Source organism: Pinus tabuliformis, chromosome J (genome assembly GCF_031772625.1).
Source record: "Pinus tabuliformis cultivar Carrire ecotype Pingquan chromosome J, CPIR1, whole genome shotgun sequence".
Lineage (NCBI taxonomy): Eukaryota > Viridiplantae > Streptophyta > Pinopsida > Pinales > Pinaceae > Pinus > Pinus tabuliformis.
In genome coordinates this window covers 195081288-195153376 of record NC_142295.1, presented here as the reverse complement: position 1 = coordinate 195153376, position 72089 = coordinate 195081288, and positions in this window count along the sequence as shown.

Here is a 72089-nt window from a genome sequence, read left to right as displayed (position 1 = left end):
TTTTGTTATTGGGAAAATTAGTGTCTATTCAGAACTGCTAGTCCCACTAAGATGGGTAGCTATCTTAGAAACAAACATACTAAAGTCACTTATGTTTTCCTTTACGAGAGATAGACGAGAAAGAAGCAGAGAGTACCAACCTCAGTCTTTCGCTTGGCTCCTTGCTTGTTTCCTTTCCCCTTTGACAGAATCTCGCCGCTCCTTCCTTACTTGTCCCGCTTTAGAGAGCACCTGTAAAGTCAAAGCAGCATAATACCATCAAAGCATAGAGATCTATCACTGTAAACAACATAGGATCAGATATATATTGACCATACAAATGCATATATCAACACAATATTCAGAGATATACAAGAATATGGAGGAAAACTCAAATAGCTTTATTGATATAAGTAGTAGAAGAGAGAATTACAACCACTTGGTCTGACCCAGCGCCATCCTCCCAGCATGAAAGCCCTCTTCACCTCATACAAAGAAAGATCACCCAACAATGTCTTCAAAGAGAAACCAACAGCACTTCCTTGCAAATTACAAAATTCCAGCCTCTGGATCTCTTGGATGAGGGATCCATATATAGATGTTTACAGGAGAGTGAGTCAGCTTCTGGGATTTTGATTAGTGTCATTTCACTGATAGTTCTTGGTTCCACTTGGAGATTTCAGATCTCTTACTCATCCCTGGGTGAATTCAGAGAGGCAAGTGTCAAATGAGCAACTTCTAAAAGATTCTCAGGGTCTCCACCTAGCAAATTGCTTGTGCCATTTGTCTGCTCTCGCTCATCGCACCCCACAGAAGGGATTTCTAGTATGCATCGCACTTTTTGCATGTGGCAGGTGAGATGCATCGCAACCTTAGCATGGGGCAGTCTGTATGGTCCTGCTTTGACAAGTTCTGAGTAGTTTTTCATGGAGAACTTCTGGGAGATGATGTAATTCGTTGACCTTGTTCCTTTAGTGTATGAAACAACACTTTTAGGGACTCACCAAGAATCTCTCCCATTCTCAGGCTCATGGAAACTCCATCCCATCTGCAACATGTCATGATGCTAATGCCGAACCATTCTTGCACCATCTGTCATACCTGCTCAACCTATTTTAAGGACTCACTACCATGAGGAGCTAACAATGTGCCCCATCTTCCTGTCATCTAAGAAGATGTAGAGGGAGTAGAGCTTGAAGGCTCACCCTCACTAATAAGCTCAATCCATCCATCAGGATCCTCTATCTCCATCCTCTGCAGATATGCCACTCGATCCTCCTCATGGACATTCAGTCTCACATAAACCTCCCCATCATCATCCTCCTCCACTTCTTCTAGCCTTCTTGACAAATCCAAGATACTATCAGAAACTGGCCTGATAACGAATGACTGCTCGGTAAGCTTTGCCTTAGCAGTACACAACCGCTTACATACATCATCCAACCGCTTCTTATCCTCCATCTGCATCACTGCTAGTTTACAATCAGGCTTTGTCACACCAACGGTTGGAACACCAATGGGTACATCTTCCCTTCCATTGTAAATGTACAACTTCTTCAAATGAGGAACAATCATAGCATCATATTGTTTCAAGAATTCCATCCCGAGCACAGTCTCATAGTCATCAATTCACACTATAGTGAAGTCGACATTCCTGGTCCACTCACCTAGTGTTGTGTCCACCCTTTCAGCTACACCAAGTACAGAATCAGGAGGAGAATTCACCGTCTTCATTTGTGCCTTTACCAGTACAAATTTTAGCTCAATTCTTCTTGCAACATCTTCACTCATGAAGTTATGAGTAGCTCCACTATCTACCATAGTAAGTACCTCCATACCTCCAATATTCATCCGAACATACTCCAAGCTGTTCCTTCTAGGATCTCTCTGAGAGACCACTTCCGTAGCAGTAGCAGCTCCAAGAATCTGCATCATCCCCACAGGAGGTTCTTATTTCTTCATATTAGATTGTGCAATAGCAGCCACTTTTGGTCTGGAAGGAAAATTCTTCACCGTGTTTGGTTCAGCACAAATCCAACACTTCAATGGTTTCTTCGTCTTCGTCTTCTCATCTGATTTCGAAGCATCATCTTTATTCTTCTCTTTCAGCTTATTGAACTTCTTCTTTCCATCAGAAGCTTCGTCATAATGCTTCGCCAATCGATCCACAGCAGCAAAAGCTTCTTCAAGTGTCTTTATCTTCTACCTCTTCACTTCATTTCGTGCCCAAGGTTTCAATCCAATGAAGAAGTTGAACACCTTGTCCCTCTCCGCCATGTCAGGAAGTTCCAGAATCGCACTTGCAAACTCCCACTGATATGACTGTAGGCTCCCTGTCTACTTAATAAACTTAATATTCATCCTTGCTTCCCACGTTTCATCCTAAGGACTGAAATGAGCCTGCAAAGCTTTCTTCATATCATCCCAAGAAGTAATGTCATCAGCACTACCATTAGTGATCTGATCCATCTGCCTTCTCCAGCACATCTTACCATCTTTTGTCAGGAATTGAGCAGCCACTTTCACCCTTGTATCATCATCGGATAGAATCAAGCGTTCCAAGTACTGCTCCATATCCCAGAGAAAGTTACCAAGAGTCTTCGCGCTTCTTGTACCATCATAAGATTCCGATTCTTTGACTTTCACATGAGACACTCCTCCACCTGAGTTATGCCTCATGGCCTTCTTCAACACTGCGATCTCATCATTTGCATCATCAAGAGATTTTTGCAAGTTCAAGATCTTTGCCAGGCCTCGATCCCTTGCTTCTCCAATCTCCTTGACTTCCCCTTCAAGTTGTGTACACTTAATATCAGTGTATTCATGTCGAGTCTAGAGTTCATCGAACTCTTCCCTCATCTTCACATGATCCTCTAGTTCCTTCATGATTCGAGTCATCTTGTTAGTCGAGTGAGACTCCATTTCCTCCATTCTCTCTAGTATCCTGTTTATAAAGGCCTCGGTCGCATTGTGGCTAGATTCACCCGATACAACATGAGTTTCACCTGCCATCTCTGCTTCCTTCTTCCTTCTTTGTGATCTAGTATCGACCATCCACCAGCTTCACCAAGTTCCCTGCAAATCGAACCAGTCCTTGTTTCACTTGTGTGAAACCAACTTCCTTCACCTGCAAGTGCCTATTTCCATTGTCACAAGCCAGCAGCTTCAACACCCTAAATTTGCTTCGATTCCACCTCCCAAGGTGTGTATCAACTCTTCAATACTTCAACACCAGCTTCCTGTAAAACTTCTTGCCAAGTTTTCAGACCAACTCTGATACCATCTGTCACGCCCCTACACCTGCGGTAGTCTTTCAACCGCTTATAGCGAGGTGCGGCACCATCGAACAGTTTCTTTTCACCAATACATATGTTCATGGACTACGCCTAACCACTTGTCCTACTTAGTTTGTGTTTCTCAACTAAGTATTATTATTAGTCCTTTATACCAATGAACACCCATACACATTCATTATCCACAAAAATTATAAATAACAAGACAATTGCAACAGTATAAAGGGAGGGGCAACTCCCTAAACAATGAGTCTACCCGAATTCAATATATTATTCAACTTTCAAATATTTACAAGTATACCTGGGAAACACCAAGTTCCATACTTAGCCAATTTTACAACATGTCACACCTTCGTGTGCCAACCGAGTTCCTTGCCCGAGTTGTCTGGGCGCGACCTCACCTGAGTCACCTGAGTCACCACCGCATTTCCACTTGCACGACGGGTGAGCGACCTCACCCGAGTCACCCGTTCACCACCACCGCTTTTCCTCTTGCTCGATAGGCAGGCGACCTACCTGAGTCACCCGAGACCACCACCGTGTTTCCTCTTGCATGACGGGCGGGTGACCTACCCGAGTCACTCGAGACACCCGTGTCACACCGAACGCCGGCACCTACTCGTGCCTTCACTCGATACACCAAACCGTGCTCACCGTGTAAGGCTGCCCAAGAGCGGGTGCATATGTGCTGCGCCTTCTTGCTACGGATTAACCCTCCTTCGTGCTTCCTCTTGATGATCAAAGACTTGTCGAATTGATTGCTCCAAATGCTCCAACGCCTTTGCTACTTATACGAGCAGTTAGGTGAGTCGAGCTGCCCAAGCCGACTCGACCACCGCGTGCCAAACGCCCTCACATCATGTCTATTCACCTTTCCATTGTTGGTTGGCCAACAATCTTTGCGTGAACTTGTCATTCCATGTGAGTCAGCCCATGGGTGTGTTAAACTCATGCCCACACTATAAACCACCATCGCTTCACCTCTTGTGCGCATTATACACATGTACCTTCGCACACTTCTGTCACAGCTGCTCGCACTTTGCACGGCGGGAGTCAACCGAACCACAGGTCCTTATAGGTTACATGGTGAGGCTTCTATGACCGCATCACAAAAGACGAAATTGCTGGTGGTACCGACCCATGCTTTTTTGAGCCAAGGATATATCCTTTCTTTCAAGGAAACCAAAACATTTTTCAATCTGAACATTAATACTGTAAGAAGACTTCTTTCTCATTCCGCAAGAACCAGCAAAGGATGAGATACCAATGTTTTAGGGTATTCTTCTCACAATGTTACAATTATATTGATTATTTCAAGAATTTCAAGAACTCTATTTGTATTTTACTGTTATGATCAATGTTTGAACATTCAATAGGTAATGTTTGAATCCTAGCTATATTTCATAAACATGGAGATTATTTATAATATTTTGTAATTGCTCAAACTGCTATAAAATCCTTTGAGATGTTAATGGGTAATTTCAATTCTATGCTAAACCATTCATGAAGCTGAACCTAAAAGAAGTGATAGATCCAGTAACAAAGATATGATGATTGTATGGAGGTTTAATTCATTTTCTCTCTAGTTAGTATCAAAGAAATGTATAAAATTTCATGTATATTGACTATTGAAGAGTTGTTTGTGTCTTTTTTGAACTATCATGATCGTTATCTGATATTCAATATGTAACTGTTTGAATCCTTGCCATATTTCATTGACATGGATATTATCTGTAATATTTCTTTATTGCCCAAAATACTGTAAAATTTCAATTTTATGCAACCCTATCATGAAAGATTCAAAAGTTCTATGTTTCTAAAAATGCAGATTTACATACAGGTAGCAATAGAAATATTGTGTGGTTTCATCAACTCAAAGGTGAGAGACAAATTGTTCTATAGACTCCATATCTACAGCACCTCCAGCCGAGAACACCTTTCTACGCATTGATACAAAGATGCATTTAACGATTGTCGAGAACTGATCTCTTTTGGCATAAATCATATAGACTATTTGCAGATATTATTTATTTGTCATTTTTCTCTCAGGGAGTAACATTAGGTGATAACCTTCCCCTAGATAGGAGCTTTTACCCCTTAGTTGAATTATCCCCTAGACCTATTGACTAGTAAGAACCTACCACCGGATATCCAATTGTCGGCTCTTGAAGGTTACTAATAGCATGTTTTCATTGCCATGGATGTCTCTCTCGATGAATCCATCCCATGGATTCTACATTTTTCTCCACTTCTCAGACCTCGAAACTGGTCATTTTTTCCTCTGCTTCTTAGACTTAGTAGCTAGTCATTTTTTCTGAGCAATCTCTTGACAGGTTACTTATTGTCAGAATTACTAAATAGTTGTTTAAATAAATTTTAGAATTCTACCTCCATGTAGAGATTAACCAGAGAAATTTGCAGTGCATTAGAAGCTGGTCCGGCCCTCATAAACTGCTTCAGGTTGCGGGAAGCTATGCAACTGGCTCGGCTTGGCTCTGCGGGAAGCAATGCAACTGGCTCGACTCGGCTCTTTTCTTGTTCTTATCTTGTCTTTCCTGGCCCTTTTCTTGTTCTTATCTTATCTTGTCTTTCTTGGCTCTGAAGCGAATAGAATTGACCGCATCTTACCACAGCTTACCGATCCAGATCTGTTGTAAGTTATTGTTGATAATTCACAGATGACAACGAAAACATTTACTAGCTCTGAAGAGAATAGAAATGACTGCAGTTTACCTCAACTCACTGATTAAATCTATAGAAACGACCGCAGTTTACCTCAACTCACCGATTGGATTTATTGTGAGTTATTGTTGATAACTCAAAGACACAATGAGAACATGTGGCATCAAAGAGTTGTGATAGAATTCAGGGCAACAAGAACAGGTGGCATCCAAGAAAATGGTAGTGGCAGCATACAGGAAGCGAAAGTTACTTTGGATATAACAAAATAGACAAAGAAGAAATGCTCTGCATTTAGGAAATGAACTTTGGATAAAAGCACTTTGTATATCTAAAGTTGCCTCGGGAAACATGAAGTTTCCAATAAGAGGTTGATTTGAAACTTTTCTTAAAATTTTGGTGCAGCCAAATTGCAAGCAAAAACTTTGGTTAAATATTTGTACGCAAGCGAAATGTTTGGTCAAAGAAGTGTTTAATTGTTAGTCAACGCTCTAGCGATCGCTAGAGTCCCTGTAGTGTTGAAGGCAGGGAATAATAAAAGAAATAAGATTTTGAAATAAACATAAAATATATCTCAATAATAATAATGAAATGTTCTAATATATTTTTATTATTAAACTATTATTACAATTTTTTTTTTAAATTTTAAATATTAATTTTTTTTTTAAATGTTAATTAATAAATAGGAGGGGTTACACAAGCTGGTCTCGAGAGCGAAATGAGGGTTTTGAACAGGGAGCAACGAGTGCTAGCTGGTAACAATGGAGGGGCAAGGAGGGGGGAGCTCCACTCCCTCCTACAGTCATGTAGTTACGAACAGAAGCAAGGAGGCTGGTTCAAATCGATTCAAGAAACCAATGGAGGCAAAAACGAAGAAGATAAGCACAAAAAAGCTAGAAAGCATCAAATCTCATGAACAGGAAGAGAATCACGAGGAAGTCAGAAGAGAAAAGAGAATAGGAGACAGCAGTCAGAGAACTGAGCACAAGACTGTGACAGGACTCTGTAAACCCAGGTCAAACTTTAAACCCCTGGTTATCTTAAATGATCCAGCACTACAGGTCCACAAGGATCACATGACAGCATCCGTGGTCATATGCAAATTTATGGGAATATGGCCAATGGTGAAGGCTTTGCACACATGGATAACAAACCACTGGAAACCAAAGGGAGAAATAAACCTTCATCTTGGGTCCAAGGGTTTCTTTAGAGTAGTTTTCATAAACCTAGAGGATAAAGACAGAGTGTTCGAAGGAGGACCATATTTATTTGCTGCTGGAGGCCTCTACATGTGACCATGGGTAATGAATTTTGTCCTGGAACGAGAAACATTCACATCGGTACTAGTATGGATAAGACTCTACTCCCTACCTTTAGATTATTGGCTACCAGAATCCTTAAAAGCCATAGGCAATAAATTAGGTCATTTTTTTAAAATATCAGATACAACTCTGGGAGGTAAATATACCTCCTTCGCCCGCATATGTGTAGAAATGGACCTATCAGGAGCACTTCTAGATGAAATCATTCTAGAAGTATAAGATGAAGAATGGGTGTAGGCAATGGACTATGAACATGTCCCATTCAAATGCCGTAAATGTCATGAACATGGGCACCTCTTCAGAGACTGCCCACTCAATAAACTAGAGTAAAATATGAAAACCAACACAGGCAAGGGCCTGAAGGCTTTACCAAGGTGGGAGGCAAAGGGAAAGGAGGAAAAAAGTACCAAAAGAAAACTAACGAGGATAAGCAACTAAGTCATAACAGTTTCAAGACTTTAGAAGAAGAAGGTGGGGACAATGGAATAGACTAGGCATCGGAGGATAATCCTGCAGAGAAGGAAAAAGATGATAGCAAGGAGGACATACATGAGAAAAAAAACAAAGGAGGATTTTCCAAGCACTATGGAACTTGGTAGGGACCATGAGATGACCCCAAGTGAAGTTGGTATGGAGGACCACGAACTACAAGAGATTCTTAAGAGGGAGAATCTTGATCTAGAAAAGTTCCTGGAGCAGGGAACCACCAAAGGTGTTGATTCTCTACCACAAGAGGAGTTTGACAGAGTGCAACAGCTCTTCCTCTGGAGATCTCAAGCAAAGGGTTCTGGAGTCAAAAGGAACCATGATAGCTAGGAAAATAGAGGGGTAAAACCGATGGAGGTAACATCAGGACACTCTTCCAAGAACCCAGGCAAGAAAAGAGGAAGGAAGAGACAGAATGAGCTGCTGATAGAGTGTGGGAAACTCATGATTAACTCAGGAAAGATGAAAGATCTTACTAGTTACTCATTTACAAAACTTTCATAATGAAGCTCACAACCTAGAACATTAGGGGTCTAGGAAGTAAAAGAAAACAAAGAAATCTTGGCAATAGAATAAAAGAAGAAAAACTAGATATGGTGTTTATACAGGAAACAAAATGTTTAATAGACAAAATCAGAGAGATACATAGAAAATGGCTTATTAAGTACGAGTATCTAGAAGTTAAAGTAAACAACACAACAGGAGGGATTCTCACTCTTTAGAATCCCCAGAAACTTGGAATCCTGGATGCTTCAACTACCTTTCAACGGTTATCCAACCTTTGGGTCACAAGCAGCTCTAAATGATCACAAATGTCTATGGTTCTCAAAAAATTGAAGACAAACTCAGGCTTCTCACCTCACTGGAGGAGCTAAGAGAGAGACATCCTATTATGCCCTGGATTCTGGGAGGGGACTTTAATATGATTAGATCTCTTACAGAAAAGAAAGGTGGGACTAGAATACTAGGTGGAGACTCCATTGCCTTCCAGAACTTCCTAAACGACATGAGGCTGGTGGATACAGAGACAATAAATGGCACCTTCACCGGAACAATAAGAGGGGAGGGGCTTCTCAAGTTGCCTATAAACTAGACAGATTCATAATCTCGGAGGACCTCTTCCTCACTGGCCTTGACTTGACTGATCACTGTCCTATCCAGCTTGAAGCTTCTTTTATAGGCACTCCGAGGAATAGACCTTTCAGGTTTAAAAATGTCTGGCTCACTCACCTTGACTTCATCACTAATATTGGAAAATGGTGGGTGGAAGACATGCCCGTTCAAGGCACGAAGATGTTCCTACTGCAACAAAGACTGAAACACATCAAACTCAGGCTTAAAGAATGGAACAAAAATGAGTTTGGCAATATTTTCAAAGCCAAAAGAGAAGTTGAACAGAAACTACAGGAAATTAACCAAATCGTCATCTTAGATGGCTTTACCGAGGAAAGGAAAGTGCAAGCTGACTCTCTTCAATAGGAATGGGAAAGCAGATGCCATCAAGAGGAGATCTTCTAGAGACAGAAATCGAGAGTGCAATGGATTAAAGAAGGGGAAAGAAATACAAAGTTTTTTCACAAGTCAACCATGGATCACAGGGCACATAACAGGATTGTAAAACTCAGAGATACTCAAGGGAAAGAGCTAAGTACCCACAAAGAAATGGAATCTGCTCTGGTACAACATTTTCAAAGCATAGCAGAGGAGCCTCTCTTAGACAGATCACAATTTATCAACAGCTTCACACAGTACATTCCAAAACTAGTAACCAGGGAAGACAATTACAATCTCAACAAGCTAGTGACTGAAGAGGAGGTCAATGAAGTCATCAAAGAGATGCAAAATGGGAAAGCTCTAGGCCCAGATGGGTTCAATGTAGACTTCTTCAAAACATGCTGGGAAATAGTCAAACAAGATATCCTTGATGTTGTGGAGGACTCGAGAAAATCTAAAACAATTTTGAGGGTGCTTAATGCATCTTTCATAGCCTTAATTCCAATGCAGGAAAAATCTATGACACTAGATAGATTCAGACCCATAGCTTTGTGCAATGTGGTGTACAAAATTATTCCTAAAGTAATTGCAAACAGACTCAAGCCCCTTCTTCGAACTCTGGTGTCTGAGGAGAAAACTGGATATGTGGAAGGAAGGCAAATTCTCAAAAACATCATTCAAGCTCACAAGGTGGTGCATTCTCTCAAGAGCAATAAGTAAGCGGGCATGATCATACAGCTTGACCTAGCGAAAGCTTATGATAAGCTAAGTTGGTCGTACATCAGGGAAGTACTAAAAGTGTATGGCTTCGACCACAACTGGATAAGATGGGTAATGGCCCTTGTTACCACAGCTAGTTTTTCAATCCTACTTAATGGCTCTCCATCTAGAACATTTAGGCCTTCGAGAGGCCTCAAACAAGGAGATCCGCTCTCCCCCTTCCTCTTTATTCTCATGATGGAAGGATTAGGCAAAGTGATCAAATCAGCCAATGTAGAAGGAAGAATCCAGGGTCTCAAACTAACCCTGAATGGGGACACCTTGACTCATCAACAATTTGTGGATGACACCATGCTGCAGGGTACACCCATGGTCAAGGAAGCTAAAGCTTTCAAAAAAATCATGAATGATTTTGCTATGGCTGATGGTACAGAGGTAAGCCTCACAAAATAAAAAATTTTCTTTTTTAGTACTGACATTGCTGTTCAAAGAAATCTCTCTAGAATTCATGGCTTTCAAAGAGATCAATTACCCTCCAAATATCTGGGAATACCTCTCACCGACAAACCTCTAAGGAAGTTTGGGAACCAGTGACTAATAAATAGCAGGACAAAATCAGAAAATGGACAAGCAGATCTTTGAACTTAGCAGGACTGCTAGTGCTTACTAAGGCTATTCTGCAAACCATCCCCATCTTCATGTTTTCAGCTCTTCCTACGCCAAAAGGAGTTTCACAACACATCATGAACATCCAAAGAGATTTTCTTTAGGGCAAAGGGGACGAGAAAAAGAAATGGGCTCTGGTAGCTTGGGAAAATCTTTGCAAACCCAAGTCCCATGGAGGTTTGGGACTTCATGACTCAGAAACCCTAAGTAAAGTTTTGGGGGCAAAAATTTGGTGGAGATCGCTAAAGGAAACGAGAACCCCTTGGGCCAAGCTCTAGAAACAGAAATATGCAAATAACTGGCAAGAAATGGATCATATTCGAATGACAGGGTTCATCAAGGGCTCCCACATTTGGAACAATGCTTGGGAGAATAGAGCCATTGTTCGGAAACATAGTTTCTGGGAGATCAAAGATGGAAACCTAGCCTGGTTTTGGGAGGATAACTAGTAGTAGGAGCCTAACCTATGTAGAGAGGAACTAGGCATTCTCAAGAATGACACTGAAAATAAAGGGTTGTTCAGGGTAAGTGACTTTTTGGATCACACAAGGGACAAGGGAAAATGGAGAACATGGAAGGACCTAGTATACAGTGAAGAGACCCCTTTGAAGGCCCAGGCAAAAGCTCTTGCAGTGATCCTGGAACAGAGAAAGATTTTGACTTCAACATCATCTGACCAACTAAGATGGGGAAGAAACAGTGAAGGAAACTTCAACCTCAAAGAAGCGAAAAGAATTGCCACTGGGCTTGACTTTCCAAACCCTGATAAGATATGGAAGGACCTATGGTAGAACTCGCACTAGATGAAAATCAAATTGTTCATGTGGTTGGTGCAACACAATAAAGTTCTAACTTGGGAAAATCTTAGAAATAGCTAGTCCATCTAGATGCCAGTTTCTACAAGAAGAAATGATGGATCACCTACTCAACCTCTGCACATTCACCTCTACCTTATGGAATTGGGTAGCCTCAATCTTCAGGAAAATTGACAGGGATGAATACAACATCACTGGCATTTTGACGAATTGGAGGAAAGACTTCTCAGAAAATGAAATAGTCAACAAAGCCTGGACTCTGGTACCAGGTTTTTTGATTTGGGATGTATGGAAAGAACACAACAATAGGATCTTCAAGAAAAAACTAGCTCAAACCAGAGCATCATAGCTTAGATTTTAAGATAGCTCGAAGAAACTGTGAGTACCCTTCTAAAGCAACCCCCCAAGAAACCTGCTCTAAACTAGGATGCTCATATTCTTTTGCATTTGGGTCTCCAGTCGCCTGTTCCCCAGGGCATAAGCAAGATCGTAAGACATACAACAGCGAGGAAGGACTTCTGGCAACCGCCCCCTCATGGATTTTTGAAATTTAATATAGATGGAGCCTCTAAGGGAAACCCTGGGGTTGCTGGTTATGGAGGAGTCATAAGAGATGAGCAGGGAAACATAAAAGTCATCTTTCATAGTCATTTGGGGAATGCCACTAATAATATGGTGGAACTCATGGCCTTAGAGCAATGCCTAGAAATCTTGATTGAATCCAATTTACACAATACCATCATAGAGGCAGACTTTGAATTAACAATTAATTTGGTCAAAAAATAGGCAACGACACAGCACCAAAAAAAGTATCAAATCACTGGCGATTATTGCAGGTCTATCAATGTATACAATCCCACCTGAGAGCCCTAAGAACACTCAGTTTTGTTCATGTGCGCAGAACAGCCAACAGGTTAGCAAATCGTCTAGTGAATGAGGGAGTGCTCTGTACAAGAGATAACAAAAGCTATGTGTGGGAGTCGACACCCTTAGGGAATCTACAGAGGACTGTCATAGACAGGGGATCACAGACAGGGATTATTTTAAATTTATGAAAGATAAGCAGTAAATAGACCAATGGAGACAGTAGAAAGTGAACCAATAACAGGGAAGAAGCTAGGGGTAAACAATGGGCAGGTTGACAGGCAACTGACCATTGATGGCAGTGAGCGCCAGCATCCTACGGATTTCGGGTGGATAGATGCACGAAGGATATCCCATAAAATGGACCCGAAAAACTATAGAGCGACAGTTTAGGCGGATTTCGGGTCCGATTGGAAAAATAGCGAGTGTGCATGTTGCCGGCCCGAAATCAACTTTGGACCGTTGGATCGACGAGGGCTGGATTGCACGGTAGTTGGGTCATAAAGTTAATCGAGGGCTAATCCACAAAACGGACCCGAAATTTTATTGAAAGATGGTTTTAGTTTCTCATCGGATCCGAAAAGCTTTTAAGAAGTGGGCAAGTTGGTTCATCCGAAATCAGTTATAGACCGTCGGATCTTCGAGGGCAGGATCGCTCGTTCATCGGGTTGCCAAGTCACTCACTGTTGCTTTGTGGGCCATAGGATATGTGGGCAGTAGGATTTTGTGGGCCGTAGGTTATGTGGGCCCTCGTCATTAAGGGCTGTCAGGTTCTTTGTTACCCGAAAGTACCTTAGAACTTTTCAAATTTATCTTTCGGGTTAGGAAGGAAGGCAGGTTTTCTACAGCGAAGCTTTGAGAATGAACAGTTCATTGGTGGTTTAAGCATCAATCCTTTTGTAGTTTTGTTTGAGTCAGGTACAAGGTTGTGTCAACCCAACTGTCTGCTGAATGTTCACAAAGCTGGTGTTGTTGTTCTTGGCTCCGTTTAGAAAGTGTACATTATGTAATTTTTTCTTGATTAATGGAAGGCTCCACTCTTACTTGATAAAAAAAAAAAAGGTTAATTAATAAATTGAAGAAATGTTTTTAAATATTAAAAGAGAAATTATGTTAATTTAGTAAAGAAATGCAATATATCTTGGTGAGGATGAAACTAACAGAAACCAGTGTTCATTTGGAATTTTCAATATTAGGATATTTCAAAAGTAATTAAAAAAAAATATTAATTGATAAGTGTAAGTGTGGTTTTTTTGAAGTATTGATGTAACATAAACTTTTTTTGGGCAAACTTGTCTTGACGATGAACCACACTAGTTGGTTCGAAATGCGTTGACAAATGATTCTCTATGTGATTTTGCTGAAATCATTCTCACAATCAAGTATGGATCACAGAAGTCTAAACTCTTTAATGTATTTTTTTTCTTAAATGTTTATTTTCAAGCTTATGTTTTTTATTTTTGTGTGTAATGTTTTTTCTCTAATTATATTTTTATTTTTTTACAAAGTTCAAAAAAATATATTAAAATTAATATTTTGATGTTAGGTTTTTTTCAATATTTATATATTGTTAATTAATATTTTAATACACATAAATAATTGTCAAAAAAATAATAATTTTAAATATTTTTACAAAAAATTATACATCTGGCATATAAATATAATTAAAAAAAAATACGTGTAATCATGTTTTCACTAAAAACTAGATGTTACAATAGCAAATTTTATGAATTTTTTCTGAAAATAATAATAATAATAATATATATATATATATTTCCAATAATAATAATTTACCTAATCACTTAAACAAAAATAACAAAACAAAAAATTATAAATAAAATTAACTAAACAAAAACCAACGACCCTTTTGTGTTGGCCGTGTGGGTATCGATCCCACTTGCAATATGTGTTTTTAATTTTTAATTTTATTTATTAAAGAAAAGAAATATGTTTAAAATATTATAATTATAATTCTATATATATAGATATATATATATTTTTAATTATTGTTTATTTAATTATATAATTTTTTTGTTTGCTAAGTTGTGTGTTGGGAGGGTCTTATGATGACTATGAGTTGAATTTTTAGGTTGAGAAATTGGACCTAGGGGTATTTAAGTTGTCAAAATCATTGAGGGATTAGACGAGCCTTGGGCCACACCAACACTTTACATGATTATAATTTTTATTATATTTTATGCCCCATGAGAAATACTCCCCATCTCCATCTATTCTATGCCCCATAAGAAATTACTTTTTTTTAATTTGATTTTTTAATTATTTTTAATATTTTTTCTTTTATTTATTTATTAAATATATTTTCATTATATTTTTTTATTTCTATTACAATATTTTTATTTATTTTCAATTTACTCTATATTTTGTTTTATAATATTTTTTTCCCATTTTTTATTTATTTATTTTTTAATGGTTGGCTTTTTACAAAATATTTTTTTCTCATTATTTGTTTATTTTTTAATGGTTGGTTTTTTATTAAATATTTTAATGGTTGGTTTTTCTTTTAAATATATATATATATATATATCTATATATTTTTAATTCTTTTTTAATTGTTTTTTTTCTTTGATACGCTATTTTTTAAAGTGATTTAATTAATTATTATTATTATTTTTTTTAATTTTCTTTTTATTCATTTTTAACCCTTTTAAGCTTTTATTTATACTTCTTTTCTTTTAATATTTTATTATTATTAGTTTTTTAACCTTAATTATTTAAGTTTTGTTTCTTCATTATTATTTTTGGTTGATAGTTTATTTTTAATTTTTCATTGAAACTCGTAGATTCCACCCTTACTACCTCTTAATTTGATGGTTGATTTTTAAGCTAAAATATTATAGAAAAAATATTACACTAGCTAAAATGTCCTTTTGATTTAGGTATTCATACTTTTTTATTAAGGTATTCATTTTTAAAGTATTTTTAGGACATGATATCGGTCTTGAAATGTCTCGAAAAATTAAGATTTTTCACAAGCAAGATATTTATGTTTAATTCCATGTTTGAAAATTGTTGAAATGTTTTGGCTTTTTTTGAGTCTTCATATTTTATCTTTAATTCTATTTTCTGAAGATATTGAAATTTTAAGGTTATTCAAAGTGATGATATTTTATTTTTAATGATATTATTAACTAAAATACATATTGATGCAGAATCAACATTTTTCTATTTTAGATGTTTCCTAATGTTTATTGCACAATTTTTTTTGTTTTAATGCAATATAAAAAAAAATATTATTTAATGAGTAAAAATTACATCACTACTTTTTATTTTGGTCCATCTTTATATGTTTTTTATATGCTTTTTTTTTAAATTGTGATTTTTGGGATTAGAATTATCTTTCTAAAATTATAGTTCTTGTTTTATAGTATAGAATTATGAAAATAATAATAATAAATTATTTATTATAAATAAATAAAAATATTGGATTTATCATTTTAACATTGGTATAATTTGGTATAATTTAATGCCTAGCTTTAGCTTTAGATTATGTTGACAAGGAAATCCATAAGTACAAATTTGTACCGAATAAATTTTTTGTTATTTTAAATATGACTAAGAAAAAAAATGTGGATAGTTAAACTAAAAGAATGGAATGAAACAACTTTTTTTTAGAAATGTTATCCTTTTAATGTTATATTATAGATTTTAGGTTTAAATTTTCTTTTTCGAGAACCAAAGTGGAAAAAATTAAAATAAATATTTTTATTTAAATATTTCAAAAGATAGAAAAACTAGTATTACTCTTTCCATATTAAATATAGGAAGAAAATGTTATCGTTAAAATTATATAAATTAATTAATTTTCTAAATGTTGTAATATAGTGAAAACTAATACTGAAAATCATCCTTTTAACCAATTCTACTTTTATAATATAAAAGATCAAAGTTAGTTAAAAAAATACATTACAGTAACGAAACTTAAACCTATAATTATAGAAATTGAAATAGCTAAATTAATTAACATTTTATTAATTATAAAATCTAAATTCTTATTACTCTAAAGAAATAAAATATTAATATTTGTTAAACTTAATATTAAAAGCCAAATTGAAAATGAATACTTTATTAATGTTTTCTACCTTATTTAATATAACGTAAAATATTTATTAAAATTTTAAAAACTTTATTAAATAAAACTCAAATTAAATAATTAAATTTAAAGAATTATTTTGTGAAGAAATCCTCTACTATGCAATTGTATCTTTTTGTCCACTATAGATGTTGTGCATGAGAAGATTAGAACATTTTTCATTGTTAGATTGTTTTATAGGTTCTCGGTGGTGAATGTTGCGTTGAAAGATGGTTACAGGTATAGGTGTTGCATGTTTCAATAATCAAATTTTCAAGCATCAACTTTAATCACTGCTGACAATCGAATTGGAAAGGGATTATATGTGTGTTTCTTTTGATATGTGAGGTATATCTAGGGATTTGAGTTGACATGTCAAATTCGCAATTATGTTCGTTTGAATGTTGTAATCATTCTTTTTGTGAAGAACTCCCCTTCGCTACGACTAATCATTCCCTTTGCGAAGAACTCCCCTATGCTACTACTCTCAAATCGAGAGTTCCAAAGGAGGTGCGCAATAATGTAACAATTATTACATATGAATATAATACATGGCATTCATTTGATCTTTGTTTTGTCATACTATGTAGAGTTATTGGCCCATAATTGGGAATACTTTTCTGAAAGAAGCCCTATTCTGCTATATTAACATTGAATTGAATTTGGTATGTTGAGGGTTATTTGAGACTCGAGAAGTTTTATTAAAAAAGTTTGGTTCTACAAAAATGGATTATGTGGGTATTAGTAATGATAGCCATATTGTTGAGATTTCCTTTAAAGTAGACGTGACAAAATCTATGGGGATGCCTCAAAATTTTCTGAAAAGGGTCAGATTATGCCTCTTGAAAATGTCTGAAAATAAGGTCAACATGTCATCTAGTCTTAGATAAATTGAAGCCAAGCTCTAAGAAGCTAACCTGAGGTGTGAGGAAAAGTTACCTGATTTCTATATTTCATTATACTTTTATCATCTCACATTTGATGGGAGTTTGTGTGCATTAGAATCATTTTTATTAGGGAATTCCCAAGGTCTCATTCTCCCTTTCTACCATTAATTTTGAATCTACGAATTCATTATATGTCAAAGTATTTTTTAAGCCACTTTTGAAAAAACTAACCAATTATGCTATAAAACTTGCAACAATTTCATGAGTGGTTGGCAAACAAAACTTGACCAAAGCCTCAAAGTCTAACTTGGTCTACAAACCTTGATGACTTTGCACAATGGCTCGAATCTAAGCTTTCTGCTCTTCAGGAAAAGAGGTATGGTTATGCCCAAATAATGCCATCATGGGTTTTCTTTTCTCTTATTTCGAATCTGACAATTTTGAGGCAATATTTTATTTATTTTAACAACCAATCAATTGTCTTTGTAGTGGGGATTTCATGCATGAGTACTTAATAGGGTATATATTGTTGTTGTAGCATATTAAAGCAGGTTTCACTGAATTTCATAGATTACATCTTTCTAGCATAAATTAAATACTTGTGTCTTTAGTGATAGTGTTACGTTAAGTGTTTTATAGCAACGTGACATAAGAAATATGTAATTGCCTAATCAAAACCATTATAGTTTCTTTGGTTTATTTTAAGAACAGTTTTCTTCAACTTTAGTTGTGGATAGAGTATCTTGAATAGAGACCTATAAAATTTGTAAAACAATCACTTGCAACTTCAAGAAAAGAAATAAGAAACCATACATTTTAGTAAAATATACACTCTCTTTAGCAAACTACTTATCAAAAATTCACCATAAAGTTGCATGTATATAAGATGACATTTAAATTCATTGTGTTAATATAGTCCTTGATTTTAGGAGTATACTAAACATTTATGCTTTAAAACTTGCAGAAATTTCATGAGTGTGGCTATAGCCTCAAAGTTCAACTTGGTGTGCAAAACTTGAAAACATGGCACAATGCCTCGAAGCCAAGCTTTTTGTTGTCGAGAAAAAGAGGTATTTCTATGCCCAAATAGTCTCCACCCAGGGTTTTACTATTCTCTTATTTTGAATTTGTGATTTTTTAAGCAATATTTTATATGTTCTAACAACCTACCAATCATCATGACCCTTGGTAATTTTGGATGTGACTTATTAAGTTACTTTAGTTAAATAATTGCCTCAAAAGTTACCAACCAATATGGCTAAAGACAAAGATAATATTCATAACATATATGCTTTGATTGTGTTCATAATATAACATTGTTATATATTATTTTTAACTATGGTTGAGGAGTGGTGCTGGAGTAGGCACACCCTAGGGAGTTGGACAATTATGAGTAATTATCTACTCAGAATCCTGTTGGAATCATAATCTACAAAAAAGAAAGCGCCGAGAGGGTATGGGGAACTATAGGTAAGAAGGAGGAGGAGGAAGAATGGACATAGAATAAAAAGACTTAATAGCTCATTTTCCAGTGAAGTCTATTATGGGAGCTATGGCTTGAAGTGTGAAACTATTGCTAAGCCTGGTAGTGATGAGATAACTTAGTAGGAACTGTAAAGACTAACTCTAAAACATCCCGGGGATAGATGGCCCGGGGAGAGGTGTAGTGAAACGAATAACCTCGTGTTTGGGTGGAGCATTGCTTGCTCTGGAAATTTATAGTCTCACGAAAGAACATATAAGTAGTAATGACAATTTTAATGAATCTGCATGCATGAATTGAAATTATGTGACTAGTGGTTATGTTCCTCTTTTATTACAACACTATGTAAACTTCTACTATGGATTATTAAGTCACAGGAACACACACACATATAAATGACTTGACTCTGTGTGAATCGCTTAGGAAAGTAAATCTGAGTTCTAAGTGAACTAAATTCGGAATTGTGTAGTTTTTTTTGAAAGTAAAATCATCACTGTTTAATACAAGTAAAATCATTACAGTGAACTTTATGAACAAGGACTATTGACTCTGTGTGAATCGCTTAGGAAAGTAAATCTGAGTTCTAAGTGAACTAAATTCGGAATTGTGTAGTTTTTTTTGAAAGTAAAATCATCACTATTTAATACAAGTAAAATCATTACAGTGAACTTTATGAACAAGGACTATTTGTAAATTCCTGTTGAAAGAATACTTAATTACTATTTAACATAAGTAAAATCATTATTTAATTTCATGAAAAGAGACTATTTGTAGTTATTTTTTAATGTACAACCATCACTGTAAATAATAAAATAAAAAACTAACTATACTATTATCCTAGAATAGACGTATGGCAGGGTAATGAAACCCACATTTAGCCATTGTGTTGAAAACCCATTCTAGATATCAGGGAGTATCCCTTGGATTTTCTAGCAGACAAAATAACGAAAAATAACGACTATTTTCCCTACTGGGCCGTTGTTAAAAGTTGAGCTTACTCTGCACCCTATAAAAATAATTGAATCAAGATAACTGAGACAACATACAGTACAATGGATTCGCAAATAAACCGGATTCTAAAATAAGAGTTTAATTGTGAGAAAACAAAACTTTCAGTTCCATGGTACCAATATAAACCCTCAAATAATAAGTTCTTGCAGTAATTCAGACATATAGGGTCGCCGACAAACCCAGTCAAAATATCCAACAAACTCGAGTTTGGCAATAAATTCATGAAAAAAATATACATAGCCCAAAACAATTTATAGGCCGAAAAGCATTCAAGGCAAGGGTGTCAAGCCAAACCTCAATAGTCTAATTTGAAACTTAAAAAAAAGGATATTGCCAAACCCTTTCCAATAATATTACAGTTTAAACACAGTTTAAGAACCAAGAAGGTCATGGCCATAACTAACATACAAGACATGGTCCAAACAAGGAAAGAGAAAATCCAGAAACTGAAACCCTTGTTGAGAAATCCCAGTGACGATGAAGAAAATTGATACACCGTAGAACCCTCGACTGGTCCAGTGGAGAAAATCTGCGTAAAGCCAAGGAGAAAATAAATTACATTAGTAAAAATGATTCGTGAATAATTCCTGTAGAAATGTGTATTGATATGAATGACCTCAATATTTTTACCTGGAATTTGTTTCCTGACAATGGGTAAAACTAGATAATCCTTTCCGGATAAATGGACTTTGTTCTAAAAGGGTAAGTCATGAAACACCCAACAGAAACCATGTTCAAATGCCAAAGGTCCCTGATGAGTTAGCAAGATGAACTAAAGAATCTATCTGTGTCTCTAAAAATGGGAGAAACATCTACTTGTGGGGTGGTTGAAGGGCCAAAGAGAAAAACATGAGCACCGAAGTCGAAACATGTAAATGTGGCCAATTGACAGAGACAACACCCAAATATGCCCTTCCCTCCACCGAAGGAAACATGCATCTCGAGGCACTGGATCAACTACCAGTTGGGCTTGGTTTCCCTAGTGCATTAAATTTGGCTTAGAAAAACATGTCACACTGTACCAAAGCCTTAAATAAGAATGTCGATTAACATAAGATATTTGTGTATGTGGATATCAATTAAATTTAGTAATAAATGGAAATGAAATTAAGTTTAATCAAACTCATAATGAGACTTAATGATAAAATTTATGATGACACTAATGATGAGTTTTATAAAGTTTCTATTGTATATAAGTTTACACATTTTACTTTGGTGTTGTTTAGTTAAAGAGGGTAAGGGGATATGTGACAAGTGGTATCAAAGAAAAGGTTCAACACTAAGGACCTGATTGGATGTTACAAAACTAGCCTTGTGTGTGTGTTCACAGAGAAAGAGAGGGAGAAGAAGATAAATTATCACGAGGAGGAGAAGTGGACTCACCTCTACAACCTCAATGAGACCCAGTGCAGAACATGACACAATACTGGTAGAAGGAACTAATTCTAAGTTATGGATTCAGCTGGAAAGTGAATCATGTAACGGAGCCACAACAATGATGGAAACAATCCAGCAACTTCAAGTAGAAATGGCAACTCTCCAAACAAATAATCAACGACTTGTACAGGAACATGAACAAATTATCAAAAGCTTGACAGATAAGAAAAATCATCGAAATTCAAAACCAAGTTCTTATAATGGTAATCGGGGTGAGTCTCACCGGAGAAAAGAGGACTCTGTGCCAGAAGGGAGCCAAACTCAGGAGTTCGGAGGTGGTTAGAAAACATAAGATAGCGAGACCGAGGCAACCTCTAACAATGCTGAGCGTAAAAGGAAAAAGAAGAGACAAATGGTTGAATTGCAAGGAGAATTTAAAGGATTTAGCCCCCAATATATGATGGTGAGACTGAGGAGGGTGCTTAGTCTCTTTTAATAAACTTAATGAATTACTTTGAGATTTATGATTATGACAAAAATTTAAAGGCCTGGTTAGTTGTTTATCAATATGGGGAAAGGCTACCCTCTGGTGGGAGGAAATAAAGGCTGTACATGTTGTTAACGAGTAATCAATTACCTGGAATGCATTATATATATATTTCCAGAACAAATACCTGACAAAATGGTTTTATGACAATAGAGCTAAAGAATTTTATGAACTTCGACTAGGAAAGTTGACCAAGGATGAGTATGTGGCCAAATTTACATCTTTGTTGCGATATGTACCATATTTGCGAGGGCAAAAAGCTAAGGTGCAATAGTTTGTCAGTAGTTTTCCAACAAATATGAAGGAATGACTGGAATTTGAGTACCTGGAAAATATCGATGATGATGTGCGGAAGGCCAATATCTGTTACCAACGGATGTAGAAAAAGGACATTAAAAAAATCTGAACAATGAAGAAGGGGCAGAGGGCCACACCAAATAATAGAAGTAATCAAACAAGTAACCTCTGAAATACTATCAAAGGAGAGTAGCTGAAACCCATGGAAAGAGATCAACAGAAAACCTAATTCAAAAATGGAAACAGGGCAGTGAATCCATCCAGCAAAGCTGAAGGTGAGCTAGGAGGAAGGCCACCACTATGGTGTTGGGGTTGTGGAGAACCTCGTTATATTAAAAATTGTCCACATCGTGGGAGGCTAGAGCTGATAGAGAACCTGCAGAAGTCATCAACAGTGGTGGATATAGCAATGGAAATACCTAAGATTAATTCCGTGTTGGAAGATCAACAAGTAGATTATCAACCCAACCTGATTGAAATGGAAGGTAAAATGATTAAACAGGCAGTTTCGATTTTGATATATCCTAGCATCAATCTAAGTTACATAAGTCCTAGAGTAGTAGATCTATGCCAGTTACAAACTATGAAATTTAAAAATCCCTCATTAGTTCAACTTGCCATAGGAGGCAAGCGGCGGGTGGGAGCTAAGGTGGAGGATTGTTCCATTGAAATAGAAAATCAAATCATTAAGGTGAATTTAAATATTTTATCTTTAGGTTCATATGAAATTTTAATAGGAACATACTCACTGAAAGCTCATTGGTCTTTAGTGAATTGTAAGGAAATGACTGTAAAATTTTTGGATGATGAAGGTGTTAGAAGAGAACTCTAGGGTATTAAGAGGCCGGTACAGTTAAGACCCATCATTCCTTCCCATCTAGGGAAGTGTTGTAGAAAAGGTTGTCGTATCTATGCACTACAAGTGGGTTACTCTAAAATTGATAAGATAGCCCCTGAGTTGAAGAATATGGTGATAATTCAAGAGTTCATAGACATGTTTCATGAGGAAATACCAGGGTTGCCACCTAAAAGAGATATTGATTCCACCAAAGAATTAATGCCTGGAGCAACACCAGTTTCAAAGGCTTCTTATAGGATGATTGTGCCTGAACTTACAGAATTGAAATTATAGCTCCAAGAACTATTGGATAAGAATTACATATGCCCTAGTGTGTCACCTTGGGTAGCATCAATGTTGTTTGTAAGAAAAAAAGATGGCACCTTGAGATTGTGCATTAATTATCATCAATTAAATAAATTAACCATTAAAAATAAATATCCATTACCTATAATTAACGACCTATTTGATCAAGTAAAATGTTCTAAGATATTTTCGAAGATTGATCTAAGATAGGGGTATCATCAAATCTGAACAAAAGAAGTAGACATATGCAAGACCTCTTTTAGTACCCGTTATGGGCACTATGAATTTGTGATCCTACCTTTTGGACTCACCGATGCCCCTACAACATTCACTAGTGTGATGAATGAAATATTCCATCCATACCTGGATAAATTTGTATTAATATTTATTGATGATATATTGATTTACTCGAAAAATCTAGAAGAACATCACCTACATCTGTGGATTGTTTTATAGGTCCTAAGGGAACACCAATTGTATGCAAAATTCAGTAAATGTGATTTTTTCAAAGAAGAGATATAGTACCTAGGACACATTATCACTCAAGAGGGCATAGCAATGGACCCAGAGAAAATTAAATCCATCATGGAATGACCCACCCCCAAAAATGTCACAGACATACGATCCTTTCTAGGGTTGGCTGGATACTATAATCGGTTTATAAAAGGATTTTCGAAGGTAGCCTACCCCTTCACCTCATTTAAAAGGAAGGGAATAGATATTAATTGGACGAAGGAGTGACAAAAAGGTTTTGACCAGTTAAGACACCTGTTAACTACTGCACGAGTCCTCCAAATAGATGATCCTAGCAAGGAATTTTTGGTGTGTACCGATGCTTGCCAAACAGGAATCGAGGGTGTTCTCATGCAAGAAAGTTGTGTGGTGGCATATGAGTCATGAAAGTTAAAAGACCATGAACAAAATTATTAAGCGTGTGATCTGGAACTCACCACAACAGTTCATGCACTAAAAATGTGGCAACACTATTTATTGGGAAAAAGTTTGTACTTAGGACAGATCATAGCGGTATTACAAAATTTTTCCATCAACCTAGCTTAAATGTTGAATAGGCGTGGTGGACTAAATTCCTATGCAAATTTGATTTAGAAATTAAACATTTGAAAGGTGAGGAGCACCAGGTTGTTGACGCCATGAGTCGAAGACTAAATTGCATCTATGAGATTTCTTATAGAAAAATTAAATTTTATTTTTAAAATCAAATCAAAGAGGCTTCCTTGAAAGACCCAAAATACCATTTTTTATGGCAACAAGTAAAACAAAACAACAACTTTGAAAGAAATCTAGGATATGATGTGAATAATGAATACATGTTGTTGTACAGAAATCGCATTTATATCCCAAATCAACAAACTATAAAAATATTTATTTTAGATGAATATCACAAAGAAACCATGCGTTTCACATCGAGGTTATCAAAAATTAATTACAACATTAGGAAAAGATTATTTTTGGTCGGGTATGAAAACGAAAATAGCCCAATATCTAGCACAATGCTTAGAATGTCATCATGAGAAAGCTAAGCATCAGTATCCAACTGGTTTGCTTCACCCTTTACTCGTTCTTGAGTAGAAATGGGAAGTTGTGACTTTGGATTTTATTACTGGACTGCCAAAATCAAAGAGATGAAATGACTCCATAATGGTAGTAGTAGATAAATTGAGCAAAGATGTTCATTTTATTCTAGTCCAGTCAATGTATAAAGCTGTGAGAATAACTGACATTTTCATGAGAAAAGTTTTTAGGTTGCATGGAATTCCTAAAATAGTTATCTGAGACCAAGACGTAAAATTCACCTACGCATTTTGGAAGGCATTGTTCACCAGCCTAGGCACTCAGGTATAGTTTAGTACTTCTTACCATCTTCAAACAGATGGACAGAATGAGCATGTAAATCAAGTATATGAGGATATTCTTAAAATGTATGTAATGCAAAAACCCACAAAATGGGAGGAATACATACACCTGGTAGAGTTTGTGTACAATAATGCTTACCATTCATCATTAAAAATGAGTCTGTTTGAAATACTATATGGAAGAAAGTGTCGAATACCAGTTAACTGGAACAACTTGGAGGATAAGTTTATGTTGGGATCAGATATGCTTAAATATATGGAGACTACAATGAAAAGAGTACAATCTAATCTGAAGACCACTCAAGACGACAAAAGAACTATGTGGACCAGCAAAGGTCCTACCGGGATTTTGAGGTGGGATACCATGTATACTTAAGAGTGAACCCGAAAGAGGCACTTTAACATGGAGGGGTTGTTCTAAACCGGCCTTACGTTTTTGTGGTCCTTTTCAGATAATTGCATGAGTTGGTATGGTAGATTACCAACTAGCTCTACCGGGCCATATTCGTGTTCATAAAGTATTCCATGGCTCTTTACTTAAAAATATACATACACAATCCTAGCCACATAATTCAATGGAAAGATGTGCAAGTAGAGTAAGATAAACACTTTAAGGTTTCAATTTTCTTGAATTTTTATAGTCTTGTAAGTATTGACTTGATTTTTTTTTAATGTGTTGGATGTAGGTTGAATCGGGCAGGGAGGTTATGGTCAAACCCATGCATATTTTTTATCAGAGTGAAATATATTGCGGAGACGAGTTACCCCCCAGGTTAAAGTGTAATGGCAACACTTTAGCCCGAATGAGGCCACCTAGGAGGATGAACAAGTCATGCAAGAAGCTTACCCAAACCTGTTCCGAGGAAAGTGAACAATAGGGGCCATGTTCCAATCGAAGGGGAGCAGATGTAATGACCTTTGGTAATTTTGGATGTGACTTATTAAGTTACTTTAGTTAAATAATTGGCTCGAAAATTAGCAGCCAGTATGGCTAAAGACAAGGATAATATTCATAACATATATGTTTGGATTTTGTTAATAATATAACATTGTTATATTTTCTGTTAATTATGGTTGAGGAGCAATGCTAGAGTAGGCATACCCTAGGAAATTGGACAATTATGAATATTTATCTACTCAGATTCCTTCTAGAAACAAAAACTCCAAAAAAGAAAGGGCCAAGAGGGTATGGGGAACTTGACGCAAGAAAGAGGAGGAGGAAGAATAGATAGAGAATAAAAGGATTAATAGATGGTTGGCTAGTGAAGTCTATTATGGGAGATATGGATCGAATTGTTAATGTATTGCTATGTTTGGTAGTGACCAGATAACTTTGTAGGAACTGTAAAGATTGATTCTAAACCTGCTTGGGGAGAGCTGAGTTGGGGGAGAGGTGTAGTAAGACGATTGATCTCGTGGCTGGGTGGAGCATTGCTCTCTTTGGAAATTTATAGTCTCACGAAAGAACAAATAAGTAGTCATGACAATCTGAATGAATCTACATGCATGAATTGAAATAAGGTGACTAGTGGTTATGTTCCTCTTTTATTACAACATTATATAAACTTCTACTGTGGATTATCAAATCACAAGCACACACACACACATATAAATGACTTGACTCTGTGTGAATGGCTTAGGAAATTAAATTTGAGTCTTGAGTGAACTAAATTCGGAATTGCATATTTCTTTTTTAAAGTAAAATTGTTACTATTTAATACAAGTAAAATCATTATTTAATTGCATGAAAAGAGACTATTTGTAGTTATCTTCTAAAGTACAACCATCACTGTAAATACTTAAAAAAACTGACTATAGTATTATCGCTGTAAATACTTAAAAAAACTGACTATAGTATTATCGTGGAATACAAGTATGGTAGGGTAATGAAACCCCGATTTGGCCATTGTGTTGAAAACCCGTTCCAGATATCCGGGAGTATCCCTTGGAGTTTCTAGCAAACAAAATAACGAAAAATAAAAACTATTTTCCGTCTTGGGCCAAAGTTAAAATTTGAGCTTACTTTGCACCTACAAAAATATTTGAATTAAGATAACAAAGACAACAGATAGTAAAATTCATTCGTAAATGAACCACATTCTAGAACAAGAGTTTAACTATGAGAAAATAGAACTTTGAGTTCCAGGGTACCAGTGTAATCCCTAAGATAATAAATTCTTACAGTAATTCAGACATATAGGGTTGATGGAAAACCCAGTCAAAAGATCCAACAAAACTTGATTCTAGCAATAAATTCACGAAAAAAAATACATAGAGGCCAAAACATGTTACGGGTTGAAAAGTAATGAAGGCAAGGGCATCGAGCTGAAACTCAAGAGTCGAATTTGAAACTTAAATAAAGGGGTATTTCCAAAACCTTTCCCATAATATTCCAGTTTAAACACAATTTAAGAATCGAGAAGGTCGTGGCCATAACTAACACACAAGACATAGTCCAAACCAAGAAAGATTAAATCCAGAACATGGAACCCTTGTTAACAAATCTCAGCAATGACGAAGGACATTGATATAATGCAGAACCCTCGATCAGTCTAGCAGAGTGAATCTCCATAAATCCAAGGAGAAAATAAATTACATCAGTAAAAATGTTCGTAAATAATTCCTATAGAAATGTGTATTCACATGAATAAACTAAATATTCTTACCTAGAGGCTATTGCTTGGTGATGGGTAAAAATCCATAATTATTTCCAGATAAATGGACTTTGTTCCGAAAGGGTAAGTCATGAAAATCCCAACATAAATGATGTTCAAACACCAAAGTTCTCTGACAAGCAAGGAGATCAGCTAAAGAATCTATTTGTGTCTCTAACAAGGCAACAATAAGAGGTAAAAATGGGAGTAGCATCTACCTATGCGGTGGTCAAAGGGCGGAAGAACAAAACACCAAAATTTTGCAGAGAAGGCCATAACCACCACCGAAGTCTAAAAATAGAAATGCAGCCAAATAACAAAGACAACACCCAAATATGCCCTTCCCACCACCCAAGGGAACATGCATCTTGAGGTGTTGGATCAATTGCCAGGTCGGTTGGGTTTCCCCAGTACAATAAATTTGGCTTAGAAAAACATGTCACAATGTACCAAAGCCTTAAGTAAGAGTGTCGATTAACATGAGATATTTGTGTACGTGGATATTAGTTAGATTTAGTAATAAATGGAAATGAAATTAATGTTAATCTATCTCATAATGAGACTTAATGATGAACTTTATGATGACACTAATCATCAGCTTTATTAAGTTTCTATTGTATATAAGTTTACACATTTTACTTTGGTGTTGATTATTTAGAGAGGCTAAGGGGATAGTGACAAAAATTTTCTTTCTAGTGGAGATTTCATGCATGAGTACTTAGCAAGGTAAAAATTGTATTAGTAGGATATTAAGGCAGTTTTCATTGAATTTCATAAATTCAAGTTTTATGGCATAAATTAAATTCTAGTGTCTTTAGTGATACCATTATTTTTAGTTTTTTTAGCAGCATAACATAAAAAAAATTGTAATTGCCTAATTACATCCATTATAGTTTCTTTGGCTTATTTTAAGAACAATTTTCTTGGATTTTAGTCCTGTATAGAATATCCTGAATAGAAAACTATAAAAATTGTAAAACAGTCACCTGCAACTTCAAGAAAAGAAATAAGAAACCATATATATGCATTCTCTTGACTAAATTACTTCTCAAAAAATCACCACAAAGCTGCCTGTATATCAAAGGAAATTTATCTTCATTGCCACAATATAGTGCTTGATTTGAGGGGTATCGATATTTCACAATAAATCCAAGAGAATTTCTAAAAGGGAAAGATACTCTTACAACAAAATATGTAAAAATTTAGAGAAATTCTCAAATTTGTTTTGTGCATACTAAAATAGTTCCTAAATTCTCTGCAGGTGGTGTTGAAAATGAAGAGAAAGCACATTGAAGCTTGGGGATATGGTAGCGATTGTGCATGATGTTTATCGATATTTTCCTGCTTGTCCGGGCATAATCATTAGGATGATAAGAAGGAGAGTTGTTGATGCAATTGTTGGACCACAAATAGTGCAATGAGATTGTGCTTGTTGAAACTCCTGCTACACAAAATGACTCCCTTTCTATCAAAAATATTGGTGGAATGGATTCATGTGCAAATCAAGCCAAGACATTCCAAGACATATGCTTCTAAATATTCCATTATAAATTTAAATGGGCATTAGATGATATTGTTATATGGTAGTCACATTTATTGACACGACCTATTGCAATAAATTTTGTAGTACAATAACATTTATGGGAATGACATTAGAAAATGCTAGTTCTTCAAGAAAATTTATATACCTGCCAAAACTAATGCTTGGAAGATGAAAATTATTAAATAAAATTATCTCATTGTCTAAAGAGAAAAAGATTGATTAAATTTGAAGGCCCATCTTTCGCATAGCCTCCTTTACTAAAACATTTAATTTATATTAGATCTTGGTCTCTACAGAATGCTTTCCAATTATGTACTGGAAAATCATAGGGTTCAAACATAAATCCATGCTTGTGGCTTAGAAGGTCTGCATTGAATAGCTTGGGAGGATCCACTCAGGCAACCTTGGGGTCTCTTCCCTCAGAGGCTGGCATATAAATGGTACAATGAGGAAATTTATGTTCACGTGGAACTGTTGGATAAAGTTGTCTAGGTACTTCAGCTTTACCTTGGGCCTGAAATTGCATAGCATGTTAATGTTGCATGTGAAGTCCACATTTTTAACCACATCTACCGCAAGGAAATCTTGATCCGATGTGGATTTTAAGACATTGTCTAGGAATTAGTCACACGTCAATGTGACTGAGGAATTTGAATGCATGAATATTTGCTAAAAGATAGCTGAAAATAGCATCTTCATTGCATTGGAAGAAACAAACAGTTGTGCATAAGATAGGTTTCATGGCAAAGATTAATCTTTTAATTAATATTCTTGAATGAGTTCCACATATTGATTCCATCCCCCAAAATCTCTTATGAAGGAACATGCGAAAATGAGTTTTGCATAGTGGATTTTTCATGTCATGAGGATTAGTTCATGGTAAACAATGATGGCTAAGATAATTATGATCTGGGACTTTAACAGGAAAGATCCAATCATAGTTAGGGAACCTAGTTTTATTATCATAGTTTAAATCGTGGATCTCAAACTACACATGAAAAAATAAATAGTAATATCCCTGAACATCAACTTAGTGATGAAATAACTTATGCAATGATTATGTAAAATAAAATATCACCAAAAAGGAACATCAAACAAAAGATAAATGTGCCACCATTAATATCTGATAAATCTTCAAACTTGGATATTGATAAAATTTACCCACCTTGCATCCAGAAACTACTGCTTCAAAGAGGAACATCTAAATACGATTCATACAATTAAAGTAGTAAATTATAGATATGGAATTACATGAATCGAGATTCAAAATGAATGATAGAATTCTTAAGCCGTTAGAATAACCAGTGAATGATTTGCCCCGACTGTGCGAATATAGGATGTTGTCATAAGAACACTAGAAAACCTTGCAAAGAATAAAAAACAACCATCTGCAGACTAAAAAACAATAAACTATGCTCCTGCACTATTTTCTGCAATCAAGTTTATAGACCAGTTGAAACTAATGCATGCAAGGTGACAATTTTGATGATGACATTTTCATAATTGACAATTGGGAAAAATTATATAGGTGATGGTGGAGAGTCTTTTGCATGGCCTTTACTACCATTGTATCAAGTCCAAAAGTTCTTAGGTTCCTGAAATGCAACAAAAAAAAAGAACATAATCTCATCTTTACTAGTCATCTCCATAAGTTGATCCATTATTATGTCATTTACTTTGCACAAATGTAACTCTTCATGCTTCTTCATCACATCCTGCACCTGTAACATAATGAAATCATCATTATTAGACTATTAGTACAAGCATGAAATGGAATGAGATATTGAATTGCAAGCACACTTCCTTGACTTGATATGTTGGAGTTCTAGGATGAATCACTTCTGAGGAAAAAATTCATTTCAACATAAATAAGCTAACTTCAAGTCAATTACTAATACTTCAACAGATTTAGGCATGCATTTGTTCACTCCTTATCACTTGAAAATTGTTTCCATCAGTTAATATTGGAAATGAGTTACAATCAGTATAAAAATACTTCATAGAGATAAAAGGGAACAAAAATTATCTTCCATGTTAAGGGACAAATTCCCCTACGGTCTTTGGGTTGAAACCCTGGCAGATCAGAGGTTGTCTATACAGAGAAACACACATTCCATACAGCCATAATGCTAAGATAAGCAAACTATACGATAAGGGGCATACTTGGGGGTCCTACGTTCGAGAAGATCCTTCCAGGGTCCAAACCCTCTTGGAGTTCCTTTTGCTCCTTCAACCTGCAAAACAATCAATTCAAGAAAGTACAGTAGTATATGGACTGAACATCATAAAGAAATCATCTTCATAGTATATTGAAAGGTAGTTAGTTATGCAATTAAACAACCATTCATATATGAATCATAACATAGATATCATAAACATGAAGCAGATTTATGTCAGGAACAAAGACAAATGTTTCTTTTATTATAGACAAATAAAGTACAGAAAGGAACAATTTCACCTGATTCATCCTTCCGTAGGCTCCAAGCGGAACCGTCCTCCAGATTTGTCTAGTCTCAAGCCTTTAACAAACTCCTTCCATGACTTACTCCATGATATCTCAAATGGTAGATAGACATCATCACACAAGGAAACAAGGGTTTCTTGTAAATGGGGGAAGTGCAGGAGGCATTAGGATCTTTAGACCTGGTCAAGGAAATCTCAGCATAATAACCTTTCTCTCTCCTCTCTCCTCCCTTAGGCCTTCTTATTGAAGCCTTTTTATACTTCTCCCAAAGTAGTTTTTTAGTTGGGAATTCGTTGGGAACAGTTGGGCCACGGGCACTAACAGGTGATCAGCATGTAAAACCCACGATCTCCACCCGAAATTAAGGAGATTTAATATTTTTAAGTGTTTTAAGACATATACGTAGGTTGGGTATACATAGACCCACGTATACACACGTTTAACTCAGGGCAATGTCGCGTATAGGGAATAAAACATTGTTTTTAAAATTTTGGACCAGGTCTAGAAGGAGGGGTTGCCCTGGGCCATGAGTGTAGCATCACAAACATCAAGAGTGAGATTTGGAGCTATAACATTCCAGAAGCCAAAACTGATATGGCTTGGTTCCTATTATTGATGCTCGTTTAGCTACATATGAAAATATGTGCCATAACAATTTCTCTCATGGCTACTACCCAATCCTTCCTAAGTCTTATACCAATTTCAATTTAAAATAATGGTAAATATTAAAAATGGTATTGTATCAATATTAAGCATTTAACGACGAAAGAGGTCTAGGCCCTTAAGAATTGGGCTAATCAGCTTTAGTATTAGCATTTACAATGTTCTTAGGTGGAATAACTTTGCAGAAGTCGAGATCACAAGGTTCATTCGAAGTTCGAAATTTGGATGTCCATTTAATCAATACACCAAGCCTACTTTATCATTCGAAAGTACATTTCATGCTTGGACTGTAATCAACAATATGATTATAAACATGTTTATCATTGAAGGAGGTAGAAGAAAATATGAAAGATAAATCTTGGGAGGAGAGCTTTAGAACTGGAAAAATATGTTTGATTATATAGACTACTAAATATTCAAATTTTGATTATATAGACTACTAGATATGAAGATATAAAAAGTTATAATTTAGGTACTATTTATGAATTTTTTTTAAAGTTGATGACATAACTCAACATATTTAATTTTAAAATATCTTCTTAATCATTTTATTTTATAGTAATATTAATTTCCACTTCTTCAAGTTAAACTAAACAATTATTGTGACTCAATATTGATTTTCTACGAATTCATTGAACTATAGTGAATTAAATCTGAAGGGTTATTCTTTATTTAAGTTACTCTCTATAATATCTCACAACCCCATCTAAAAATACATAGAATTAGATTTTTTTTTAATAGATATTACTAGCATGTAACATTCCAAATTGCTTATTCCATATTATTTAACTAACCGTTAAATAATATCATTACCATTACATAGAGTGACTTTATAAATGGAATGAAAGTCACATAATGTAATAACTATTGATGCAACATATTAACATAAAGCACCATGTTGTAACCTTAGATCATTTTAATTCTTCATTTAATTAGGATAGTTAATCACATATTTGATGATGTAAGTGTCAACATCATGTAGGGAAGCAACCTCATTAGAATTACACAATACAAAAAACATCAATGGACATTGATATACCTTAGAAACCTCGAAGGGAAAAAATGACAAACATTTATTTTATTAAAATTTTCCTGAGGGTGTTCAACCTTCACTCAATGGTTGTAAGGGAGTCCATTCCTTGACCAATGTTGAAAATTTTACAAAGAAATATCATCATAAACTCAAACATAACCCGTTAGAGGCCATTACATATTAATCATGATATCATTTACCCACAATTCCTTGAGAACTGTTCTTTATGGCCTGGTTGTTCCCTACAATGGATTATCCTGAAGTTGACATTTCCTCAATCTGCATGGACCATTAGTTCAATGCTTTAAATAATGTTAAATATAATCCATCCTTTACATAATTCACCATAATTCCGTGCAATTTCTATCATAAAAAAAATTTGATGTCATGATTAGATAAAATATTAATGAAACCAATAATAAATCATATATAATTCAAACAATTTTTCATGTGCATAAGTAAAATGCATGCAAATTTTTGACACATGCCTCTTTGAGTTTCTTCTTGAAAGAGGACTATCAAAATCAAGATTGGGATGCAGGTGTCCTCCAAAGTAGGATGAAACCTCAATGGTCTGCTACACTTAGCATTGTTCAGCTCTTATTCACCTGTGAAGGTAGGTATTCCAAAGTTTACCTATATCTCATGAGGTTCCTTTGTCACATAGAAGGCTTTAGGAAAATTAATTTGCCATATTTGCTACATCAAAATTTGTTGGAAATGTGCACTAAGGCAAGGAAAATACCTGAGATACAATCCCATGATATTTGTCATCATTGTCTGATTAAGATTTTATATACTCCTGAATCAAATAAGCAAGTAGAACAATTGAGGAAAATGAGGCAAATGAACCCAAACCCACCCGTACCTACAAGGTCAAAGATAAGCCAAAACATAGTTCCTTCTCAAGTTGTAGATCATGAAACGAAAGGAGAATCTAGCCACCACCAAGTTGAAAAACATGAGGAGGTCCTTGTCAATTCAGAGGTTGAAGTTTATGAAGGGAAGACTAGAAGCCAATAAAGAATTATAACAGAGGAGGAAGAAACAAAACATAAAACCTAAAAAAAGAAAAAAAGGAGAACAAAAAGTTGAAATAAAGGATGAGGAAGTTGAGAGAAAGGTTAGAGTTTAGGGTAAAATACCTCACACACACCCTATAAAAAAACTGAGGTTAAATTTCAAAGTTAAGATGAACACCAAGATCAAAGAAGAAATTATCATCATTGACGCAAAGGAAAAAGAAGGGCATATTTCAAAGAGCAAAAAAAGACAGAGGAAAATAAAGTGTGTTGAGAAGAAAAAAGGAAAAACCCTAAAAGTTGATAAAAGTCCACAAAAAATTACCATAAGAGTGAAAAGGAGTCAAAGAAAGTTGAAAATTCTTGCTGAAGTTGCAGAAGACACAAAAAAGTGGTTAGTTGACTTTAGGCGAAACGTATGATATAAAACCTAATTTTGTTACTTCAAACCCTAATGGATATTTGAAATTTTTTCTTACTCATAGTTAATCATCAAACAATAATTATTTTTTAGTATACCATGGTCAAATATCAGATATTTTTGTGGGTAATGGAGTACGATTCAATATGAGGAGAGCAAGTAGCGAAGGAAGCAGGCAGTTACATAGTTTTTACATAACTTCTAGGCTCATGCATCAATTGGCTACAAGGATGGAACATGAGTTTAAATCGGGAGATCAAGCCTCTAAAGAAGTAGATAGTTCAGTAATATCCCTCCATTATTGTAATATTGTTTTAGATAGAGTGAGTCACAATAGAAAGAATAGCAGAAAAGCCATGAAAAATATCGTAATATGTATGTAAATGAATATTTTATTAAGTTAATGAATGGAATGTAAGTACTAGGAATGAGACACCTGGAAAATGAGATTCTTACCAAAGAAGTATAAAAAAATATCTCATTAGAAAATGAGATTGGAATATTCTTTCATAATAAGAATTCTAGATGAAATTCTAGATAAACTTAATGGATGAGAGAGAAAAATACATTAAGTTTCTTAGCTGGAGAAAGATTCTAAGCTTAGATCAACCATAAAGGTGTCATAGAAGAGAAAGATGACCTTTTATCGAAAAACCTAGTTAAGTGGATAAAAAGGTCCACAAAAGTAGGATGTCGCTACAGTAAACTCTATCATGAAATAAATGTATTAAATACCTTTTGAAGGGATCAAAAGGAGGTGGTTCATGCCCAGGTAAGGATATCTCTGCTTGGGGGTGAACTGAGAAATTGCAGTTCAAGGTTGGGTGGCAAGAAAGTGAAAAATTCTCGAGTGCATAACTGTTAGCATTCCTGGTGGAATTATATTCAATTATGAGAATTTGGTTTAGTTGTTTTATCGATTTAGTTTTTTTTTACTAACTACTATAATAGCCTAAGGTAGATGATGTTTGTGTTGGAAATTATTAGCCACATAATGTTGACATTGTAATTTATGTGTATAAGAAAATTTTGTAGATCCCTGAAGAAGCATGGATCTACTCATTTAGACTGGGATGCGTGGAATTTTTAACAATCTTTTTTGTTGAACTTTTATCCAGGGAAGAAATATGTTCACCATATAATTTTTAACACTAAGGACCTTGTGACTGGGTACAATATGGAAGAATATCTACTTGTGATACTATAATTATATGGTGAATAAATGTGTGTATATGATGTAGTTAAGAAATGGATTTAAAGTGGTACAACAATATGTGGTGCTTTAGTTCTTTTCAAATCACATATATAAATGGTTAGCATAGTGAATAAGCAAAGGCATATAGTGCATTGAAAAAAATGGATTGAAATTGGTGTAGGAAATTTGTTACCCTAAAAGTTTAGTTTTATATGAATGTGGCAGACACAATGACTTCATTCATTATTCACTTAGTAAGCCAGGTGCATTGATAGATATGGGTTTAATATTAATCTGTAGCTGAAAGATTGTTATCTATTCGAATAATTATATTATATCCATATTTAGTTTCTGGTATGAAAGAGGAAATACGAATATTAATATTTGTTAACATCATGTCATTCCTCTTTGCTGCCAACATTATTATTATCCTAATTATTGTTCTGACTTATAGAGTAAAAGAAATATTAATTTCCTCTATGGAAATGATGAACACGAAGAACGAAAATTAATAATAAAGAAATTACTATAGAAAGTTGAATGCATGAGAATAGATCAGGTCATTTAGTTCACCGAGTGCCTTGGTCAATTCTTATTTACTCTTCTAAGTTCGAGGTCAATCATCGTATGCCCAATAGAGGCACATTAGGATTAAATAGAATCGTTGGAAGAATGAATCAGACTCCATGATATTGGAGATGGTTTTTATAAGAATGGAAACTGAACCTCAACGAGTTGAGAAATGATTTCTATTAGTAGGGTGGGAATGAGTAGAACCTCGCCATTCATAGTAAAATGGAATTAGGGATGCATGTAACTATACACTGATTTTGAAATGTGTTAGGAATCGAGCCAATTGCATACATAGATTGATATGAAAAAGGAAAGTTTAGAGGATTCATACCACTAATGTAGGCTATCTAACATTCTCAAAGAATGCTAAGCTCCAATGTAGCTTCGCTAACAACATCGAAGATTTCTAATAAACATCCTTGTACTAGGAATGCGTAGTATACTAACTAGCATGGGGTCTCTCCACCACTAGCTAGGGAAAATTGGTCTTCACAGTCGATAAATAAATATAGCTAAATTATTGATAATGCATTATTGGGGTTGAAACGAAAATAAAAGAAAAATAATAGAGTAGTTCCCGTTAAGGTAAATATAAAAAACATTTCAACAGTATGCTCATAAACAAATTCATAGTGAGTATTTGCATTAAGCGCAATGTCCTAATAAAGCCTACAATCCATTTACAATATAAACCTAAAATGGTTCAAAACAAAGCTTACATGCTATTTAAGTTATAAACCTAAAGTGGATTACAACAATCAAAATATAAATAATGAAGATAACCTAGCTACATGTCAATGATGAAAATTTTGTGTCCAACTACAAAATTTACATTTGACCCTAGCTTACTGGTAGCAAAAAATATCCATGGATAAAGTATCCATCGATGGAGAACATATTAGAAGTATAACAACCCTAGTGAAAATTCCATGTAAGAATATATAACACCACGGTTGATGGGACACGTATTCCAAACTAAATGTTGGGCAGGGCATCCTGGTGTGGATGTTCATTTGGTTGTTTATGGATAAGTAAATTGGCAAAGGAAATGGCCAAGGCTTTAGAAAGAGGCATTTATTGGCATTTTATGAAAGGATACAGGTTGCATGTGAGGAAGAAAATGAAGGAAAATAATATAGAATGAAGAAAATAAAGGCCTCATTGATAAAAAGGATTCTAAGGATCAGTGGAAAAATCTTGGTTAGTTGAGTTTTGGAGCTCTCTCATACTCTTGGATACTTGGAGTTTTCTTAGAGCACTTTGGCATTAGAGCAGGAAAGAAAAAGAAGACAAGAGGAAGCAAAGATTAAGAAGGGAAAGGCAGGATCAAGCAACTACATCAGGATTCATTGCAGGCATGGACTTGCATGTGTATTTTCTTTGTTGTATTTGGCATGGATGGGATTTCATGTGCTTATTTTCTACCATGGCATGGGTTTTTCTAGGTGTGACATTATTTTTAGCCTAGCCTTGCCATTTCTTGATAGCTTTGATGATATGGGTTCTCTCATTTGGTTTATGTGGGATGGTCGGATTGGATTAAAAGGTGAGTGGGGCGGATCTCCGAATTGACAAACACATGGTCTAGTGGTCCCTGAACCGAACTAAGGATCACGATGCTAGTGGCCTCGTAACCCTTGAATTAGACTGTGGGTTGTGGTAAAGCTAAATTTTGTGCCTCGGTGGGCCTAGGAATCCTTGTCAGTGAATGGCAAGATATACGTATAGCCAAAAGGTGGATTTTCTCTCCGTTGGGCCTAGTGATCCCGGGATGGGATGCACGATAAAGCCTGGAGAGTATTGCTTGGTGTAGGGCCTAGTGATCCCTAGATCACACTGTGGATGCACGGTAAAGCTTGAGATACTAGGTGGCACTCAAATTCCTCACGGTGAAGGTGGAGCACTCCAGTGGCATCCATGTTCATTTCTGTTTTTGATGTGTTATATTTGTCCCAAATTCATGCCTTTGTTATGACAAGGGGGTGATTGGATAAAGAGAAACTTGGCTTAGGTAATCTATGGTTAGGTGGAACGTGGTAGTCCCATCTCCGGTTGGTTCATTTCATTCATTAATGAGAAATTCATTCCCTTGATTTTCATGTGTAAATTTATTGATGTATATGTGGATTTTGATGGATGATATGTTTATGGTATTTTTGTTCCTATTATGCTAGTTATATGTATATTTTATGATAGTAGTTATGTATGGCTCTCAACATATTTTTACTTTTATATGAATGGATAATGTGTCTATGACCTAATAGAGGATAATGTAGCAAATGGCATGAGGGAAAAATGGTTCATAGCGATTCTTAGATAAGTATGGGATCCCTCCACTTAAATCTATTTTTTACACATTTAGGTATGGGATCGCTTGATGATGCTTCGGCACGTTGTTCCTTGCTTGCATGTTGGAAGGCTTGATAGGCTCATCTGTTTGCGAAAGGTGCATGTTGGTCCGTTCATCTATCCGTGGGCACATATTGCATGTTTCCTCGTTCGTCTGACCGCAAACACATCTTTGCATGATTATCCATTCATGATCACATCTCTTCGCATGCATCATTTGTTCGTCCATTCGTGAACCTATCCTTTTGCATGTGCTCCCTTCGTTTATCCCTTTCATTGTCGCTCCATGTTTGTTAGTGTACCTGTGCATACAATCACTCATGACGATATGACATCAATTCCAAAAATCTCCTAGTCTACCATGACACATGATCATTTTGGATGCAGGTGACCAGGAGAGGCAGCAAGGTTGCGAAGTGGGATGATGTCTCCAGGCACTACTGATGAAAACTACACAAGAGTCATTGAGTGATGAAGATGGGAAATCCAGCTGGACAGTGACTATCCACATGGTCCGACTCGGATGGAAGGTAAAATTACAAAATTTTTGGGAGGGATAGTCTGGGCTACAGGGAGGCAGCGAGTCGACTATCAGGAGGACTGACTAGGAAAACTGCGCACTTTTTTGAGGGAGACAGGGATGAACACTTGGTGTCTGTCCGGCTTGTCTATGAAATTTTGTCAGTCAGTTGAGTGGGCAAGGTCAGTGGCCTTTGTGCAATTTTTGAGGGTAGTCAGACCCAGGGTGGCTGCTAAGTCCGACTGTCCGGATGGTCAGCATGAAAGTTGATTGAATTGCTTGTGGGCAGCGCAGTTTAAAAAGACTTGCTTGGTGCTTTTGCATTGTTCTAGGTGACATTCGATCAAGTCGATGGCAAGGTGATGGTTTGGCTGTTAGAGGGGAGTCCAGAAAAAATGACTAAGTGTGTGAAATATTGAAAGATGCATAGGTGATCATGAAAACACACACTCACATGACTCGACGATGAAACGACTCAAACCATCTAGACACACATGTTCAACATGAATAATTGACGGTGTAAGTGACAACCGCAACACTCGTGATTGATCGTTGATCGACCGTGATGATGCTTACACAATAGTGCATGCAAAGGCTCACACGATCTCACGGAGTGAACCTGAGTGTATGCAACCATCAAGTGAAACTCTCAAGGGAGGCTCCAAATTTGGGTGTAAGCCAAAATTTTGGAGAGTGGTTGTAGCCACTACAACACTTCTGTTTTCAACCAACGACATGAATTGTTGACTAGTTTAGAGTTTAATTCATGTTTCCCTCCTACGCATGCACTATCACAGTTGATCGAGCCTTTTCTAGTTTAACTATCCACAGAGAACTATTCTCAATACAAATTGTTAGGCTCGAAGTCAAAGCTCCAAATCCTCATTACACGTAAATCATCGAACACAGACCATCTCGATGGGGTTCGATCCCAATTCCCCTCCCCTTCTTTCATTCTCATCCACGTCCACTAGAAAAACAAGTTCAAAGGCATTTGCAGCCATGGGTAGGGCCACGAATGACTGCACCCTTTCTGTGAGGTGAATTCTTTTGCATGCCACTTCCACCCCAAGTGAAACAAATGACATCATAGAATCCAGCGGGAAGGGATAGTGGGAATCGAATCTGTGACCATTTTTATGAATTGAGAGGGCATGAGAATGTAGTGAGGATCATACAACCAACATGATCAGCAGCAGGCTTACGAGTGACTTTGGTCGAATGTTATGAACAAAATTTCTTATTACTCGTCTTTGTCCTACAAATGCAAATTTATGTATGCAGGCATACGACCTATATGAGAGGATGTCTATACTAGGCTACCTATTTAGAAAACTCTGGACTAATAGCCAACTTTGGCTTTGGTGCGTATGAGCCACCCATTAAATAATTCGAATGCAGAATACCCCCAATACAGAAGAAGATGAAACTTAATACCAAAGAATGGGTATGGGGAGTATTTATATCGAGAATGATAAATCAATCAAGACAATCGAGTAGACACGTAAGGAGAAGATAAGACTAACGAGACTTTCTTAGGACTTGTCCACGTGCAATTAAGGATAAACACTATCAAAACTAAATTCTTTTATGGGTGCGACCATAAGGATAACCATTATTCCCAACCGAATGGTTTTGTGGGCAACTGAATCAGCAGTCGAATGCCTCCGTATTACTGGATAAGGCAAGTAGAAAGGCGGTAATTTGGATTGAAAGGGAAGCAACAATCCTTAATGTGATTTTATCTATCAATCCAATTGGGAAGGTGTTGTTGTGATTTAATTCTACCAATAATTAGCACCATCTAACAATTATTTTCATTTATAAACTCGATTTCTTTAAATATAAATCAATAAAATTTAATATCAATAAGAACTCTATTTCCTACTAATTTAATATAGGAATTAATATTAATATAATTAATTTTCTTCCATAATCAAGCATGCCACAAAACTCCATGGTGTCAATTTTTAGCAACACTCTCGCTCTGTATGACAAGCAAAAATTCAATTCTACGGCAATTGAGAAAGGCGTTACTCTCTCAACCAGTGCTTGACCTTTCACGACTTCTTAGCTTTACACCATATTCCATCAATGGTCAAACCAAGCTACCTGTTAAGTGCCAACACAACAAGAGACAAGAGAAGGGAGGAGCCCATGAGGGGCATTGCATATGTTTTTCATGTTTAATACAAAGAGTTGTAGGGGAATTCATAGCTAGGTTCTCGTTGCATGCGATTATATACTACTACCTAAACATAGAACGCATTACCCAGTCACTTCCTAATCAAAATTGTTAAGCCTATTCAACTACCTAAGCCGTGTTGAAACCTTCAGGCTATAGGGAGGGGATGGTTTGTGGAAATTCGTAAGACAATATTTAAGGTGATGAGCGAGTATAGAATTGTGGATACACTGTGGTGACATGGTCATAATCCTTTAGATGTCGCTCCTCATTTTATTTTCTTAGGATTTCGACTCGGGTCCAAAAACCCTCAATTTATCTTCATCAAACAACCTCTTTTCATATCAATCTTATCATTTATAAAACTTTACAGGATATATAATCCCCTGTCTGTTCTTTAAATTAAAGAAATGGATTATATATATATATATATTACCTTCATATCATGTCTATAAAATTGTATCGATAACCCATAACAGTATTTTTTGTGATAAAAAAAATAAAAAAATCACATGCACAATATACTTCTTATTTAGTAGTTGTTTCTGGGTCTCTTTTCTTTGCCGACCCTTTCTAACGAAGTGGAGAGGTATAATAAACATTGAATACTGCAACTTAAAGTGCAACACTTTTCTGATTATATATAAATGTGGTCATGGCCATTCTAATTTGAGATAAATAATACCTCGACTCTTACGTGTTTATTTTTGCATACTTCTCAACACTATATGAATATTCCTCTCTCCTACAGTTATGATGTATTACTGATATTATCTAATTAAATAATTAGATCGTCGGAGAAGAGTTGTAATACTTACTTAGAACAATAGAAAGCAAATCCCCATTCTACTTTACCACCATGAATTCCTTACAAACTACAAAATCATTAAAATTTTCATCGGAATATATAAATATTGCTTGAAAAACCTTAGTATAGGCATGTAAACTTTGTATTGATTCTACCCTTCTTTCTTTAATATCTAGTGGTCTAAATCAGGTTTCGGGCTACTTCGGTTTTTAAGTGATTCCTTTGTGCAATTGGAAACACCAATAGTTACATGATTGTCAAGAAATATAGGAGATTTCACTCTTCATTAAAATATCAAACTTTAGCTATTTCAAAATCCATAAATCAAATAAACTCGGTTCAAAATTACCTTCAGTTTCAAAGTCGTCCACCAAGAAATCATTTTAATATTTAGTTTCAACCTTTATGGATTGTAATGCCTTTTAGTAAAATCTCTCTTTTTTTCCCCTAGGCCTGTTTTAGAAACTTCAACTCATTCCTATCTTACAAATGTGGGTCGGCCCATAGGCCTCAATATTTGAACTTAGAGCTCTGATACCATTTGTCACATAACTCCTTGACACAATACTAACAACCACCTACTATGCTCCAATCACTAAATTTAACTTCAATTACATTTATATTCAGTAGTTGTCACATGCATAGGTATTCAATCATCTTATAAACAAGGATAACACATGACATTATACTCATATTCTTAAAGGTACGACAACATAAAGAGTAAGGATTCAATATACATAATATCCTATGCAATTGAAGCAAACCATATTAGCTAAAAGACTATCACTTGTAAAATTGAGCACCACCACCCAACTTAGAACTGACTTCCTCCAGTTCAGCCTCGAGTCCAGAATTCTTGCCATTTATCAACTACCTCTTGTTTATCTCTTGAATGGTTATTTAATGACCTCTTCCATGATATGGTTTCCTTTAGTGGCATCCCTCTTTTATGGATATTTTTTATCCATTTCCCTAGGCTTTTCTGGGAAAAGCTTGCCTTCCTCTCCCGCGAGGCTTTTCATAAAAGCTTGTCTTTCTCTCCTGCAAGGATTTTATGTCTTCTCTCATAAAAGCTTGCCTTTCTCCCCTGCAAGGCTTTTATGTTTTTCTTAAACTCAGCATCTTTCTCAAGCCAAGCAGCTTAATGGATGTTTATCTCCCATTATATTACCCTTCTCTAGAATTTAATCTCAAAGCTTGGTGTCTCATTTTCCAAGTGTTTTACATTATCTTTTTTTATTTGGTAATAAAATATTTACTGTCATCTTTACACCTTTGACCTAGGTTTTCTGTTACAACTCAGTCTTAGCTTAGGTTTGACATGATAGAAAGAAAGTGTCGACATGATAGCAAAAAAATGTTACATACAATAGAGGGATGCAGATTTGTATATATAAATCCAAAATTAAAATAAAAGTTATATATAAAAAAAAAAATAACTTTAATGTTTATATGTTTTTATATATTATGAGAATGAGTTTTATGTTTTTTATTATTACATTATTTAATTAATAAAAAATATGCAGTTGACTGATATATAAAAAAATTATAATTATTTCTATTTATTCTATCAAGCTTTATATATAATATTCATATTTGTTTTTGCATCTAGAGGCGCTCTACAACCCAATACATGAGAGAGATGTTTTCACGTAACGTTACATTAAAAAGAAAAAAAGAAAAAGAAACTATATATATATATATATATATATATATTATATTCTACGTGGACTCCAAATTGTGAAATTCATTTATGTTCCAAGTGGTTTTTTATAGTTAAATTCAACAAAGTTGAAGAAAATAATATATCCTCAATGAGGGACCATGGTTCTGGGCCAATGCAGGACTCTTCATGATCCCTGCTTCCCAGATTTTGATGCCAATACAATGGTGGTATCAAAAATGCCTATATAGGTCAGATTACACAACCTCCCACTACACTTCTAGCATCATAAATTTTTAGAAGGTATAGGGAACTCCTTGGAAAAATTCCTAAAGATTGATGCGGACAGACTCACAAGAGGCATATTCACTTTCACCGGAATATGCGTCGAAGCATATCTTAGTCAAGGTCTACCAGATTGTATTATATTGATTTACAATAATATATAGTGAACTCAACCATTAGATTATGAAAATATAAATTTTCGATGTCGTGGATGTTTACAAATAGTTCACCTTCACAGTGCCTGCCCACAAGCTAAAAAAGACCCCAAAAGGAATAAGAAGCAACACAAATCCAAAAGGTTGGTAATGCGTAGAGCCCTTGGAAGGAGAAGTAGAAACAATAGAAAATAATGCAGAAATGGATGTACAGAAGGTCTAGAACAACACACAAAAGGAAGAGTTAGATCACACCTTTGCCTGCATTTTGACGCCCAACAACCCTTTGCAGATTCTGATAAAGAATATCCTATAAATTCAAATGAAAATCAAATTTAGAAAATAACATACACCCCCAACACTGGAGGTTGGCAAAAAGTGGAAAAGAGGAAAGGTAGAAAATAATAGGTTGACTGTAATTTTTATTTATTTTTATGTATTCTGTGAAAACAGGATCAGGTCATATGCATATGTTGTTTAGCATCTAGAAACATGTAATCTTGCTCATTTCATGAATATAATTACGATTTTTCCATAGGGGATATATATATATATATGTATGTATGTATGTATGTATGTATGTATGTATGTATGTATGTATGTATGTATGTATGTATGTATGTATGTATGTATGTATGTATGTATGTATATATATATATATATATATATATATATATCAGCTAATATATGTATATGCAAGAGATGTTGTGTGTAACGTTAGTTTAAAATAAAAATACAAAATAAAATTAAAATATTGTAAAGATGTGTAACTTAATGTAATGTAAACATTGTAAGTTGGTGAAAATAAAATTAAAACAACAAAATAAAAACAACCCTATAAAAATTAAGTAATAAAACAAAAGTCCCTCATGGTATTGACCAATGGTTTTAAAAATCCATGGTCTTGACTCACTGAATTCCTCTGGAATATTATCTATTTTAGGGGCGTTAAAATTGCCTAGATTCATGTTATTTTGATGTTACATTTATATACATAATTAGTTGTAGAAGATGATGGTGATGAATCCATGTAGCCTATAAAGGTAAAAATTCCTGTAAAGGTAAGACTTTTTTATGGATATGTTGACACTGGGCATTTGTGTGCAGAGGTGGGGAAATATTAGGAAAAATGTAATTATTACATTTTATCTAATATTTTGTCCTACATCCTTCCACTTTTTACTAAGTTATATTCAATAAAATATAATACTATAATATTACATTTTACCCAATATGTTCCTCAATGGACCCACTTCTTATTGTAATTTTTATTGATATTTTTAATGTAAAAGTAAACAAACTCAATTATAAAATTAGTAGGGGTGAGGGGAAATATGGAGTAGAATGTAATATTTAAGATGGGGTGTGATGTGAAATATTAGGTAAAATTTATTAATATTACATTTTTAAGGTGGGGGTGGTTATAAATATTGGGTAACAAATAATATTGTAATATTATATTTTATGTAACATTTCCCCTCACCCAGCCAAGAGTCACTCATATTATATTTTATGGAATATATCCCCTCACCCAAGTGGCTCTACAACAGTATAGGGCACATGTGTAGATGTAAGTAAACATTTGTAATGTCGACTCAATTATAATCAATATATTTGTAACAATTAATATAGATGTGTTCCATCTATAAATTTAATTAATAAGTGGATAAAAACTTAATATTTACAATATTACAAGATTTTTAATTATGAATATTTACCATGGATATTATTAATTTCTAAGTAGGTTTTTTTACAATACCGTGGGCCAATACCCATAAGAGAAAGATAAGAGGGAGAGGAGGGAAGAAAATTATAGTACCATGGGCTACTACCATGGTTTATCAATACCATGGGTCATCTAAACTTTTGATTATTATGTTATGGATCTAGGATTTTAATTATTCTGTTATATGGCTTATCAATACCACATGCCCAAAAACCTTAACTTATTTCAAAATCAAAATATTTTACAAATAATTTATTTTAATTTCATTTTATAACATTTTTTAATTAAATCTAAGAGAAAAGAAGGTTATAATTACTTTTGAGGTATATCTAAACCCTTTATCCTCACCACTACTAACAATATTATCATAGATAATAAATGGAGGTTTTAATAAATAAATAAACGAGAATACTTTTATATATACATATTAAATGGAGGTTTTAATAAATAGAAAAATGAGAATAATTTTATATATACATATGTAAAATTTATATAATATAAATAATATTTAAAGATCCAAGATAGATGCATAGATGCATCTTAACGAAGGATCCAAGCAATGTGAGAAAGAAAAGTAATTAACAATGATAGAGGAAAGATAGTTCATGATTCTTTTAAGTTTTTTATTATTGTATTTTCTTTAACATGATAGATCCAAAATATAGGTTTAATATTTAACAACCACTTATGTTTTTTCTTTTAATTTAGATATTTTATTAAATACAGTACAATGGGATCATATTTAAGAAAGAGTGTGAGATGGAAGGGGGAATAGACTGGGGAAGAGTGAAGAGATAAAGGAAGAGAGAGAGAGGAGGGGGAGAGAGGGAGGAAGAGAGATGGATTTGGAGGGGAAAGAGAGGGAGTGAAGAACAAAGACATTGAGAGGTAGAGGTGGAGAGAGAGAGGGAGTGACAAGGGATAAAAAAATATCGAATGAGGGAGAGAGGAGATGAGGGAAGAGAGAGAAAAGGAGAGGATGAAGATAGGGAAGGGGAAGAGAGAGACAGGGAGACATAGATATGGAGGGGGTAGACAAGGGGAGAGAGAGGAGAGAGGGAGGGAGATAGTGACAAAGTTGGAGGGTGGAGAGAGAGAGTGTGTATGATTGGGGGGAGACAGAGGGAGGTGGGAGAGAAGGGGAGAGAGTGGAAGGAAAAAGATAGAGGACTTGAGAGAGAGGAGAGAGAGATGGGGAGAGATAGATGGAGTTGTAAGGGGAAGAAAGACATGGAGAGAGAAAGGTGGATAGGGGGTGCTAGGGGGGAGATGGAGAGTCACTGAGAGAGAGAGAGAGAGAGAGAGAGAGAGAGAGAGAGAGAGAGAGAGAGGAAGAGGGAGGGAGAGAGAGATAGATAGATTTGGAGAGGGAGTATGTGTGTTTTGGGGGTAATAAGGAGAGACAAGGGGAGATATAGATATATATAGGGTGGGGGAGATGGTAGAAGAGAGAGGCAAAGAGAGGGAGCGAGGAAGAGAGATAAATGGGAGATAGAGATATAGACAGAGGGGGCAGAGACAGAGAGAGAGAGAAGGAAGAATAAAGAGACACATAGATACAAATATAGACATAGAAGTTAGATCTAGAAAGCCATTAATATTTTGGGTTTTCACTAAAATAGATGTATTGATTTCAATGTAGTTGTTGATTTCTAATCCTATTTGATAACATGCACTATATGCATTTATTTCAGTGTAGATGTCAATTTATAATCCTATTCAATACCTTACATAAGATGCATTGATTTCGGTGTTGAGTGTTATTTCTACTCCTATTTGATTGCTTGCACAGGATGCATTGGTTTTAGTATAGATATTGATTTCTAATCCTATTTGATCGCTTGCACTAGATACATTGATTTCAAGTGGAGATGTCGATTTCTAATCATATTTAATACCTTACACTAGATGCAATGATTTCAACGTAGGTGTTGATTTCTACTCATATTCGATTGCTTCCATTAGATGCATTGGTTTCAGTGTAGATATTGATTTTTAGTCCAATTTGATTATTTTCACTAGATATATTGATTTTAGCGTCGATGTTGATTTTTGATTTGATGCAACTAGATGCATGATGCACATTAATTTCAAAGTAATTAGATTAATAATGTGCGTTGATTTCAGTGTAAACACATCTATGCCTCCTCCATCTATATCTTTATCTCCCATTGTCTCTCATTCTCTATCTCTCTATCTCACCCCAACACACACATTCTCTCTTCATATCTATCTATCTTTCTCTCCCTTCCTCCCTTTCCCCTCCCTCTCTCTCTTCCCCTTCCCTCTATCTCTCTAACATTTCTCTCTCCATATCTATATCTCTTCCTTCCTCCCTATATTTGCCTCTCTCTTCTTCCCTCTCTTCCCCCCATCTATATCTCTATCTCCCCTTGTCTCTTCTTCTCACCCCCAAAACATACACCCTCTCTCTCAGTGTAAGCGCATAAAAATTATTCATGGCATTCATTGACTTATGCATTACAATAATTCAACCACAAATAGAATACTTAATTTTTCATTCTAAATAAAATGTTTGCTTACCCGAAATGTTTTCTTCTTCAAAATAATTGAAGACATTCCCATTATTACCATTTTCCATCATTCAACATTGTTAATTACTTTGCATTCAAACGCGGTAATAGAAAATAACTACCATTGAAAATCATTTGGGGTTTAACACTCCATAAGTCACAATGATTGACTTTGGAGAAAACTACTATTAATATTGGAGCAATAGAGACAAGGTATGTTGTTTACTACAGTAGCCAGAGTTAAATATTTGAATGGAAAATAATTTCATATTGATCGCAATGAAGATTGTTTGTAATTGACTATATTCTTATCATTCGCATTTTCTATGAATCAGAATTGTTACATTGAGACTTTGCACTCAAAGTTTTTATTTCATCATTTTTCATCATTCAATTGAACAAATTAATCTTAGACATATTTAGCATATTTAAAATGATCAAAACAATCAAATGTTAGACAAATTTTGTATGGCCACACACTACTACAACCAACTAACTTAGAACCAACTTAGATCCATCTTAACACCAGATCTATCTAGAGGGATCGAATCTCTCCAGGTGGAAAACTTGCCTCAAATTTTACACTCAAAAAATAAGTAAATAAGGTTGCAACTCAAAAGATTTGATCCCTCTAGAAATTGGGGGCTAGATAGATTCCTTGTCAAGATGGATCTCAGCTGATATTCTATATGTCAAATCACACCAGAAAAGTGGATAGATATTTTACATATATTATTAAAATCCAAATATGTACATTTATTTATAATAAAATAAAAATAGTTTGAGATCGTTTCATGTGAAAGCTCATTTTATTTGATCTTATCATATTACATTCGAAGGCTGGATACTTGTGGTTTATATCTGCCATGATATTAATATCATGTGGATATATGACTACTAGAGAATTTTTTGAAAGAATATAAAAATTAATCGGCTACGTGGTTGTGGTAATGTACCCAGGATATTAATACATATGTGATCAAAAATTTACCACTTAAGTTAGAGTAGAATGAATCTGATGAAACAAGACCTATATTGGATTACAATAAATTTGATTAAGTCGTTTCAAATATTATGGAAGACATGAAGCACATAGACAAGTGCTAGCTCGCACTTCGTTTGTCGAATGATATCTTAACTCCATCTCACCGCTGGTTATGTATACCCTGCGTTCCATCGTGTGGGGATGCTCGACAGACCCACCAAACTCCTCCATAACGCATCAGTTCACCTGCCTTAACTCATCAGCCTACCTATTCATTCAAGCCAGCTCAACCATTGTTAAGTCGGCTCGCCCGCCCCTCGGTGCGCCCGCTCGTCGGCTCGCCCGGGACAGCCCACGGGTTATAAACTCCAAACGCTTTGTATTTCTTTGTTTAACCTTCGTGTGTGCTGTGGTTCGTTCGGCTCGCCTATGCCTTTCCACCGCGCGCCCTCGCCAAACCGCACTTGCAGCTCAAGGTGCTTACATTATCCTCGACCCGAAGTCATTATCGTCCTCGACAATCCTTTTCCACCCCAGCAACCATCTGTCACCAAGATGTCCATACCAATGCCACATAATCCATCAGTATGTGTTCTACGAACAATCATCTTCTTGATCCATGACTTCAATCCATCTATATATTGCAAACATCCCTGCAACATATATAATATGACAGTCTCCATCATGTGTCGTTCCATCATGTGAACTCCTCTGCATAATACTCCAGCCAACACAACATCTTAGTCGAAACCAAGACATCTATCTGACACAAACCCAGTGCACTGCATGCCCCCATGTCATCGAACTGATTGGGTAGCTAATCCAACCATAACGCTCAACCCATGAGAATGTACCTTCTCCATGCCACCGTTGGTTGTTTCTTCAGCATCCTGTCACAATCTCAAACTCAATCAAGAATTTGCTCAAACCCATGCTCAGGTCCATGGTATCTCCATCCCATCTGCAACATGTCATGATGCTAATGCCAATGTGCTGCCTTGCAGTCGCATTCATTCCTGCATCATCTATCTGTCATCATAAAGAAGCCTCCTCCAAGGCCCCTTGTCAAGGTGGTGCAGCCCCTTCCAACCAAGGTCGCTGCACCAACCCATCTTCAAGGTTGTTTATTGAGAAAGGAGGGCTAGGAAGTTTCCTCCTTGACTCTCATCCACCCATGTATCAGATTGGTATTGCATCCTCAAGTATCTGTGCACAGCCTCAACCTCTTCACATGTACACCCAAGCTTCTCAAGCTTGTCTTTTGTCAACTGAAAGTCATATATTCCCATGGCATACCTGCAAAACTCCACTATGCCAGCCAGATCTCTACCTGCATAATCTTCCCCAACTACTGCCACTGAAGAAGTACTCAGACTTCTTTCATCTGTAACTCCATCGTGAAGATCTCTGGTAGAATATGTCTCTGCCAAGTGCTTCAGGATTCATGAGATTGATCTCCCACTCCCTTCCTTCTTCTTCGCTCTTGCAACAAAGTCAATTAACTTCTCTTCCTTCGTTGTTTGAGTCATACTCCAAAGTCCTCTTTGCTCCACATCCTCATGCTTCACATTCGGATCTTTGGGATACAAAGTCATAGAAGCCATCCTTGGTCTATATCCCAAGCAACTTCTTCTATTCATCAGAACTAATAAATTTCTTCCTTCAACTGTGATCAAGAGAATGTCCCAGTCCACCATCGGTATGGCTTGTGCAAGCTTCAGAAAATATTGCCCCAGCACCATAGAATAGTCATCCATGTCCATAATCCTCAAGTCCAACTTTCCAATCCAAGAGCCCACTCTCACCTGAGTGTTCTCCATCACACCAGCAACAACCTTCATGGTAGAGTTGACTGCTTTGAAAGCACTCCACTCTTTCTTCATCGTAGCTTTCTTTCCAAAAGACTTTGCTGCCTTCTTACTCAAGAAACTATGAGTAGCTCCCATATCCACCAAAGCTGCAAATCTCTTGCCCTTCATGGTCACCTGTACAAAACTCAACTTCAAGGAATTACCATTCTCTTTCGGCTTGATTTTTCACCTTACATCAGCAACCTTTTTCAACAATTTGACGTCAAAAGAGTCCATCGACTTATGCTTCGACTTGACTTCTTTCTTAAGGTACTTCACCTCCTTGCTCGACCCTTCTAAGAAATTCGATCCTGGTTCAGCTTGACTTCCTTCAAGCTTGTCCTCTATTGCATTTTGCTCAAGTGCACCAACAAAGTGTCCATTGACTGCTTCCATTGAACTAAGCTTCCGAACATCTGCCTGATTGTTTCGGTAGTAGTCCCTAAGTCTGGCAATGTAGTCAAGCTCATCCTGCTCTATTACAATGACATTTCTATCAAGAAAGTCCTTCTTTATCGCATCCTCAAGCTGCTTGACTTCCATCTCTACCATGGCACTTTTCTTCCTTAGTCGAACTTTCTCATCCAAGAGTTCTTGAAGAGTAAGACCATTCCGCTGGATTTCCTCATCAAGTCTCTTGAGCTCATCATCTTCCACATGAAGATTATTCAAGTCTTCCCGTAAGTTTGCCATGTTGCTCCCTACAATTGAATGATAGACCCATAGCAATCCTTCAGTTCTTCTTTCTTTGCAAACCTGAATCACCCTAATACCACTTGTCACGTTAGTATAATGGGACCAGCTTCCCATCATTCATCACTTGTCACGAAGTGTAGATCAGCTTCTCCGCAAATCCTGCACCTCGTTCACCATCAGCTCTTATACCACCTGTCACGCCCCTACATTGGCGGTACTCTTCCAACCACATTATAGGAGGTGCGGCACCACCGACCACTTTCTTTTCACCAATACTTGCAATCATGGACTACGCCTACTTTCGATACTTAGTTTATTTTCTTATTTTACCAATTATATGTTTTCATTATAACACAGTGAAATCCATTAACATTCACCATAAATAGCATTAACCATAAATGCACAATAGTATAAAGGGAGGGGCAACTCCCTATAATGAGTCTGCCTGAAATATCAATATATATAAAAGTTACAATCTTGAGGAAACCCCAAATTTATACTTAGTCAAATTTTATATTCACTAACATAACTCGTTTAGCATAGCTCGTCGGCGCGCCTGCATGGTCGCCACACGACTTGCCCAATTTGTCGTTTACCCCTAAACGCATTCATTCAGCTCGTCATGTTGTTTGCCCAACTCAGGTGCTACTACCCATGTCACCGTGCCACCTAACTTGGGCACCTTCACACGTCCGTCGTACCTACGTTCACAAACCAACACTTCTTGTTTTGCCTCGCCAGGTGCTCCCACCCACGGGTCACCCTGCACGAGTTTTCCCAACCGACTCATTCACCGTTCAACAGGCGCACACGCCGTGTCGCCCTGCCCGAGCTCGTTCACGCCTTCGGTTCACCCATCGTATGGGCTTATCACACTTTTCCCTACTCCTCACCGCAAAACTTTGTGAGCTTGCACTTGGTTTGTCAAATGATGTCTTAGCTCCATCTCACTACCAGTTATGTATACCCTTCATTCCATTGTGTGGGGGTGCTCGGCGGACCCACCAAACTCCTCCATAATGCGTCGGTTCACCCGCCTTAACTCGTCGGCCTGCCTATTCGTTCAAGCTAGCTCACCCATTGTTAACTTAGCTCGCTCGCCTGTTGGCTCGCCCGCCCGCGGGTTCGCCCGCTCTTCGGCTTGCCCGAGACTACCCATGGGTTATAAAATCCAAACACTTCACATTTCTTCATTTAACCTTCGCGTGTGCTGTGGTTCGTTCAGCTCGCCCACGACTTTCCACCGCGTGCCCTTGCCCAATCGCACCTGCAACTCGAGGTCCTTACAGCTTTGCTCCTGGAGGAGACATCTAACTTATAAAAAAATTAAAAGAAAACACATTTAATCACCTTTTAGCTAAAAATAATATGTCAAAAAAATTTTATGACAAAAATTTACCAGAATTTTTTTTTAAAATACAAATTTTTATGAAAAATATAATAACATTTTATATTTTCATTTTTTCAAAAAATAATAGTTTAATATATTAAGTAAAAATAACCAAATATAAAACTTTATTGGTTGGGTGGATTCCCACACTTGGCCCCACTACCCTTTTAGCGTTGGCTAGGTGGGGGCATCGATCACACCTGCAATTTTTTTTTAAATTGTTTTATTCTATACTAAAAAAAATAATGTTTTTAAAATAATTTTTTAATTTTTTAAATATATATTTTTTTAATATTAATTTTTAATTTTTGTTTTTTTATTTAATTGTTTACTTTATTATTATTATTATTATTTTTTTCTAAGTTGTGTGAGTCTTAAAATTATTGTAAGTTTAATCTTTGGCTTGAGAAATTATAACCTAGAGGTATTTAAGTTGTCAAAATCACTCAGGATCGTACTAGCTTTTTACATAGTTGGATTTTTTGCCAAAAGTGTTTAGAATCAATGACCTTCAAATTATGAAGTGCCTTAAGAGTACACCCCATCTCCATCTATTCTACACGTCATAAAAATTGTTTTATGTATAGTTTCTTTTTTTTTAAATATTCAAAAATTTAGAAAATGTTAATTAATAAATGGGAGAAATGTTTTTAAATATTAAAAAATAGATTATATTAATTTGATAAAGAAATGTAATATATCTTTGTGATGATCTCAATATTAATATTAAGATATTTCAGAAATAATTTAAAAAAAATATTAATTGATAAGTGTGAATAATGTTTTGTTTTTAATTTTTAAATTAATTTTTTCTTTTCAATTTTAATTTTTCCTTTTAAAATTTCTTTTAGTTTTGGATTTTTCTTTTTTATCCGTTATTTTAGTTTTTCTTAATATTTTAATTAATTAATTTATTTTAATTTTTTTTATGTTTGAATTTTTTTTTCTTATTTTTAACACATTTAAGGTTTTGTTTATGCTTTTGTTTTTTTAATGTTTTTTTTATTATTATTAGTTAGTTTTAATTTTTTGAATTTTATTTTGTTTTTATCTAGATATATATTACTTTGTTCCACTGACAGTGAGATCTTGCTATGTGTCATTTTGATAGTTGATTTTTAAGTTTTCAATATAATGGATTAAATTTGTCTCATAGTTTGTCAATTTGATAGTCTATTTTTAATTTTTCATTGCAACTTTCAAGTCGAACCCTATTACCTATTTGCAAGGTTCAAGTCCACCCCACGTGTACTACGTGTTTGCGACGGTCAAGTCCACCCCACCCTTACTACGTATTTGCAATGGTTAATTCCACCGCACCCCTATATTTGCAATGGTCAAGTCACCACTACTACATATCAATTTGATGGTTGATCTTTATGTTTTCTTTTAAATATATCAAATTGTATAATACTAAGATTTTAAAATACTTTTAAATATATCAAATTGTATGACGCTAAGATTTTAAAATAATTATACATTTAGCATTTCAAAAAATGTTACACTACCTCAAATGACTTTTTTTATTTAGCTATTCATACTTTTCTATAAGGTATTCATTTTAAAGTTTTTTTAGGACATGATATTTGGTATTGTGTTAAAAAAATAATATTTTTTGAGTCAAGATGTTTATTTTAATGTCATGGCTGAAAATTATTGATTTTTTTTTTTGCTTTTGGGGTCATTACATTTTATCTTTAATTCTATTATGTGAAGCTATTGGAATTTTAAGGTTGTTCAAAGTCATGATATTTTATTTTTAATGATATTGTTAAAAAAATAGAAAATTTAATAATAATAAAAGAAATGATGCATAATCAACATTTTTCTATTTCAGATATTTTCTCATATTTATTGCACAAAAAAATTAGTTTTAATGCTATGGTCAAAAAAAATTAATATGAAAAAAAAACATCAATATTTTTAGTTATTTTGATGTTGTTTTTTTTTTTTTTTTGCAAAATTAAAGTTTTTTGGGTTAGGATTTTCCTTCCTAAATTATTATTCTTATTAAGTGAATAAATTTATTATATATTATAAAATTAAAAAAACAATAATAATGAAAAAACAAAAATATTGGATTTATCATTTTAACATTGGTATAATTTCAATGCCTAGCTTTAGATTATGTTCACAAGGAAATCCATAAGTACAAGGAAATCCATAAGTACGATATAACTAAGAGAAAAATGTTGATATATAAATTAAAGAAGGGGAATGAAACAACGTTTTTTTAAAAGAAATGTTACCTTTTTTAATGTAATAATACAGATTTTATGTTTGAAAGGTTATTTTTCGGAGACCTGCAAGATAATATAAAGAGAAAAAAATTAAAATAAAATATTTTTATAAAATTTTTATTTAGTTATTTTAATAGTGGAGAAACTATTCTTACACTTTTAATATTGAATATATAAAATATCGGCTATTATTAAAATTATATAAATTAAATAATTTTCCATTTTTATTAACATAGTGAAAACTAACATTTAAGATCATCCTTTTAACTAATTATACTTTTATAATAAAAAAAAAACTAATTATATTTTTATAATATAAAAAACTGAAGTTAGTTAAAAGAAAAACACATTACAATAACGAAATTTAAACCTAAAATGATATAAATTGAAATTGTAAAATTGATTGACATTTTATTAATTATATAGTCTAAATTATTATTATTTGAAAAAAATAAAATATTAGCATTAGTAAACTTGATATTAAAAGCCAAATTGAGAATGACTAATGTCTTAACCTTTTTCATTTTAATTAATATAAAGTATAATTATTTACTAAATTTTTAATATTTTTATTAAATAAAATTCGAATTAAATAATTATGTCGTAAAGTGGGTTTTTTTTTAAGAACTCATTTTCTGTGACATGATCTCTTTCCGTGTGTCATTAATGTTTTGTGTTACACGATTAGACCATTTTCCGTTGTTGGTTCGTCATATAGATCGTGGGTGGAGAATGTTGTGTTGCAAGGTGGTTACAGGTGTGGGTGTTGTGTGTTTCAACTGTTGACTTTGCAGGCATTGACCTTGATCACTGGAAACAACTGAAGTGGTAAGGGATCATATGTGTTTGTTACCTTTGGTATGAAAGGTATATCGAGGGATTTGACCTGACACGTCCAACTCGTGATTATGTTGTTTTGAATGTAATAATCGTTCCCCTTACGAAAAACTCCCCTCCATTGCCACTAATCATTCCCTTGGAAAGGAACTCCCCTCCGCTACCACTCTAAGGGTCAGAGCTGTAAAGTTGGTGCAGAATAACGCAACAGTTATTCCATATGAAGATAATCCATAACATTTGTTTGATTTTATTTTTTTTCATACTCTGCATAGTTATTGGCCCAAAATTGGGAGTACTTTTCTCAAAAGAAGCCATGTTCTGATAAATTATCATTGAATTGAAGCAATATTTTATTTGTTCCAACAACCAACCAATGGTCTTTGTAGTGGGGATTTCATGCATGAGTACTTAATAAGCTACAGATTGTAGTTGTAGCCTATTAAGGCAGGTTTCACTAAATTCCATAAATTACAGCTTTCTGGCATAAATTAAATACTAGTGTCTTTAATGATAGTGTTATGTTAAGTGTTCTATAGCAACATAACACAAGAAATATGTAATTTCCTAATCACATTTATTATAGTCTTTTTGTTTTATTGTAAGAACAATTTTCTTGGAATTTAGTTATGGATCGAATATCTTGAATAGAAACCTATAAAATGTATAAAACGGTCACTTGCAACTTCAAGAAAAACAACAAGAAACCATAGATTTTAATAAAGTATACATTAAAGCAACAAGAAACCATAGATTTTAATAAATTATACATTATCTTTAGAAAATTACTTGTCAAGGATCCACTATAAATTTGCCTATATATCAGATGAAATAGAAACTCATTTCCATAATATAGTCCTTGATATTAGGGGTATATTAACCATTTATAATTTATAACTTGTAGCAATTTCATGAGTGGTTGGACAAAAAGGCTCGGTCAAAGCCTCAAAAGTCTAACTCAGTTTATAACCCTTGAAGACATGACACAATTCATCGAAGCCAACCTTTATGTTGTTGATAAAAAGAGGTATGGTTATGCCCAAATAGTCTCCATCGTGGCTTTTTCTATTCTCTTATTTCAAATTTTCTATTTTTGAAGCAATATTTTATATGTTCTAACAACCAACCAATTATCTTTGTAGTGAAAATTTCATGCATGAGTACTTAGGAGGGTACAAATTATAGTTGTAGGATATTAGGGTAGGGTGTTGGGTGTGGAGCCTGATTATCTTCTGTATTCAAAGGTATCGCCGCATTGGACCCCAGTTCAAAGTGGGGCAGCAACGCTTCCCGTAAAATTTCGCTGTAGGGGAGGTCCAGGGGGGACCGGGCTGTTCATTAGGTAGAGCTATGACAGTAGAAGTTATGTTTAATTTAGATTTTTTTTGCCCTGGAAGGCAACCCCTCACTATATATGAGGGAACTGTATTGCATCTATGTAGATTTGTATACTAAGTGAGGAAGAGAGAGGAGATTGAGAGTGAAGAGGGAGTTACAACAAATCTGTTGTTAGTTGTATCTCTTCAGTTTGCTAGATAATATAAATCGAAGGACTGACTGTTTCTCTGTGGACGTAGCCCAAATTGGGTGAACCACGTATATCTGTGTCTCTCTTGTTTTATGCGTTTTCTGTTTTTATATTTCTGCAATATTTTATTGTTCCATTGCTCTATAATATATAATTTTCTAACATATGGTTTATTGAATTCCATAAATTAAATCTTTCTGGGATAAATTAAATACTAGTGTCTTTAGTGATACCACTATTTTATGTGTTTTATACTAGCATAATAGAAGAAATATGTAATTTCCTAATTGCATCCATTATAGTTTCTTTGACTGATTTTAAGAACAATTTTCTTGGACTCTAGTTGTGGATAGAATATCCTGAATAGAAAATTATTAAATTTGTAGAACTCACCTGCAACTTCAAGAAAAGAAATAAGAAACCATAGATATACATTATCTTGACCAAATAACTTGTCAATAATCCACCATGAAGATGCCTATATATCAGATAAAATTTATCTTCATTGCCATAATATAGTCTTTGATTTTAGGGGTATCCATCTCTTGCAATAAATCCAGGAAATTTTCTTAAAGGGAAATATACTTTTACAATCAAATATGTAAAAATATAAGAGAAATTCTCACATTTATTTTGTGTATACTTAAATAGTTGCTGGATGTGCTGTAGATGGTGTTGAAACATAAGAGAAAGAACATTCAAGCTTGGTGATATTGTACCCATTTTTCATGATGTTTACCAAGATGTTCCTTCTTGGGTGGGAGAGTCATTAGAAGGATTAGGAACATAGTTGTTGATGCAATTGTTGGACCACAAACAATGCAATATGAGTGTGTGTCTGTAGAAACTCCTACAGCACAAAATGGATCCCTTTCTGTTGCAAATATGGGGGGAGTGTATTCATGTACAAATCAAGCCAAGTATTTCCAAGACATATGCTTCTCAATCTTCTAGTACATATTTAAATGGTCATTAGATGAAACTATTAGATGGTAGTCACATTGATTTATTGTACCTATTGCAATACATTTTGGAGTGCAAATTTAGCATTTATGGGAGTGACATTAGCAAATACTAGTTCTTCAAACATATTTATACACTTTCCTAAACTAGTTCTTCACATATGACAATTATAAAAAGAAAATTTTCTCATTGTACAAGGAGAAAAATATGGCAAGAGTTGCATTAATTTGGGCGAATAGCTAGAACCCCAACCACACTTAAGAAGGACTATGGCCAATAGATCTATAGAGGGATTTTACATATCTATGTGAAACATATGGAAGTATTTAATACCATGTAAGATCATTAATAGTGTTTTACATGTGGAAGATATGCACAATAATCCTCTTTAAAACTTCTGCATATCCTGTTATGGAACATGCTCACAAAAAGTAGAAAAGATAGATAAATGCCTTCAAAATAATCCCCTTCGATGGGGAAACCTCCTTTGCATTACAAAATTGAACAATTCTAAGATGATACAAATGAAAAGACCTCCTTTCTACATATAGGAGTCTAAGGGGTCATAATATAATCAGAGCTGACATAGTAATAATAATGTAAGGGCACAATAATAACAATACGGCGAATACATGGGAACAAAAATATAATAAGGTGGTTATTCCACTTGATGAGATACTTTGAAATTGATCAATTTAATAACTGTCGGGTTCTTGTTTCTATGATTGCTCCAAGTTCCAATATGATTTTTCCTTCCTCGTCAAGTTCTAGCAATATTGTTTGAACTGGGATATTCTATAACTTTTGAATGAGTGGCCACACTTCTTCGTCCTTCTTCCATTCATCCCTTCCTTCATTTATCCAATCTGGTTGGATAATAGAAATAGCACAAAAAAATGCTTCCACATCCTCATCCTTTCTTGAGATTGCATCTGCAACAACATTTTTCTTCCCTTTTTTGTAGATTATTTCAAAGTCATAACCCAACATAATCGTGACCCATTTCTTCTGTTCTTCTAAAGATAATCTTCATTCTAAAAAGTATTTAATACTATCACGATCCATTTTTACCTTGAAGTGTCTTCCCATTAGGTAAGGTCGCCATTTCTTAAGTGCATATAGTATTTCCAACATTTCCTTCTCATAAATAGCTTGCTTGAGATGTAGCCTAAAAATACCCAATCTCCTACATCAAAACTTATTTCACTGCGATGTTGATATGCCTGTTGTTTCATTTGATTCTGCACCAAAGTGGCGTTATCCTTAAAAGTGGGAGAACTTGTTGTTGATGCTCGATGTGATCTTTTACTGCTTGAATCTTTTTCTTCTTGATATGTCCTTTTATCTTGAGAGTTTGAGGAGTGGTAATTTCTTCCAATGCATTACAAGATATGGTTGGATTCATTTTTTGATGCTCGATGTGATCTTTCACTTATTGAACATTTTTCTTCTTGATATGTCCTTCTATATTGATAGTTTGAGGAGTGGTAATTCCGGCCAATACATTACAAGATATAGTCAGATTAATTTCTTCTTACTCGATGTGACCTTTGACTTCTTGAACCTTTTTCTTCTTGATATATCCTTCTATCTTGAGAGTTTGAGGAGTGGTAATTCTTGCCAATGCTTTACAAGATATGGTTGGATTCATTTCTTCTTTCTTTGGGGCTGGTTCCTGGTGTATATCCTCTTCCTTTGACGTTTATTGATCCTTTTCTTCCTCCTCTCCACAATCAATGTAAAATAATTTCTTCTCAGCACACTTATGGCCTTTAATGTATTTGTTATCACAATTGTAATAAACCCCTTTTTCTCTTTTTTCTTTCAATTGTTGTGGTTTCAACCTTGTAGTTTGTGGAAGGCTAGGAGAAACTACACTTCCATCTTTATAGTTCTAAGGGGTGGACTTCCTTGTTGCCATAATTTTGCTTTCCACTTTTATTGCCAACCTGAATGCCTTCTGCAATGAATCAGGTTCCCAAAGACGAACCTCATGTTGAATGTTATTCTTTAAGGTCCCTATGGAGAAATCAATCCTATGCTTCTCTCAAATATCGTTTTCCCTTATATTCAATTTTTGAAAGTCCTAAATAGGCTCTGCCATTGAACACTTTTGTTTGCGATTTATCAATTGGCTAAAGAAGGTGTTTCTCTTTGTATCCTCATAATGTGCTATCATTTCCTTCATGAAAATTGACCACATAACAAGTGGTTTACGAAAACAAAGCCCTTTATACCATAAAAATTGATCTGGTTCTAAAAATGAATATGCAATACATACCTTTTGTAACAATTTCACCTCATGTATATCAAAATATTGCTCCATCTGTAGTATCCAATTTACCGGATCCTTGCCATCAGACTTCCTCATATCGCATTTTCTTGATTTTAGGAGCTCGATCGTGAAATGATTTTAAATCTGTAATTTCAGATCTCCAAGTTCTGAAATTACGTCCTGAAGTAGCCCTATGAGTCCTCTTTATAACCCCACATGTCTAATCAAGATAGGATTCTGCAAGGAAGAGTTATGTCAAATCTCCCACAATGACCTAATTATAGACTAGTTCAATAGAGAGGACTTGTACGGAGTGCTGTGTGTCACTGTTTCAACCTTAGGACCTCAAACCAATATACCGAAAACTAAATTCCATCCTCGTTTTGAAACTACTTACAAAATTTCAATCTGATGCTTAGAGAGAAAGTTATGACGATTTTCCCAAGGTCACATGTTTAGGATGTAATTCAGGAGCCTGTAGAAACCCTAAATTTCTTGGACTGTATCTCTGAAAATTTAGCGCAACAAGATCTAAAATTCGGGTCCGAGCTTCACCAAAATTCCAGCTTAAATGGATTTTAATTTCAGAGTCTGAACCTTCACAAAAAAACAATTATAGAAAAGTTTTCATGATGACCTATTTGAGATGGAATTCTGGAGTTTTCAACAACCCTAACTTCCTCAGATCATATATACGAAAATATAGGGAGAGAAGATTTGAAATTTGGACTCGAGGTTCAGAACGATTTTGGCTCAAATGGTTTTTTTTTAGCTTTTGAAACTTTGTAGCGAAAAAGTTATAGCGAAAATTCCATGATGACCTGTTTGGAGAAGTGAAACCATAAAATCCAAAGCTCTGATACCAAATGTTACGAAACCAACTCACAAAAAGATAAAAAATATAGAAAACGCCTTCAAAATAAGCCTCTTTGAGGGGGAAACCTCCTTTACATTACACAAATGAACAATTCTTGGATGATACAAATGACAAGACCTCCTTCTATATATAGGAGTATAAGGGGTCATAATATAATCAGAGCCAACATAGTAATAATAATGTAAGGGCATAATAATAACAATATGGGGACTACATTGGCACAACAATATAATAAGGGGGTTGTACTAATAAAAATAAGGGGTTACGCTAGTAGTATAGGGACCTAACATATCCATTCATTTTGGGATGAAATATGGTTAATTTGGTAATCTTGATATCCATCAGAGATCATAGGTTGGACCATAGAATATTGAAGAACATATTATCGCTAATAGAAATAAAAGTCTGAGGTAGCAAAAAATCAACCAAAACATACTCAAATAAGTGTTTAGTAACATATTTAACAATGATAGTCTTCTTACATCATGCCAAAATGGGCATCTTAGAAAGCAAATTAATAACAACAAACACACAATTATAATTATGCTTGGAGCAAGGAAAAACTGATGTAGGATCATCAACCCTAGGCATACCATTTTGTTTGATGCTCATATGGGTCATGTAAATTCTAAAGAGAAATTTTCTTTCGCTCACTTTTAGTTTGTATAAATTAGGAATTTGGAGAATTTTTGTGTTGAGCCACGTGTCTTGGTTCTAGAAAAGATATGGATCATTGACCTATTAGGATATTTTGATGAGTTGGTATTTTTGCCACTTGGGAATTTATAAATAATTACAGGTGTACTGCTAAGTTGTGAGTTAGTTTTAGTTTATTGGTACATATGTCCCATATGAATTTTCTATTAAGATATTTTCCCAACCTATGGGAATAAAAAAAAAAAGGTATTGTACAATTATAGTTAGAGCATGCTCTCGTGGATTACAGGATGAGATAATATGAAAGCTCCTGAGAAAACTAAGAGAGACACATAGTTGTAGTAAGAGTTGAGAAGAGATCAGATTCGAGCCATTGTAAATCCTTTGTAGGATCAATTTTGTTCTAAATAGAATTCATGTGTTTTTCCACATTATCTTCGTTGCATGCTTGATTCCTCTGTATGTAAGTCTCTATGATTTCAATCCGGTATCGATGTATCTCTAAGTAAAAGCAAATAAACTGGTGTTGTTGAAATGAATATTGTATACATGAAAGTATCTATGTAGATTCCCTTCTCGATGAAGATTAAAAGTCAAAAGATTGAGTCCAAGAGAAGCTTGGAAGAAGCTCTGAGAGATATAGAAACAAAAGATGTCGTGTAGTGAAGAATTGAAGTGAAGACTAAGAATTTAAGCTTAGAGAAGAAGTTGATTGAGTTCAAGAATAGGAGAGAATCCTAGAGAAGTAAAATCTCATTGTTAGAGTAAGGAATGTATAAAGTTCCTTGGAAGAAAGGAAAATATGATAAAAGAAGAAAGAACCAGGTTGTGGCAAGGTGAGGATTTAATGCAACAAACTGGGATAGCAAGAGTATAAATATTTCAGGACTTAAACTTCTATTTTATTCCACATTTTGTGATTCCCTTTAAAGTTGGCAAATCATTTTTGTTGGCCCCGACCTTCTCTAGTCAGCATGACCATTAGTCAGTCATTTATTTCAGTCAAGCTAAGGTCGAGTCGAGACCCTCCATTAGCCAACCAGTAAGGAATAGGGTCAGAAGAGACCACCTCAATGACCCTGATTAACGTTAAGAACCGAGAAGGTGGTATGGCTATATAGATGTTCATTATCAAAATAATTCCCCTGACCAAATTTGAGTCAAACCAAAACACAACCATGGTAGACTTTTCCTAAGTCTTAACACGTGAATGTCATATTTGTTTTAGGTGTTGGTTATGCCCTTGAACAAAGGCCATTGGTTTTAAAGAGCAGGAGCACCCCATTATTCCCAATATCAATTGAGACAATGAGAGTCGATTTGGTAGCTATAAAATGATAGTTCCCTCATTATATTGGGAAACATCAAATGAATTTAGCTCTTGGTGAGCCACTTTCGTAAACAAAGAAGTTACCCTGCTTTGTAATCCTGGCATGTTCTATAGGCGGGAATCCTTTTTCTTGGTTTCCATAATCTAATCCACTATATCATTTTCACTACAATCAAGATTCATTTATGAAGGGAAAATTTTTAGGCCACCTCTTAAGTGTCCAGTAAACGTGGAAAATATAGTTAAATCATCTCCACATTAAATTTTTGGTGCAAGCCAAGGATAAGATAAGTGTTCAATTTAACAAAATATTCATCCATAATATTTTTGATTTTGTATGGCCCATATTGGAGTGGTTTGATATTTTTATGGGGGCTTGTAAGAAACTCTTTCTAGAGATGCGACCACACCTCATCACCAATCTGAAAATTGTGTAGAACTCGATGATGATCACCATATCATTTCACCATATATAAGGAACCATGAATATGTTGTCACAGGTGCTCCCATTAAATAAACTTGGTTTCTCTATCTACCTTAACCTACAGATGGAATGAATTTTCTAGTGAAGATGCATTGTGAAGAGTTACATCAATTGGGGCCAATAGATAGAACCTCAAGCACAATTGGAAAGCAATGTGTCCAATAGAGCTTTGGAGGGATTTTCATAGCCATGTTAAACATATGGAAGGATTTCATCCCATGTACATTTATTACTGGAGTTTTACATGTGGAAGATATGAATATTCATCCTCTTGAAAACATCTACGCATCCATTTGTTTTGGGATCAAATATGGTTAGTTTGGTGAACTTGTTTTGCGATCAAACGATGGACCATTAAATATTAAGGAACCTGCTATCCCTAAATAAACTAAGGGTTTGAGGTAGAAAATAAAAATAAAAAGACACAAAGAATATTTTATTAGTGTCTTTGACTGCGGTACTCTTCTTGCATGGTGTCGAAGTTCCATCTTAACAAACCAATTAACAACAACATCCACATAGTTATTTCCATGCTTGGAGGAGGTAAATACTAATATGTAATCCATGGAGAATATGGCTTAGGAATTGCTTGGGGTAGGTACAAAAGTTTACAACACTTACTTATTCATGGCTAGTTTAGAAATGGAATATGTAATGCTTGAATTGATTTATTAGCTAACATCATACATCAAATATTTGCTAATATAAGAATTTATTAAGTAATTCTAATGTCTTCTCCACACTAATGTTCCTAATCACTCAACCATAATGTTCCTTCCAAATTTTATTTCCACATTCACTTGAAATAACGGAATGTTATCCCATGGAGCAAAATATTTCATATTATAGGTGGAAATATAAAACATGTTTTCCTACTGTAATCATTTATTTTGCAGCAATAAAGTTAGTCATTGTTTAAATATTTATATGGTAAAATTTTAAACATTGTGTATCTAATATTGATCCACGATGTGAATTTTGATAATGGATATTGGATTCATAATCAAGATTCATCATCAGGACAATAAGTCAAGAGAGGTATGGAGGTTAGAGTTTTTGTTGTACAATTGTGGCTATCTAGATGTCTCATGCCCATAAGAGTTAAGAATTTTAGGCAGTGCTACAACTAAAGGGATGACAAAGGTAATCCACAACATGATTGGTGTGACTCTTCTTGTACTTGATGTTCAAGTATTTTTTTTATAGGTTTGTAAGCCATTTATGATGGCTATCATTATATTTATATCTACGTGAATTTTAGTTAGATATGATTAATGTGGATGATTATTTCCTTCCGTATAATATGATTCTTAACATTTTAACATGTATGCATCATGTATCACATATCCTTGTCATAGGTGGGGCATCTCTAGACAATATTACAATGTTTCACTATGATACACCACTATATTTCCTTGTTATGTGAGGACTACATTGACAACATAGTTAGAGCCATTTGGAAAATTCTCAAATGGTTATTAAATGTCTAGAAAGATGGTGTTTTAGATCCTTAAATGCATTATCTTATGACCATGACTAGGAAAACTTTGATTTATTTCCACCCTTGGTGACTTGACTTAAGAGCCAAGTGATACAAGAGAACACTAACACAATCCTTTGTCAGAATTTAGCAAGGACCTATATGTTGCAAAGCTTTGTCAAAATTTCTGGGGTTAGCTAATGAAAAATGACTTGGATATTGGTTGAGTTCACATGCATTATATGGTCATCTGTGGTGTATCCAAAATACTTAATTCTATACATTCCAAATGAGAGTTCCACTGGTTGGCATACAACTTCTGTTTTCGTAAGTTGCTAAGTGTTTTTAAAATATGTTAGAAATGCTCTTCGAAGGTTTTGTTGATGATGAGGATGTGATCAGAATATAAAAATGTAAAATATTTTGAGAATGACACTTTTGAAATATCATTTATTATTCTAATGAAAAATGTTAAAGGAATACTCAAGCCAAAGGGCATGGCCAAGCACTCAAAAAACATTATTTAGTTATGAAGGTTGTCTTCCATACATTAGTTTACTCAATTCGAACCTAGTGGTAGCATGGCATCAAATCAATCCTACAAAATAATTTGACACCCTTGAGTTGAGAAATAAGATAATTAGGATAAGGGACCAAGTATTTTTTAATGATAGTTATTTTGTTTGTGGATCTATAATAAATACAGATTCTCCATGTCCCATCCTTTTTCTATACCAACACAATTGGGATCCTATAACGTACGAGTTTTGTCAAGTGTGGCCATTTTGGATTATATCATGAATTTGGCAATCTACTTCATTATTTTACGAAATAAAGAATCTATATATTTTGTCATTAGGTAAAGGAGGACTAGATATCAATTCAATTGAGTGTTTAGCCTAGTACTATAGAGGCACCCCCAAAAGTGAAGTGAAGATATACTTTCTTGCATCTACAATGTTTTCCACCTACTTCTATATTGAAAAGAGGCCTTGTGTTGCATATATCGTGGTCATAATGACCTTATACTTTCCTTTTAACCAAACCATGAAGAGGATAAAATTTTCATTCTAAGACATTACCCTTCAACATTGTTTTGTTGAGATCAATAAAATTATAGTAGTTAAAACTATTTTTGGAACCTTGTAAAACTAACCTTCGATAGTAACAATGATTCTACAAGGATGAGACAGATAAACACTAGTTGGTTGTTAGATTGTGTTATAATGGGGCCACTAGGCGAAAGAAGGGTTCCATCCCATTCAAGTGCATTTTGTTCCATAATAAAATATAGTAACTTACTATGGATATAAAGAGACCATAAAAATGATATTTTTATTTTGTAGCATCCCATGGGATATAGGTCTCAGTACTTCCATAGATAGTGACTACTCTTTTGTATTTGCATTATTTTCATTTTAGACAAAAGATAGCAAAGTTACCCCACATTCCAATTGGGTTTTCTCTGTAAGGGTATTCCGAGAGAATATCCTAAGATTCATTGTGGTTTGTGAGTGATTTTAATTTACCTAAACTCTATTTCTTTTATCTAATATATTGTATACATAAACAACAAACAAGTAATAACAAATATAGAATGTAAAGGACTTAGTCATTCACAATATATATTCCATATTATTTTCACAAATCTATAGGCGAAATTTCTAATAGAATATCCAAAATAATTTATCGATCATTGTTGAAAACATCCATTATTAAGTAATTGAAAGATACACATAGATTAAAGTTCATCTTCACTCTTTTTCTTGGTTATAAAATAAACATGGCAGTGTTTTGGCACTTGCACCATCAACAGTGTCAAGCCCACGAGTCAGGCATGCCGGATGGACATCCTTAACCAACGGGTCGTCGGGAGTTGGCACAAGCAAACGATGGGTGAGGGCATTTGTTCGAATGATCGTGCAAGGGCGTTGGGCTGAACGACCGGGCGAGGGCGTTTGTCTGAACGACTGTGTGAGGGCGCCAGGCTAAACGACCAGGTGAGGGCGTCCGAGGGTGTTTGTCCAAATGACCGGGCGAGGGCGTTGAGCTGAATGACCAGGCAAGGGCATCCGAGGGCATTTGTCCAAATGACCAAACGAAGGAGACACGATGATTGGGTCAGCCAGTGGGCGAGCCAACTCGTTTGAAAATTAAAAAGAAGGAATGTATGGTGGTTGGCCAAGCATGGAGTCACAATGATTCATGGAGGGTGAGCTATATATATGGGCGTGCTTTGGCATTAGCTAAGGCATCAAATCAAATGCACAGTTCAGAGCGTCCAAGGGTGGAACAAGGTGAAAGTGCGAAGGTTGGTCTGAAATTCGAGCGAAGGTGCAGGTGGATGAAGTGCAGGGCTGAAGCACCCGAGCCGAGGAAAATCGTGCGAAGTCATCTAGGCAAGGGTGTCGTTTAGGAAATTCATGCGAAGGTGTCGGGCGAGGGCATCGTGCAGGAAATTCGTGCGAAGGCGTCGGGCGAGGGCATCATGTAGAAAACTTGTGCGAAGGCATCGTGCAGAAAAGTTGTGCGAAGGCATCGGGCGAGGGCATCATGCAAAAAAGTCGTGCGAAGTCATTGGGTGAGGGCGTCATTCAAAAAAGTTGTTCGAAGTCATCGGGCGAGGGCGTTCATGTAGGGTCGTTCATGTAGGGTCGTTCAAGGGCGTTCAGGCAGGATTGTTCGAGGTCATTTGAGGGCACTGCAGGGTGTCCGTTTAAATGGTCGTTTGGGGAGTCATTCGAGGGCGCAGCAGGGCGTCCACCCGAACAACCCGAGTTGGTCGAACGGTGAACTGGGTGAAGTCTTGAACGGGTCACATGAACCGCCAGTGGGCAATTTGGACGAGTTGAACAAAAATCGTTTGGGTGAACGTGCGGAGGCAAATGAAAAGTTAGGCAAGAGTCGTGTAGCGACCATGTGGGCGTGCCGACGAGCTGAGCTAACCGAGTTGTGCCGATTAATGTAAAATTTGGCTAAGTGTAAATCTGGGTTTTCCTCAAGATTTAACTTGCATATATATTGATTATTTGGGCAGAATCATTATAGGGAGTTGCCCCTCCCTTTATACTGTTGTGAATTTATGTGTTAATGCTGTTTATGTTGAATGTTAATGGTTTTCACTGTGTATAAAGGAAAACATATACTTGGTAAAGAAGAAAATAAACTAAGTATCGAAAGTTAGGCGTAGTCCACGATCGCAAGTATTGGTGAGAAGAAAGTGGTCGGTGGTGCCGCACCTCTATATAGTGCGTGTTATCACCCAGGTTGTTCCCTATGACTCCCAAGGGAATACGGCCGGGGTAACCACTAACCAATCTTTTGATCACTGTTTCTAGCCAAACTGTGATCAGAGAGGGCTCTCTCTTTATGATTTGTATCTGTTTATGATAGGGTTTTAGGCTAGGTATTATGCACAGGTTTTGTTTATGTTTTGGTTGAAGAGTTTCTTTCAGGTCTTGTGATATAATATTCAAAGAGACAAATATCATTGGGCAATGGAGTCTATGGCTGTAGGTGTCTAGAAACCTTGAGGTGAACTGGTGAAACTTACAGGGCCATTTGGATACTTCATACAACAAAATTTTTGATTTATGACATGAACAGGTGAAACAAACAGTGAAAGCATTTAAGAATTTTCACTAAAGTATTTAAGTATTTCCACCAAACTAGGTATGAGAAACGGATAGATGTCTCAGGGGCAAAACTTGAATCCCTGGGAATGTCTATCACTGTAAGAGATATAGTTTTAAAGTGCAGCAATTAAGAATTACACTTCTTTCACTGTATCTGAAGAAAACATGGATAATAGCTCAGTTTGAGTTCAGGGTAATCAGAGATTATATCCTGGAACTATTCTTCTACTTTGCTATTAAGTGTAAAACATTTAAACAATAAAAGAGAACAAAAGACTCGAAAAACATGTAATACAGAGATTTAGGAAAGACTTATTGTTTTATGAAACACTCTGGAATCCTGCAACATTCACCATTCATCACAATGCATCAAGGTACGCCAAGCTTCGGAAATTCCATTCACCCTTTGTATTATTTCTCTGAGAATTTTACAGCAAATGAGATGCCCAAAAATGAAAATAACAACCACCCCTTAAGCTTATGTGCGGGGCGAATATATACATACGATTTTACAAAAAATATCTGAGTTCTAAGTTATCTCAGACTTAATGTTCTCACCAACTTTTGAGATATTATTATCAGAAATTTATTACAGCATTGAATACAAAATGAAGGCGTCTTGATGTTCTGTCAGAAGATATTTTAGCCTTTGGGAGCTGCTAAGTCGGTTGGGATACTGTGATCAAATGCTGGAGAATCCGACTTTATGGCTCGTGCGCTGTATTTTGGGTCTGCCACCTGTGATTGTGATTGCTGCTGTGGTGAGTAAATAGCCCTGCTGAGTTGGCTCAGCATCTGTCTTTTCCTTGTGGAGTTATCCACCAAAATTCTGCCTGTGCATGACTGTTCATAAACTGGAGAAAATTAACGCTACAGGTTCTGGCCTGATAAGATTATCTGTGTCAAATTCCTCCATACTTCTTGTGTGGGCAATTGGTGACTTATGATTGCCCCCATAGTCTCATCTGCTTCTGTATACTTAAAGAAATTTGGTGGTGTATCAAACAGGTGATCAATTTCATTCATGATAAAAAACAGGTTATCCACCCTATCATACAAATTCTGCCCTGATGCTGGCCCTGTTTCTGCTGAGGTACTGGGTTGTTTTGCAATTTGTGCTGCAGCATGGGCATCAACCCTTTTGATGTAATTTTCCAGGGTAAGCAGTCTTCCTACACTGCTTAATATGCTGGGGAGGCCTCTGTTCTGTAATGCCAGGAATCTGTCCAGGAATTTGTTGATCTCAGTCTGCATATCCTGTGTTCTCCTCTCCAGCGTTCCAACTAAACTTCGTAGTGTCAGGACTCTTTTAACTACTGAGATTGTTTCAGTCCTGTTGGTAATTCCTATTGTGGCCAGCTGAGAGCTTGTCTTGTTATTTAAAATATTGATCATTCTGCTGGCAGCATCTGGCATGTGGCCAAGGCTTGCTCTAGCTCTGTGTATTTCCTTGTTTGCCTTTGTGATGAGTACTATTTGCTCATCCATAGTCTCAATATACTGCCACTGTTTGGTGATGGATCGACCAATGTTGCCCCAGAGGACTGCTTTTAATTCTGCTGTTACTTTTTCTAGTGCAAGCTCTTTTTCTAGTTCAGCTATTCTCTTTTTTAGAGTTTTTACCTCTCTTTCCTTTGCTGCCACATTCTGCTTTCTTTTGTCAAATCTTTCATTCACCTTAGTCAAAGACCTTTTGACTTCATCAAGCTCTTTCATTTGAGCTTCAAGAACTTGTATTTCGGCTTGCAGCCTCTGCATATCCAGACTAGGAGTCTGCTCTGTTGTTGGCGTAGTTGTTGCTGTAGATGGTGCTGTAGTTCCTGTCTGCTGAGGAGGAAGAGTAGTTGTTGGAGGAGCTTCTTCAAGATTGATTACTTCCGGAGGGGGCTGGGAAGTTTGGCCCTCTTCTCTCTGTTTCAATGCTATCTGTAATGCTGGCTTTGCAGCTTCTGATTGTCCTAGCTGGTCTTGAGTCCGAACCAGCTCCTTGTATAAGGATATCATCAAATCCGTAGCATCCTTTTCTAGCCTTTGCTGAGCA